Here is a 71,845-nt window from a genome sequence, read left to right as displayed (position 1 = left end):
TGTGACCGAAGTTGGCCGGTCATGGACTGAACCAATTGAAATACCTCCAGAAGAACCACAAATGTAATAGTGAAACTAGTGAAAGGAAGACAATGTACATATCCACACAGAGAAAATTGTCTCACATATATGTATTATCCATACAGTATTAACCATTCAGTTTTTTGTTGATACATTGAAGGAATGATGATCCTTGACATATATGTATATATCCTTTCTTGACTAATCTAAATTTCATTTTTTTTTTATTTCGACTAATGTAAATTTCATACCTATCGATGGTTAAATATATATATATATTTTTATTGTGATTGTCAACACAATCCACACAGAGAAAATTGTATGCAAAAATTTCTCTGGTATGAACTACCAGAAATTCACAGAGAAATTTAACTTGTATCGTCCCAAGGGGATGCCTATATGATCATGTAATCTGTAATACTTTGTGTTGGTACAAAACAATCATCAAACTCAACAAAACACAAAGCGCACAGTAATTTTATCTGCCACTGGAAAATTTCACTGCATGAATTTCAAATTTCAAAACACAATGCCCAGATAGTTTTCTCTGATAGTGGAAAATTTTTCTGGATGAAATTGACGGATTCGAATGGTGACAGAAAATAGAATTTCTGAGTTATGAATTTCTCTAGGTTGAATGATTTGGAGAGGAGGAATTTCTCCGAGTTGGTGAGGAAAATTTCTCTGGCTTTGACAAAAAATTTTGAGTTGAAGTGAGTCCAGAGAAATTCTTCCCTGGTTCAGAGAAATTCTCAACTCAGAGAAATTTCAAAAGAGCTTAATTTTGTTTCTTGGTTGTACAATAATTTTTTGTATGCTCTGTCTGGTGTGCAGATTTCTTGAAATGACTGATATGAAGTTACCAGAAATTTACAGAGAAATTTAACTCATATCTCGCCAAAGAAGGTGCCTATATGATCATTCAATCTCTAATGCACTGTGTTAATACAAAACAATTATCAAATTCAAAAAACACAATCCACACAGTACTTTTCTCTGCCATTGTCAAATTTATATGGATGAATATGAAGCTTCAAAACACAATACACAGAATTTTCTCCACCATAGTCAAATTTCTCTGGATAAATTTGACAGGTATTGCAAACCCACTGCCTATAGTATATATCAACAAACACAATGCACACTTTAACTGATATTGAAAAATTTCTCTGGATAAATTTGATTGATATTATTATATACACTGTCTAAAAAATACGTTTCACAAAACAAAATACACAAAGTAATCATCAAATGTATTATTCAATCAATAAAATGTATAATTCTCAACTATTTAACACAGGTTCCTTGCATGTCCTCTTATTATGGTGACCAATACTCTCACAACGACTACACTTAATCACTCTTTTAAACTCTCCAATAGAAGCAATTCTGTTCTTCTTCGGCCTCCCAGCTGGTCTCTTGCTCAATGGAGGTAAAATCATAGCATCTTCAATGCTACACACAGGTTTTTCAACAATTGGAACTGGGCCAATCGAAAACGAGTATGCTTGATGATACATATCATCATGAAAAAATGGTTCAACAAATGAATTCAAATTCTTTCCACTCCTAAAAATTGCAGCAACAGCATGTTGACATGGATACCCATTTATTTCCCATTTTCGACATGAACAAGTTCTCAACCCAAGATCAACCATAACCGAAGGAAAACAATGCACTTCAAAGACATTGTCAGATGATAAACTCACATTCCATGTCCTTCCATCCAAAAAAGACTTCTCTAACACACTATCCATACGAGGACACATAATTTTATTCTATTTACTAGAGAGCAGCCTCCTATCAGACCTCATATTCATGATTTGCAACCGTATCATGTCCAACAAATTTGTTATTGGCAAGTGCCGAGCTTCTCGTATCCATGAATTGAATGACTCAGCAACATTTGAATACATCTCACCATAACGTTTCCCTGCAAAATATGCATCACTCCAATTTTCATATAGTAAACTTCTCAAGAAAACACTCACAATGTCTCCTCCCTCACTTTTTAATTCATTTAACTTGAAATGAAATGATGCCTTTGTTGGAGCATATGCACATTCTGAAAACTTGGACACAATCGTCTCCCTAACCAAATTTGTGTTTCCACATGACAACTTATCCCTCAAATTTCTCTTTAGATGTTCAAGACAAAATCCATGAAAGCAGTTAGGGAAAAACCTAACAATTCCCTCCACAATACCACAATGTCGATCTGATATGAAACTTATCACCCTTTCTGATCCCAATACTCCACATAAATGTTTAAGAAACCAACACCAATTGTCTTTATTCTCAGCATCAACAATAGCAAAAACTATAAGAAAAAAACCTACAAAACAAATAGGAACAAACATATTAGATATACACATGCAGAGAAAAATAGAACAATAAACAACCAGAGAAGTTTGACACTGCCAACATCCAGAGAAAATTCACTTAGTGCCCAACTCCAGAGAAAATTCACACATTGGCAACATCCAGAGAAAATTGACTTAGTGACCAACTACAGAGAAAATTTACACAATCATAATATCCAAAGAAAATTCACTTAGTGACCACCTACAAATACAATTCACACAATGACAACATCCAGAGAAAATTCACTTAGTGCCCAACTCCAGAGAAAATTCACACATTGGCAACATCCAGAGAAAATTGACTTAGTGACCAACTACAGAGAAAATTCACACAATCGTAATATCCAGAGAAAATTCACTTAGTGACCACCTACAGATACAATTCACACAATGACAATATCCATAGAAAATTCACACACTGACCAAAATCCAGTGAAAATTCTCACAGTGGCCACAACCATAGAAAATCTACACAGTGGCCAAAACCAAAGAAAATTCACATTCACTCAATTCCTACATGTATAGAAAATTCACATACTTAGATAAAATTAGATATATTTACAATTACTTTCATTCCCATCTTTCCCCGTTGCAGCAAGCATAACTCCTTTGTATCGTCCTTTTAAAAATGTTCCATCAAGAAAAAGCAATGACCGACAATATTTGAAACCAGCAATGCATGCATGAAAAGCCACAAACACTCTTTTAAAACGCTTGTTTTCTTCAAAATCTAACTCAAAACGATTATATGGATTGTTCTTCAATGCCTCATCAAAATACCACTGTAATTGATCAAATGGCAAACAAGAATCCCCATAAGTACTACATTTTGCTTTTTCAACACCCAACCAACCACAGTTATAACTGATTGAGACCCCATACTTGTCTTTCATTTCTTTGACAACATCCATTGGACGAATTAAAAGTTTTGCACTTACCTCTTCAAGTATCAGCCCAGAAACTAAGCTGGAAGTCATCCTAGCATGTTTACTCGTACGAACCGCCACACCACACGTATGTTCATTGTTCAAAGTCCTTATGTAGAAAAACCCGTTTGTTTTTTCAACTGAAGCATGTACACGCCACATACATCCCCTTGATTCCTTATATGCACATTCTGTCATAACCCTCAGCTTGTCATTTTTAACATACGTAAACTGAAAACCAACCTCAATAGCGTACTTGCATAAAAAAGTACGGAACTCAACCACACCACCCTCAAACTTTTGTCTAACACTCGTAATATTATTTCGCCAACCAGTTGACAATAACACCTTTTCTTAGTGAGAACAAAACTTAGAGAGTGAATTCCTTTTAATATCCACCAGCCTATCACACTCACCATCCATAACATCTACCCAATTAGACCCCACTTCATCCTCTTCATCAGAAGTACTACATCTAGTAACTGAAACATCAACTATATCAACACCGCGTGCACAAACAGCCCTTAACATATTCAGAAAATCAATATTATTTCGAACCATACAATTCGGATGGCCCACAATAGAATATGAAATACACATAATCTCAGGTTTCAAATTCTCTCATGTTTTACACAAAAATGCCAACCAATTTCTCAAAATTCAATTTGCATGAAACATTAATGACAATAGTATCATTCCCATATTTGCACAGCAACAACACTGCACTGTCCATTGAAACTAAAAGAAAAAACAAAAATAATAATTTGTTTAACATAAAAACACTTCACAAGAACAACATAAAAGTCCAGAAAAATTTCTAAAAATTATAATTTTCTCTGGACTTAAAATAAAAGTCCAAAGACATCTACAACTTATATTCACCTTCAATATAACAAAAAACAAAATCACAGAAACTTAATGAATCCAGAGAGAATCACAGAGAAATTCACTGCTAACTATTAAACACAATCATAGAAAAAAAATCACACAGAATATCTGTTATGAAATTATAGGCTTCTATGTGATTTTCACCTCACTACAAGCTAACAATTTTCTATGCGTCATTCTGCAATATTGCACTAATAGAAAAATCCAGAGAAATTTACAAACTTATATACACCTTCAAGATAACAAAAAGCACTGCATTGTCCATCTAAACTGAAAGAAAAAATACAAAAAATAACTTTTCCTTAGAGAAACAAAAACTTCTATTCATCTTCTACAAACATATAATTTTCTCTGAACTACAAACTCAAAGTGAGTAACAAACTTATAATTTTCTTTGAACTACAAATAAAAGTCCAGAGAAATTTATGAACTTACATTCACTTTCTCAGATTCTATCTGCATTAGAAACTTTTAATAATATGTCCATATACACTTATAATTTTCTCTGTGATTTTCGTTGGATTATAATAACAAACTTACAATTTTCTTTTGAACTATACTAACAAAAGTGCAGAAAATGAAATTTCTCTGGTTTGAAAAAATATAGAACAAAACTTATCATTGATCGGCATGTTAATAAAAAACAGAGCTCGAAAAATGAACTCTAAACATCAAAATCAACTACACTGTCAACACTCTTTGAAATTGATCAAAAAACAAAGAATGAAAAATTATTTCCAAAAATAAAAATCAACTCTATCAAGCTGGCCTCTCTCTAAACAAAAATTCAAAACAAAAATCAACATCCATGTGGAATCTAAATCAAAAACAAACCTGATTCAACTCCACTAAAAAACCTTCGCGATCAACACACTATCAACACTCTTTGAAATTGATAAAAAAAAAACAGAGAATCAAAAATTAATTCCAAAAATAAAAATCAACTCCATCAAGCTGGCCTCTCTCTAAACAAAAATTCAAAACAAAAATAAAAAATGCATGTGGAATCTCCATCGAAAACAAACCTGATTCAACTCCACTGAAAATCTACGCGATCAACACACTGTAACACCACTGAAATCTCCGACGAAATCTCCGTTGAAATCTACACGATCATAGCAATCTTTCTCGTCAACTCCACTGAAATCTCCAACGAAATCTCCACCGTGAAGTCAACAATATAATAGTCAAACAAATTTCTCATCAACTCTACTGCAATCTCCGACAAAATCTCCACTGCAAATTCGGTTTCCAAAATATCACCGTGAAGTCAACAATATAATATTCAAACAAATTTATGTTATAAAAGAAAGGGTAATTTAGGTACTTTACAACCTAAAATAAATCTGAGGGATCTTAGCCATCAAAACATATTATTTTGGACCTCTTCTCCTATCAAAAGTAAAAGAGGGACCTTAGGCCAATTTCCCCTAAAAAAATTGCTCAAAATATTAAAAAAAATTCAATAAAAACAAAAAAATATGAAAAATAAAAAAAATAATAATTTTTAAAAAATATTTTTAAAAAATAATAACCAAACATAGCGATAAGGATGCAAGTTACATCTCTATATTGCTCTATTGTGGCTAATTCCCCCTTTATGAATGTTCTGAGTGAGTGTGGATTGCACTGTCCTTAATTCTTGTTTGGCACGGCAAGCCTACTATCCAGAATTGCTCTGATTGACTTCTTCTTTTGTACCAGTGTGAAATAATTGGTCCATGTTGGGTCCTTTTCACAATTTATGGTGATTGGTTACTAGGTCATGGTATACACCAGCTTGGATATGCAACTCCATTAATTTAGAGGGTTCCATTGTCCTTACATCTTGAAATGACTGAGGGTGCTTGCTATAATTTATATGAATTGTTTATAATTTTTTTTATTGTTTTTATTGGATAAATTATATTAACACCCCCTAAGTTTTATATTTATTATAATTCTTTCCTCATCTTTTGAAAATTACATTAAAATTTCATTATAGATTGTCCCCTGAGGTTTAAAGTTTCATAACAGTTCCCCTCTCAGCATAATGATCATCATACATAAAATTAAATTAACAGGGGGGTCAGTGTAATTTTCCAAATGTGAAGAAGGGAACTGTAATAAATATAAATCTCAGAGGGTATCAATGTAATTTATCCTTTTTTATTTTTAGAGTTTTTGTGTACTGTATTCTAATCTAAATTATGCTTCAAAATATGCTTTTAATACAACCAGTTTTTACATTAAATCAAACTTTGTTAATGTAAAGTTGAAAACACACTGTGGGCAAACACTCCACAAAAGTTTGACTGAAAGCTAATTTTTAAGCATAATAGTGACACTTGTGTTGTTAAAACTTAAATAAAGAGGAATTTGAGGACTTGCAAGTTGATATTGTAAATTGTAGGTTGTAAGGTTTAATAGGATTTGGTCATAATAATACTAATACTCTGTGGTTTTGATTTGAGTAAATTTTCCTTGGAAAGTAGCTCCTTGTGAAATTTAGATGAACTTCTAGTTGTTGCCCTTTTCATCATATAGTATATTTCTTGTCTAGTAAATGGCAGTAATTAAAATTGAATATGCATTTCAAAAGTTTATGCTTTACAAAAAGGTGATGTTATTGATATGCAGGGATCATTCAAATTTTGTCAATTGTGTACAATTTTCTACAGATGGTAGCAAGTTCATTACGGTAAGCTCTGATAAGAAGGATATACTATATGATGCGAAAACTGGAGAGAAAATTGGAGAGCTGTCAGGTAGCATTTACGCTGTTAGCTGGAGCCCTGATGGTAAACAGGTAATCAGTGTTGTGTGGATTCTCTCTCGAGCTGCTTCTAGTTGATTTTCTGTTCAAAATTTGGTTATTAAATTTTCAGATTTGATTTTTTGGATTTTTTTTTTGAAACGTTCAAACATAGTGGACATTTATGTATTAAATAGGGGTCCAAATCATTTTTCTATTAAATAATTGTTTTTCCCAGAAATTTTGCTTCCCAAATTTTCCAAATTTTTAGCTTCCCAAATAATACTCAGTTGGGTTGAAGCACCATAGGAAATCACAGAAACACCAAAGAAGCCTAATTCCTATAGTCATAGATGACTGCAACACCATTTTTCCCGCAACTGCAACACCTTATATTTTGAGAAAAGTTTTGGCGACAAAATAATTGGTCGCCAAATTTTACACTTTTGCGACTAAAATCATTGGTTGGCAATTCCTTATCTTTTGGCGACTAAATTATTAGTTAGCTATTCTTCAACTTTTGGCGACGAAAATAGTTGGCTGCCGATTTTTTGCTTTTGGCGACAAACATATTTGGTCGGGAAAATATCACTTTTCGTGACCAAAGTGTTTTAGCGACTAAATGAATTAGTCACGGTAATGATATATTTAGCGACCAAAAATTTAGTTGGCAAATCTAACTTTTTCCTGACTAACAAAAGTTTTGGTCGCCAATTACTTTTGCCGACCCTCAATTGGTGACCAAAGTGGCAACCAAAAAAATTGGTTGCGAATGACTTTTGCCGACCAAATTTTTAGTTGGCAAAAGTGTAATTTCTTGAATATTAATATTGCCGACCAATCTTTTGGTCGTGGAATGTATTGCCCACCAAATTTTTTGGTCGCGGAATGTGACAATTAGCGACCAAATTAGTTGGTCATGGAAATGGGTGACAATTGCCGACCAAACTATTTGGTCGTTGAATGTGCGAATTGGCGACTAACATGTTTGGTCGGGAAAATATGACTTGCCGCAACTAAAGTGTTTTAACTACTAAATGGATTAGTCGCAGTAATTATATATTTAGCGACCAAAAATTTAGTCGGCAAACATAACTTTTTCGCGACTAAAAAATTTTTTAGTCGCTAATTACTTTCTGCGACCCTCAATTGGCGACTAAAGTGGCGATCAAAAAAATTAGTCGCGGATAACTTTTGCCGACTAAAAATGGACTTTTACCGACCAAATTTTTAGTCGGCAAAAGTGCGAATTCTTGTAGTGTTATCAGATGATGGACATCTCTAATATAATCGTGTGGTGGAGAGAAACTTCACACAAAGAAAACATGGGAGATTCAAATATAGAGAAACACAGTTACACTAGGTGGGATTTCTCATTTGTTTAGAAATGGAGTACTCAAACCAAAATAAACAAATATATTAGTGACACATTAAATAATATTTAAGTTTTGCTATCCGAATTGAGATACTATATATATATATAGCATTATTATTTTGATATGAAATCCATTGGATCTGTCTAATTCATGTATGTGATGTGAGAGACGAAATTGCACTAAATTGGTTTGAGATAAACAATTCTTCTTTAGGTGATATAGAATTTGACTATGATAAATAATGTCAGGTGCAAGGAGAGAAAGTTTAAGGCTGAAAACGAAAAATATAGTGAAACTTAAGGAGAGCAAAATATAATTTATTCAAAATTAGATAATAAGAATAATGAAATATTATGTCACTCGCAGAACATTTTTTGTATAAAATTGAATGAAAGTTAACTATTGAATTGAATTGGAAAAAACAAAACCAAAAAAAAAAAATTAAGAGGGTAAAGTATAATTTGCCCACACAAAAATTGAGCAATGACATTAAAATAATAATAATAATAATAATAATAATAATAAATTAATTACACTTTTTACTCATGTCATTTGACTCTAATTTTATTTCAGTTCTTATAGTTTTAATTTGAACATTTTGTTTACACACTTTAAGTTTAGTTTCAATTTAGTCACTCCATTTAAATTGGATATTAAAATTAGGGCAAATTACAAACGCCCCCTTCGAGCTTTGGTGAAAATACAGATTTTCTCCTGAGATTTGAGAAATTACATTCCGCCCCCTGAGGTTTATATTTTCATAACAAATTGCCCCCTGAGGTTTTTATTTTCATACAGATTCCCCCCTAATTTTCCCTAATTTGTTATGAAAATTTGACCCTCAGGGAACAATTTGTAATTTCTCAAATCTCAGGAGGGAATCTGTGTTTTTACCAAATCTCGAGGGGATGTTTGTAATTTGCCCTTAAAATCAATAATTTTGAGACACTTGTCAATTTTTTAAAATGTATACATAGACAAAATTAACAAAAATTTAGATGAAATGACCAAATTAAAACTATACTTAAAAGTGTTAGGACCAAATTGTTCAAATTGAAAATTTATTGACTATATTGAAATTTGAACTAAAACATAGGAATGAAAAGTGTAATTAACTATTTAAAATATGTGCGATTATATATAGTCCCAACCTGAGGTTTGGCCAAACACCTTGGGAGTCCAACGCGTCCTTGCGCAGTTCAAGAGGATACCTGAGATGGAGCAAAGCAAGAAGATGGTGAACCAAGAAAGTTTCATTAGGCAAAGGATATTGAAAGCAAACGAACATCTCAAGAAAAAACACAAGGACAACCAGGAGAAGGAGATGACAGAAGTCATGTACCAATGTTTGACTAGGAAAGGGCTTCAGAACTTGGTGATAGCGGACTAGAAAGAAGGTAAAGTTTGCATTCATCACTAATGATTCAGCGAGAAAAGCAACATACAAGAAAAGGAAGAAGGGTCTGATGAAGAAGGCTAGTCATGGCTAAAGCTAAGACCAAAGTGGCAAACAATTGGAACAATATGGTAGTTTGCAAAACAAATCTTGTGTGGTTTCTCTTAGTCCAAATGACCAATGGTATATATACACTTAATGGAGATGCGAAAATTAATATGGCAAGATTTTCGGTTTTTGTGTCCACTCCAAAATTAATACTGCAGGATTTTCAATATCGGGATTTTTTTTTAAGGTCCCTAATAATAACAATTTAGAGGATAGAGGACACACAAAAAGATAGTGATGCCTCACGTCCCTGAAACAACTTGGCGCGCGTTTTTAATTATTTTGTGGACCAAAATACCCTCGCCAAAATCAACACAGAACCAAACTCATTCCGACGTCTCAGTTACATTCCAAACATCCAGCATCTTCACGAACAGGAGAACAGCAGAATTAGGGTTTCAACATCATCTGCACCATCGACATTACAGCTTCGTTATCTTCTCCAAAAATCATTCCCATTCCTTCCTCACAAATTTCTCTGACCTAGGTTAAAGCTTCGTTTTCACTGCTCATCATCATCTCAGTCCATCTTCGTCACGTCGCATCTTCATCGCGGGCCATATCAGCTCATCATTCAAGTTTCATCCTAACTCTGGTCAGTTTTTCTACAATACAACTAGATTTTCTCTGGAAACACAGTTAATAGCATTTTATAATAACCTTTCATAAATTAGGGTTTCAATTTCGTAATAAAAAGCTACCTGAATTTGAAAAAATTTATTCCTGTGTATTTTGAACTTATTCTTCAACATGTTTGTGTGATTTTATCTATAAATTTCTCTGGCATTTGAATTTCTCTGATTTTTTATTAATGTAATTTTCTTCTTTCAATTTTGCTCTGGCATGTTTATTTTCACAACAATTTTTTGTGTTTTTATCTTATTCTTGAACATGTTTCTGTAATTCTGTCTATAAATTTTCCTGCTCCGTAAATTTCTCTGTAATATGTATTTTTAATTGCAATGTCTATCTTAATCTAGAATGTCTATTGCTTTCTTGTCTCTGTCTTAAGTTTCTCTGGTATTTATAATTTTCTCTGACCACATCACATCACTTTCCTCCCTTGTGTCTTTGTCATTTTAAATTTTCTCTGGAATTTTAATATTGTGGACTGGAATGAATGTTTCTTCTTGGAATTTTCTCTGCCATATGTACTTTGAGAAAAAGTTATTTCTCTGAATTTTGATCTTATTCTTGAATATGTTTCTGTCATTTTGTCTCTGAATTTCTCTGCTTTGTAAATTTCTCTGGAATATGTATCATTCTCTGCAATGTCAATTACACTCTTGCCTCTGTCTTAAGTTTCTCTGGTATTTATAATTTTCTCTGACCACATCACATCACTTTCCTCCCTTGTGTCTTTGTCATTTTAAATTTTCTCTGGAATTTTAATATTGTGAACTGGAATGAATGTTTCTTCTTGGAATTTTCTCTGCCATATGTACTTTGAGAAAAAGTTATTTCTCTGAATTTTGATCTTATTCTTGAATATGTTTCTGTCATTTTGTCTCTGAATTTCTCTGCTTTGTAAATTTCTCTGGAATATGTATCCTTCTCTGCAATGTCAATTACACTCTTGCCCCTGTCTAAGTTTCTCTGGTATTTATAATTTTCTCTGACCACATCGCACCACTTTCCTCCATTGAGTGTCTCTATCATGGTTAATTTTCTCTGCTTGTGTATGTAAATTTTTCTTGCATTTTAATATTATGAATTGAAATTTTCTCTGGAATGGAAATTTCCTCAAGAATGTGTAATTTTCTCCAGAATGTGCATTTTTCTCTGGTATGTTTATTTTGTTCAATTCTTGATTTCAATATGGTGTACTTCTCAGTGCCATGTTTACATTACTTTGTTTATTTTATCTTTGCTAATTGTGGAATGCAAATTTTCTTTCACTTGCCATGTTTACTTTTTTCTATCATTCATTTTCTCTGGTATGTTTACTTCTATCTGTAATTTAAACAATTATTGAAAATTTCTCTCCCATGTTTATGATGCTGTGTTGATTTTCTCTGACATGTCAAATTTTCTGTAATTTTCCCTTATCTGTAATTTTCTCTAGCATCTCCAATTTTCTCCCTTATCTGTAATTTTCTCTGACATTTCCATTTTTCTCTGGGATTTAATGTTGACATCTCTATGCTTTAATCATTGTCTAGAAATGGCAAAACGTAAAGGCAGCGAAACACCGGAAACACCAAGCAAAAAACAGAAACTGTCTCAGTCTTCTTATGGACTAGGATCAAAAACCAGCAGCAAAACACTAGAAACACCAAGGAAGCAAGAACAACTCTCTCAGTCCTCTTATCATCTAAGATCAAAAACCAGCACTAAAACACCACAAACTCCTTCCCAAAACACACAAGTCCAAGCTGATGAAGCAACTAGCATCCAGATGAGTACCCCAACTTCAAAAGACTCAAGCTCAAGGGGGAAAAAACCTGTTAAACTCCACAGAAAGAGAGCTCACTACAGCATTCAATTCCGATCCAACCTCTCATCTGTCGTCTCCTTCTTTCAAACACTTAAATTCAGTTCAAAACATCTTCTAGAGCTTCAAAAGACCCCATTCTGGTATTTGATCCAAGCTCTAACCACTGGAAGGATGGATCCAAAGAAATCTAGGAAATCCGATGATGATGTAGTTGCCATAATCCAATGTTACAATGAAAAAACAAAAGCATTCACAGTTGGGAAGAAGAACCTGACCTTTACAACAAATGGCATGACCTTGATTTTTGGTTTGGAAGGAGGTAAAGGAGCCATGTCATTAAGATACTCTAAAAAGCCAAAATCTGCATTCCTTAGGAGAAGATTCCAAAAGGACACAAGGCTCACTGGTCCTGTTCTTAAAAATGCCTTGGTCAAAGCAATGAAAGGCAAGCAACCAACTGACTTCAAAGATGTAGCAATCATTGTTACATTGTACTTGTGTCTCACCCTATTTTTTGCAACAAGTGGGAATTCAATAGGTTGGGTTTTTATAAAGTATGTGGAACCTCTTGAATAAATGAAACAGTATGATTGGCCGGAAGCAATCACATCAACATTGATTGATTCTATCATGGCATTGCACAGAACTCCAGAAAAAGTTACGGGGTGTGTCATTGCATTGCTGGTAAGTATAATATCCATTCAAATTTGCAGTTATCATACTTACAAATTTGTGCGTTTACAAAATTTTATTTACTTTCATTTTCATCACAGTATTGGCTATGTGAACATGCAACTATCATTGACTCAGAAGACAGTAACACAACAGACTTCCCAAGATGTGCCAAGTGGAACCTTCAAACCTTAACGAAACAGCTGCAGAAGACACCAGTCCACTCTCTTGCACCTCGACAGGTTAGATTCCTATTGCTACCGAAATCTCAGTGAAATTTCAAAATTTCTCTGACCACTGCTTTGTTTCCCTCCTTGTGCATTGATTGATTAAGATTAATTTTCTTTGAAATATCAATTTCTGTTTTCTTCTTTGTTAACCACTGGTCTATTTCTGCCATTGTAATCAATTTTCTCTGCCATCCAAATTTCTCTAACCACAATTGTAACACATTAACTTATATGCCCTGATTCATTTTCTCTAATATCTGAATTATGTTCTTTGTTACATAATTTTCTCTGGCCCATCAAATTTTATCTCCTTGTGTGTAATTTTCTCTGCCCATAACTTGTGTGCCTTGCATCTTTGATAAACACTGTTTATTTCTACCCTTCTAATGAATTTTCACTGGAATTCAAATTTCTCTGACACAAATATAGTAAAACATTAACTTATAAACACTGTTTATTTCACTGTTTCATAATTTTCTCTGCCCCATAAAATTAACTCCATGTCTCTAATTTTCTTTGGCCCAATACAATTTTCTCTGAAGTTTGTTTCCAATTAGTATCATTTAGATGAATTTTATTTTCCTTATTTGAATTTTTTCTCTCAGTGAATTTTGTAACATTTCTCTAATAAAAGAGTCTCCTGTTACAGATTGATAACAAGCAGCTAGTCAAAAACCCATCTGAGGAGTTCTGTCTTGGCAAAAAGACGAAGAAAGAATTAAAAAAGGCAATTGTCATATTCAAGGAGACATTACAAGATCCATCTGAAGATGGAGGGAATGAACAAAAAGAAGGCAACAACGAAGAATACGAAGCCAGCAATGGACAAGAACATCAAGCAAGCAGCACAGAAGAAGAAACCACCAAAGAAAGTGAAGAAATAGAACCAGAAGACAAAGAACAAAATGAACAGAAAGAAGAAGACAGTGAACAAGAAGATGAAGATGAAGATGAACAAGAAGAAGAGAACAAGGATGAAAGTGATGAAGAAGAAAATAATGAGCAGATGGACCAACAACATGATGGCATTTGTGGCTCAACAATGCATCAGCCTGAAGAATTTGAGGAATCAAAGGATGCCCAAATTGCTGATCTACGTCAAAGACTGAAGGCACTGTCTCAATCTAAAAAAGAAGAAGACAGAAATTGGATGGAATTACTTGCTGAAAAGGATATTTCAATAAGAATCCTGACATCACATAACTCAGAACTTCAAGAAAAAGAAAGCACAATCCGAATGAAACTAAGGATGTTGGAGGTTGAAAAAGCAGACGATGCAAAAACAATTCAACAGTTGAGGTGTTCAAATTCGGAGCTTGAAACTGAAAATGCCAAATTGCATGAACAAGTTCAAGAACTATCTGTCCAACTAGCAACACAACCATACCGAACACCAACACAACTTCAACCACAAGGTCAGTGAAAATCTTGAGCCACAAAAAGTTATGTCCTTGTGCCATCATAACTCAGAGAAATTTCTATTTATTATAATTTTCTCTGTCATTGGTAATTTTCTCTGGAAGTTATATCTCTCTCAACACATTAGTTATATTTCTACTGCTCATTTCATTTCTCTGTATATTTTCTTATTCCATTTTTGGGGCTTGTTTGATTTTCACTGTGTATAGTTGAAATGCAACTGGAACAACAACCAACAACCCAACAAGAGCAAATCCCACACAAACAACAACCGAAACAAAAGAAGAAACTCTATGGTAACTGCAAAATATTGAATTAAACAAATTTACATATTGAAATATCATCTGTTGCTTCAGAGAAATTTCACTTTTCCTAATAATTTCACTGCCTACAGTAAAAAAAAGATCCAACCTCAATGATAAAAAATTTAAAGGCAAAAGAAAGGAAGGAAAAGCAGCATGATCCAGAATTCCAATATCCGAAAGTTGCGAAAGTGACTAGAGTTTCAAAACAAGCTGCAAAACAAGTTGAGCAAAGCACGAAGGACAAAGAAGTGCTTGATGCTGATGCATACGCCTTGCCTCAACCTATAAACATCACAAAATCTTGGGTCTTTCCACAAACTCTTCCCATTTCAAGATTGATAAAAGATCATATAAAAGACATCTTGCAGCACATATCAAATGTGTCTGGGCTTGAGTAAGTACAACAAACAAAATAGAACATAACAAACAACAAATTACAAACTTATGTTGCATTAACAACAATTCAATCCCTTCTTTGTCATCTTGTAGAGCTTTAATTTGGACAAGTGAGTTGAATCTCATTACCTTTGAAGACATTGGAAACCTAATAAAGCAAAAAGAAATTGCCAACAATGTAAGTCTTTCCCTTTCATCAACATTTCTCTGCAATGTTCCATCAGCCTTTATAAAACAATATTACAATTATAAATCATATTTTTCAGGTCATTGATGGCTATGGAGAGATCCTTTTGGCTGACCAAATCAGAGAGAAACAACAACCAACCTCATTTTTTTTCACATCCATGTGCTTAGTATGTTACTACTATTTTATTTGATTTTCTCTGGAATTTATTTTCTACTTTCTCTTCTTAATATACTTCTTGAAGTCAGTTGTGTCACTAACAAAACCATTTTTTGATTTTCTCTGAGCACAGAATTTCATCAACATGACAGAAAATCAAAGTTTTCGAGTGTCCTTATTTGACAAGCATATTGAAACAGCATGGAGGAACTATAAGTTCCTCCATTTCCCAATAAATACTGGAGGTAATGAGAAGTCCACAAATGGAAATCACTGGACCTTGCTTGTCCTGGACAAACAAGACAATTTATGGAGGTTCTACAACTCACTGAGGCCAAGGAGGGATGATGCAGAAGACAAATATGTCAAAGATGAAAAACAATTGGTAACGAGTGCAAATTTCTCTGATCCATCATCATCTTTATGTGATGATAATTTTCATAGAATCCCATTGACTTGTCCGTAAATTTCTCTGTTATATAAAAATTATTTTTTTGCAGCAAGATTACGTGGAGAATTTTTTGAAAGCTTGTCTTGAAAGAGACGCTCAATCACAACCCTCTTTCAAATTAATTAACTCACAAAACACAAGTTATGACTTTGAGTATGTCAACAATGCTCCACAACAAGAAAGCGATTCGTAAGTTTCATACATCTATAAATAAGATAATTTCAGTTGCATGTTTCTTAAAACTAACCATACCTATAATTTGTATGCAGTCTGGATTGTGGTCTCTTTGTCTGCTATATAATGAAACAATATAGCAAGCATGAACCTATCAAATCCAAATTGTCCACACAAGAGATAAGGTTGATGAGGGCAGAACTCATAGAGAGATTTGTGACCTGTAACGCCCTCAAAATAACAACATTAAACCCATCAGATAAGACATGCATTTACATATAAACTAACCACATTCCTTTATTCCTTAGAGTTCCATTACATAAGTATTACATGTTAACATCATAACAAAATGCCCTACGGGCTTACAGTTTTCCAAGTAAACACTTGGTTACAACAAAGAGTACTAACTCAAACACATTAAGCCCTAGGCTTGAAGTTACATGTAATACATCAAAAGTTAAGCGACAAAAGTATGTCCGCCACTAGCCTCCCAGCTATGTCCTTGGAGGTGGCATGCTTCCTGCACCTGAAAATGATATTCCCATATAGGGTGAGCCGCAGCCTAGTAGAAATACACTAAACCAACCATGGACAATGACTAAAATATTAGCAATTGATAGATGGTCAACACTGATACATTCACATAAATCACATATTTATGTCTTACAACTTATGAGTCTAAGTTACCTTTCATTTTCCCTTTTTCAACAGATAAGCATGCTAGCTCTATCATCATTTCCACAGATATGTATAAAAACTATATCTCACATTCAGATAAGCATAAAAGCTACATCCACATTCTCAACAGATATGTATAACAACAATATCCCACATTCACAGATAAGCATATAAGCTGTATCCACACTTCACAAAGATAAGCATATAAGCTCTATCTTCACTTCTTTAGACAAGCATATGAGCTGTATATACGGAGTTCATCCCCTATCTCCTCCCAATACCTATCCGGTTTAGAGGTACATCCCCTATCTTCCCCTAAACCGCGGAGTACATCCCCTATCTCCTCCTCTACACATAACGTATATAAACACATTGGTTCTATATACAATCACCCAATACATACAATTAATGTATTCTATCAATCGTCAAGTCCCATGACACATTTCATTGATTAGTTTCAGTTTACCTAATCATCATGCATTGTCTACAACAATCACGACTATCCTCCACCGATAGCCCAAAGCAGTTATTTCTAAACAGAAAATAAATGCACAATGGATATTCAATCAACATTTCATTTCTTCATTCTTCTCAATTAATTATCCCAATTAATCAATCAATGTAATTAGGCTATTTTCCATAATTACCATTTCAACCCTTAGGTCCCATTTTCATCAATGATTCAACAATCATTCCATTTTTCTATGCCAAACATGCATCTAGGTCTATTATGAATAAAACCCCAACTTTTGTAAAATTACACAAAAGCCCCAAACTTTCACAAAATTACCAAACCAAGCCCAACATCTCGAAATACCAAAATTTAAAGACAAAACCCATGGAGAGGAGTAGGATATCCCTACCTCGAAGTTTAAGCCCAAAAGGAGATGAAGACTCCAAGATCAACTTGCTCCAAATCCAAACTTTTTCAGATTAAATCGAAGCTCTCAACACCCTCTATCTTTTTAACAAAGGCCCTAGGCTAGATTCACACCCTAGGGAGATCAAATCTTAGAGAGAGTGTAAGTGTAGGGAGAGAGAGGCTCGGATTAAGGGTTTTGGATAAAAAAGAAAGTGAAAAAGTGATGTTTTAGACGCTGCTGTCCGCTGATATAAAACACGCTCGCTCGAGCGAAGGCTTGGTCGCTCGAGCGACCAGACACAGAAAACTCTCGCTCGAGCCAAGAAGTTCTCGATCGAGCGAAGAAAAATCCAAACCGCTCGAGCGAAGGAAGCTCGCTCGAGCCAAGAAAGACAGCTCTCAGGTCCAGAACCAGGTGCAACCGCTCGCTCGAGCGAGCCACTCTGGCTCGACCCACCAAACAAACTCAACTCTCGCTCGAGCGACAACTCCTCACTCGAGCGAAGGACCAAAAATCTGGGCAGCAACACTAGGCTCCCAAACACAACCAACCTATAACAAACCTGCCCAACACATCCCATAACTCAATATACAAAGTACAAAGGATGCAAACACGATAATGAACAATAACCAACATCCACGGACACATGTCCGGATCACTGTACAACAAGGGTAAACCCGGGATCGCTATATGACCGAAGTTGGCCGGTCATGGACTGAACCAATTGAAATACCCCCAGAAGAACCACAAATGTAATAGTGAAACTAGTGAAAGGAAGACAATGTACATATCCACACAGAGAAAATTGTCTCACATATATGTATATATCCTTTCTTGTTGATACATTGAAGGAATGATGATCCTTGACGTATATGTATATATCCTTTCTTGACTAATCTAAATTTCATTTTTTTTTTATTTCGACTAATGTAAATTTCAACAATTGTCTGCCAGAGAAAATTGTCTGCCAGAGAAAATTGTCTGCAGAAATTTCTCTGGTATAAACTACCAGAAATTCACAGAGAAATTTAACTTGTATCGTCCCAAGGGGATGCCTATATGATCATGTAATCTGTAAAACTTTGTGTTGGTACAAAACAATCATCAAACTCAACAAAACACAAAGCACACAGTAATTTTATCTGCCACTGAAAAATTTCGTTGCATGAATTTCAAATTTCAGAACACAATGCCCGTATAGTTTTCTCTGATGGTGAAAAATTTCTCTGGATGAAAATTTCTCTGGCTTTGACACAAATTTCTGAGTTCAAGTGAGTCCAGAGAAATTCTTCCCTGGTCCAGAGAAATTCTCAACTCAGAGAAATTCTCAACTCAGAGAAATTCCAAAAGAGCTTGATTTTGTTTCTTGGTTGTAGAATAATTTTTTGAATGCTCTGTCTGCTGTGCACATTTCTTGAAATGACTGATATGAAGCTACCAGAAATTTACAGATAAATTTAATTCATATCTCACCAAAGAAGGTGCCTATATGATCATTCAATCTCTAATGCACTGTGTTAGTACAAAACAATTATCAAATTGAAAAAACACAATCCACACAGTACTTTAGTCTGCCATTGTCAAATTTATGTGGATGAATATGAAGCTTCAAAACACAACACACAGAATTTTCTCTGCCATAGGAAAATTTCTCTGGATGAATTTGACAGGTACTACAAACCCACTGCCTATATTATATATCAACAAACACACTTTAACTGATATTGAAAAATTTCTCTGGATGAATTTGATTGATATTATTATATACACTGTCTAAAAAATAAATTTCACAAAACAAAATACACAAAGTAATCATCAAATGTATTATTCCATCAATAAAATGTATAATCCTCAACTATTTAACAAAGGTTCTTTGCATGTCCTCTTATTATGGTGACCAATACTCTCACAACGACTACACTTAATCACCCTTTTAAACTCTCCAATAGAAGCAATTCTGTTCTTCTTCGGCCTCCCAGCAGGTCTCTTGCTCAATGGAGGTAAAATCATAGCATCTTCAATGCTACACACAGGTTTTTCAACAGTTGGAACTGGGCCAATCGAAAAGGAGTATGCTTGACGATACATATCAGCATGAAAAAATGGTTCAACAAATGAATTCAAATTCTTTCCACTCCTAAAAATTGCAGCAACAGCATGTTGACATGGATACCCATTTATTTCCCATTTTCGACATGAACAAGTTCTCAACCCAAGATCAACCATAACCGAAGGAAAACAATGCACTTCAAAGACATTATCAGATGATAAACTCACATTCCATGTCCTCCCGTCCAAAAAAGACTTCTCCAACACACTATCCATACGAGGACACAAAATTTTATTCCATTTACTAGAGAGCAGCCTCCTATCAGACCTCATATTCATGATTTGCAACCGTATCATGTCCACCAAATTTGTTATTGGCAAGTGCCGAGCTTCTCGTATCCATGAATTGAATGACTTAGCAACATTTGAATACATCTCACCATAACGTTTCCCTGCAAAATATGCATCACTCCAATTTTCATATGGTAAACTTCTCAAGAAAACACTCACAATGTCTCCTCCCTCACTTTTTAACTCATTTAACTTGAAATGAAATGATGCCTTTGTTGGAGCATATGCACATTCTGAAAACTTGGACACAATCGTCTCCCTAACCAAATTTGTGTTTCCACATGACAACTTATCCCTCAAATTTCTCTTTAGATATTCCAGACAAAATCCATGAAAGTAGTTAGGGAAAAACCTAGCAATTCCCTCCACAATTCCACAATGTCGATCTGATATGAAACTTATCACCCTTTCTGATCCTAATACTCCATATAAATGTTCAAGAAACCAACACCAATTGTCTTTATTCTCAGCATCAACAACAGCAAAAGCTACAGGAAAAAAACCTACAAAACAAATAGGAACAAGCATATTAGGTACACACATGCAGAGAAAAATAGAACAATAAACAACCAGAGAAGTTTGACACTGCCAACATCTAGAGAAAATTCACACATTGGCAACATCCAGAGAAAATTGAATAAGTGACCAGCTACAGAGAAAATTCACACAATCATAATATACAGAGAAAATTCACTTAGTGACCACCTACAAAACAACAGAGAAAAATAGAACAATAAAACAACCAGAGAAGTTTGACACTGCCAACATCCAGAGAAAATTCACACATTGGCAACATCCAGAGAAAATTGACTTAGTGACCAGCTACAGAGAAAATTCACACAATCATAATATACAGAGAAAATTCACTTAGTGACCACCTACAGATACAATTCACACAATGACAACATCCAGAGAAAATTCATACACTGACAAAAATCCATTGAAAATTCTCACAGTGGCCACAACAATAGAAAATCCACACAGTGGCCAAAACCAGAGAAAATTCACATTCACTCAATTCCTACATGTATAGAAAATTCACATACTTAGATAAAAATAGATATATTTACAATTACCTTCATTCCCATCTTTCCCCGTTGCAGCAAGCATAACTCCTTTGTATCGTCCTTTCAAAAATGTTCCATCAAGAAAAAGCAATGACCGACAATATTTGAAACCAGCAATGCATGCATGAAAAGCCACAAACACTCTTTTGAAACGCTTGTTATCTTCAAAATCTAACTCAAAACGACTCCCTGGATTGTTCTTCAATGCCTCATCAAAATACCACCGTAATTGATCAAATGACAAACAAGAATCCCCATATGTACTACATTTTGCTTTTTCAACACTCAACCAACCACAGTTATAACTAATTGAGACCCCATACTTGTCTTTCATTTCTTTCACAACATCCACTGGACGAGTTAAAGGTTTTGCACTTACCTCTTCAAGTATCAGCCCAGAAACCAAGCTGGAAGTCATCCTCGAATGTTTACTCGTACGAACCGCCACACCACACGTATGTTCATTGTTCAAAGTCCTTATGTAGAAGAACCCATTTGTTTTTTCAACAGAAGCATGTACACGCCACATACATCCCCTTGATTCCTTATATGCACATTCTGCCGTAACCCTCAGCTTGTCATTTTTAACATACGTAAACTGAAAACCAACCTCAATAGCATACTTGCATAAAAAAGTACGGAACTCAACCACACCACCCTCAAACTTTTGTCCAACACTCGTAATATTATTCCGCCAACTAGCCGACAATAACACCTTTTCTTGGTGAGAACAAAACTTAGAGAGTGAATTCCTTTCAACATCCACCAGCCTATCACACTCACCATCCACAACATCTACCCAATTAGACCCCACTTCATCCTCTTCATCAGAAGTACTACATCTACTAACTGAAACATCAACTATATCAACACCGCGTGCACAAACAACCCTCAACATATTCAGAAAATCAATATTATTTTGAACCATACAATTCGGATGGCCCAAAATAGAATATGAAATACACATAGTCTCAGGTTTCAAATTCTCCCATGTTTTACACAAAATGCCAACCAATTCCTCAAAATTCAATTCGCATGAAACATTAATGACAATAGTATCATTCCCATATTTGCACAGCAACAACACTGCACTGTCCATTGAAACTGAAACAAAAAACAACAAAAAAAATCACAGAAACACTTCACAATAACAACATAAATGTCCAGAGAAATTTCTAAAAATTATAATTTTCTCTGAACTTAAAATAAAACTCCAAAGACATCTACAAACTGATATTCACCTTCAAGATGATAAAAAACAAAATCACAGAAACTTAATGAATCACAGAGAAATTTACTGCTAACAATTAAACACAATTATAGAAAAAAAAATCACATAGAATACAAGTCCAGAGAAATACTTTTCTCTGAACTACAAACTGAAAGTGAGTAACAAACTTACAATTTTCTCTGAACTACAAATACAAGTATAGAGAAATTTATGAACTTACATTCACTTTCTCATATTCTATCTCATTACAAACTTCTAATAATATGTCCATATGCACTTATAATTTCCTCTGGACTACACAAACAATAGTGCAGAAAATGAAATTTCTCTGGTTTGAAAAAACATAGAACACAACTATAATTCATCAGCATGTTGATAAAAAACAGAGCACCAAAAATGAACTCTAAGCATCAAAATCACCTACACTGTCAACACTATCTGAAATTGATCAAAAAAACAAAGAATGAAAAATTAATTCCAAAAATAAAAATCAACTCTATCAAGCTGGCCTCTCTCTAAACAAAAATCAAAATACATTTGGAATCTAAATCGAAAACAAACCTAATTCAACTCAACTCAAAAACCTACGCGATCAACACACTGTCAACACTCTTTCAAATTGATTAAAAAACAAATAATAAAAAATTAATTCCAAAAATAAAAATCAACTCTATCAAGCTGGCCTCTCTCTACACAAAAATTCAAAACAAATATCAAAATGCATGTGCTATCTCCATCGAAAACAAACCTGATTCAACTCCACTGAAAATCTACGCGATCAATACACTATCACACCACTGAAATCTCCGACGAAATCTCCAACAAAATCTACACGATCGTAGCAATCTTTCTCGTCAACTCCACTGAAATCTCCGACGAAATCTCCACCATAAAATCTCCACTGAAATCTCCGACGAAAACTCCGACAAAATCTCCCCTTCAAATTCGGTTTCCAAAATGTATCAGTTAAGTCAACCATATAATATTCAAACAAATTTATGTTATAAAAGAAGGGTAATTTAGGTACTTTATAACCTAAAATAAATTTGAGGGACCTTAGCCATCAAAACATATTATAAAGGACCTCTCCTCATATCAAAAGTAGAGGAGGGACCTTAGGCCAATTTTCCCTTTCAATTTTTGTGGCCTTTTTGGTTATCATAATCTTAATGCCAAAGGGAGCACTATAATTTTTATTTTCATTGCAAATTTTTATTTTGTAACGGTCCTGTAAGAAGTTATGACCAATCATAATATTAATGCCAATAGGAGCACTATAAATTTTTATTTTCATTGCAAATTTTTATTTTGTAACCATCCATTAATGTTTTGATTATAGCATGTAGGCCTCTGTGGCACCTAATAATTATTTACAGTAAAGTAATAGTAGTAATAGAATCAGCTTGCTTTATCATGCGAGGATTATAAAAAGAGGAATTACAAATACCTTTTTTGAGATTTATTTAAAATATTAAAAAATTATAAATATTTTTTTGTTAAAATTTTTATTTAATAGAATTAATTAAAAAAATAAAATTTATAATTGCTCTCATATATAATAATAAAATTATTTAAATTATTAATTGAAATATATTTCTAATATTATTAAAAATTATTAATTGATTTTATGATTTATTAATAAAATAGACGATTTATTATAAAATTAAAAATCTCAAGAATAAAATGTAATTTTTAAAATTACAAGGGCAATTCGTATTTTAATTAAATCTTAAAAAATGTATTTATAATTTATCCTAAAAAAAATTACTGATTGACCAGAGTATCAGATGTCATATCTAATCAATCATAAATTATCTTATATTCTTAATTATTTAATATAAAATTATAAATTTTATTACTTTTACTAATCATCACACAAATGAGACATCAAATAACTCAGCCCCGGATCATCAAATAACTTCTTGCGACTATAATATTAAGGAAAATGTTTGAGAGCTTTAAATTGTGAGCTCTAAAATGTTTGTAACAGTCCCAAACATGTAGGCCTTGGTGGCACCTAATAATTATTACCAGTAAAGTAATAGTAGTTATAGAATCAGCTTGCTTTATCATGCGAGGATTATAAAAAGAGGAATTACAAATATCTTTTTTGAGATTTATTTAAAATATTAAAAAATTATAAATATTTTTTTGTTAAAATTTTTATTTAATAGAATTAATTAGAAAAATAAAATTTATAATTGCCCTCATATATAATAATAAAATTATTTAAATTATTAATTGAAATATATTTCTAACATTATTAAAAATTATTAATTGATTTGATGATTTATTAATAAAATAGGCGATTTATTATAAAATTAAAAATCTCAAAAATAAAATGTAATTTTTAAAATTACAAGGGCGATTCGTATTTTAATTAAATCTCAGAAAATATATTTATAATTTATCCTAAAAAAAATTACTGATTGCCCAGAGTATCAGATGTCATATCTAATCAATCATAAATTATTCTTATATTCTTAATTATTTAATATAAAATTATAAATTTTATTACTTTTACTAATCATCACACAAATGAGACATCACATAACTCAGCCCCGGATCATCAAATAACTTCTTGCAACTACAATATTAAGGAAAATGTTTGAGAGCTTTAAATTGTGAGCTCTGATACCATGATAGGTGCTCACTAAAGGTTGAGGCTAGCACGTCTGTCAACGACTTACAGGTATAAACGGTCTTCACGCAATCTCTGCAACACGACCTAACCTAACGCGACTTGGGTGACGTCCCACTAACCCTAACGATTTAATTAACCTTACAAAGGCACAAACCCAGGAATAATCATTCACATAATACATGTATAAAGAAAACAAATTACAACATATATGATCCCATAAATTTACTATTGAGGAGGTGGAGGCCTACTGGCCGCCACGCCACAATCTGTTCGTTAATCAGAACCTGAAGATCGGCTATACGCCTATCACACTCTGATATACGATCAGATATATACTGTTGTGTATATCTATTTACTGGTGTATTAAGATAATAATTTTTCTGATTTTGCCAAAATTCTAATAAAGCAACATACTGTTCTAGAGCATTAACAGAAGGCATGTATACTTACAACCATAGGAGTGCACACGAAACTTCAAACTTTTATTGAGGAAGTACAACTATTTTACAAGAGGGGGTTGGAGAGATATTATAATGAGGAAGAGAAGAGAGAATAATGAAAAATTCAACCTGCTTCAACAAGGGTGAAGCCTTCCCTTTTATAATACAAAAACGGATAAAGTAAAGGACAAGTGTTACATTTCTAATGGACCGACGGATTACACCTTATCCTTATCTTCAAACTTTTTCGGGTGTGGAGACAGCATCTCTTCTTTTCTAATAGTGGATATCTGCTTTAACTAAAGTTGCGGATAGTGAGCATCTTCTTTTCCAAAGTTGCTTGTCCTGTTGTACCGACACTCAGTCGTGTCCCTTTCCTTTACCGCTTTTGTCCTTGGATATCTTTTCTACTATGACAGCTGTCAAGGAATCCCAAAAATCTGCAAGATTGGGCTCCTCATCTTCTGGCAGTTGTGATTCTCCAGCTAACACATGTTCGGCTGGATCAGAGTCTGGTTCGGATGAAGGCTGACTGGTACCTGACCTTATTGAAGCGTCATCATCTGCAGGAACAGTTTGGAGAAATTGTTCTTTCAGAAAGTCCATTCTTTTGATAATTAATTCATTATCAGAAAGATGTGGGTACTGTTGTTTCAATTCCTTCTGAATTTGAATGAACGGATTATTGGATAATGCTGGTGGTGTTGGAAGAGCTGGCTGCTTAACTGAATCCCAACAGGCTTGAGTGTGCTGTTGTATTTTCTGGACTGTCTTGGTTACAATAGGATTCATTCCCTTATCCCACCATTTAACAAAGAAAATTCTTTTTAAACGAGGGACTTTGTTCTGGTAATCACATGCAAAATCCCATTTCCAAATCCATGGGATACTGAAACGGATAGTAAAATGGACAAGGGATTTACTGATAGAAAGATCACGGTTTTTGTTTAGATAGGCATAAGCCCGGGAATAGGCTACATGTCATTCATTGTAAGCAGTTCGGATTGGTTCTGGTAAAATGTCAAGGGAAAGCCCAAACTTATCCCACCAAACGAGGAACCAGTTAGGGACATCGTTTTTGAGAAGATCAGGGCTGACACGGATAAACCAAGAGTGATTCTTGATCGGATTCTGGAAATAAAAGACCTGGGTAAAAGCATCGACATAATCCCAGTAACTGTATTTGGTCTGTTTATTGCGGAAATCAATATCACGAGTAGTATGCGGATGAATGCCCCAAGTAGAAATAGGCATGATAGAACGGATGACAATTTTGCTGAAAGAAATAGGACTGGTGGATTTATTCATGTCATGGAGTTTATGAGAAAACTCGCAAGCTCCGGTTTCGGTTAATATCTGGTCATAGATACATCGATACTGGTCAAAGTGGGGAGGTGACTGTTGAGTGGTGAGATAACGACATTTGATCTCCCACGGATCAGTCATCCATTGTTCATCAGCGGTTTCAATCCAGAGGACAGGTTCCTCAGTGATACTGTTAGGGGTATACGGATCTTCAGTCTTAAGGAGGATATCCTTAGCTGAGGGATTACTGGTCTGTCCTCACGGTGGCCTCTGCTGGTCATTCCTCTTCAGGAGTAGATTTCTGCAAATATTCACGGGTTAAAAAGTCAGGCAAAGAATTATTTTCTTCTTTAATATGTTCAATATCAAAATCAAAATTAGATAAATATCTGTTTAGAGGCAAGATTTTTAACATCCTTTTTAAATACCTGTTTTGCAGCAGAGCAATCTACTCTGATGAGAAAATGTTGGTTTAATAAGTCATCCTGGAATTTATCAACACATTTTACAATGGCTAAACATTCCTGTTTTATGGTAGGATAATTTAAAGCGGCTTTATTCCAATGACCAGAATGAAATCGTAATAATTCTTCTTTCTGAGTCTTGGGATTAAGTTGCTTTAATATTCCACCAAAGCCTTCATTAGAAGCATCAGTTTCAACTATCCTTTTCCATTCAGGATTAGGTAACTGTAAACAAGGTATCTGTTGGACTTTAGTTTTAATTAGGCGAACGGCTTGGGTGTGTTCTGGTCCCCACGGTGGAGGATTTTTCCTTAGCCTGGTATACAAGATACTAGCATCTGTGGATAACTGATAATAATAGTCTCGGATATAATTAAGACTTCCTAGAAATCTTTGTAATTGAGTTTTATCTTTTATTTCATCAGGAAATTTGGAAGCAAACTCAATGTTACGGTTGATTGGAATAATACTTCCATTAGAGATATTATGTCCTAGATATCTAACTGTTGTTTGGAATAATTGCATTTTGGGTGCAGATATGACTAAACCAGTACGGATAATAACATGCTTAAATATGTGCAGATGTTTAATATGCTGTTCAATTGATGAAGAAAATATTAAAACATCATCAATATAAGATAAGGTAAATTCTGTATACGGATTAAATATATCATTCATGATATGTTGAAATTCGAATGGCGCATTTTTTAGTCCAAAAGGCATGACGTTCCATTCATAGTGCCCAAAGGGTACTGTAAAAGCTGTTTTGTAGTGATCCTGTTCAGCAATCTGGATTTGCCAATATCCTGATTTTAAATCAAATTTTGAAAATATGATTGCATCCTGTAAACGATCTAAATGATCCTTCTTGTTTGGAATGGGATACCTGATCCATTTTAATTTATCATTTAACGGCTTATAATTAATAACAAGGCGAGGAACTCCACGCTCAATTTCGGCATTTTTGTTTACATAAAAAGCGGTACAACTCCATGGAGATTGACTTGGTCGGATAAGTCCTTTTTCTAGGAGGCTTTGGATTTCGGCTTTACATAATTCCATATATTCCTTTTTCATTTGGCTAGGGCGAGCTCTGGTTGGAATATATTTTTCATCAAAATCGGGTTCATATGGTAAAGTTACTGTATGTTTTTTGCGATCCCAAAAAGCATTGGGAACATTACCACAAACTTCTGTTTGAAATTCCTTTTCTATTATTTTAATTTTCTGTTGTAAAGAAGGTTGTTGTAGTCTTTGTTCTGTTGTTAAAAATTGAATTCCTTGTTGTAATAAATTTATTTGATTTTGTTTAACGGAAACTAAATCTCTGATTTGATCTAATTCTTTTGTATACGGTTGGGTAATAAATTCAAAAATAACAGTTTTTCCTTGCAATTGGGAATAAATTCCTGTTTGATCAATTTTCTGGATAGGCATAAGAACACATAGGAAAGGGGTGCCTATGATGATATTTGTAGCAAGATTTCGGACTAAAACAAATGATGTTGGAAGACACAAATCTTGGTTACAAATATATGCTTCTGGAATTTTATACCTGATCTGGAGAGAGTTTCCACTAGCACTGATTAGACTCTGGGTAGTCTTTTCAAAATACCTGGTTGGAACTATTCCTTCTTGGATACAGTTCATATCGGCTCCACTATCTACCAAAGCGATAGCGTCTTTGATTATAAAATCGGGTTTTATCATAAAAAAGATTTTAATATACCATTTCTGGAAAGTGACTTGATTAACAAGTAACAAATATGGAGTAGAAGAGGATTCAGATTCATTCTTTGTTTCAAGTTTTTGTTCAGTTTCTTTTTTTCTATCGGTTTGTTTAGGTAACTGCGTATGAAGATATTTTATGTCTTTAATAGCAGTTTCACTAGCTGTTTGCAAATGTTTAACTTCTGTTTTTAGAACATTTATTTCCATTTTTAAATCCTGGAGTGTTGTCGGTTGTTCTAGAATGGGTTTTGTTTGGATTCTGTTAATTACATTTTGTAGATTATAAGAATAATCAGGTATAGGAGGAGTTTCCTGTACTGTTTGTTGGTGTTCATAACACATTTTTAAATATTTTATCTTAATTTCCGGATCTTGGATCTGTTCTTCTACAGCAAGCATGTCCTTTTGAGTATCTGTTAAAACATTTATACTACTGGGTTCACCTAAATGTAAACCATTCATTTTAACAATGGATTTCCAATAATTAATTTCTGATATTTGTTCCTGATTAGTATTACAAGGGCAAGATTCTTCTGGTTCTTCTTCACTGGTTGAAGTGGAATATAACTGATTAATTTCATCTTCTGAGGGTGATTCGGTATTGGAAGCTTTTAACTTAAAGTTAGTAACCTCTAATGGCGGTTTAATGGATACTGGATGAAGAGTAGAAGATCCTGTTACTGGTAGAGCTAAGCTTCTATCTTTGAAGGTGAAAATAGCTTCTTCAATTCTGGTTAATTGTTTACTCATAGTTTGACAGATTAGATTTGTATAATTATGCTGTTTGACAGTTAAACCTAAGTCAACTAATTTGATATAGTCGGTTTTGGAAAATTTTCCTGATTGAGCATCTATATGTGCTGTGGCTAATAACGGTTGTCTTGTTGTTTCTCCATTGGGAGCTAATTCTAAGGCCTGTGGTGGTAGATGGATAGCATTGATAGCCTGTCCTTCGGTTGTGGTCCAAGTCTTATACTGGTCTTCAATAGCATTTAGCTGAGGTTGATTAACTGTTTGATACCATTCGACAAAAGGTATTAACTTCTGATGTAGCTCAAGGTGGTGGTAAAATTGAGTTTTATATTCTTCTAACTGGTCAGGGGTATGATTCTCAAAATATTAAAAAATTATAAATATTTTTTTGTTAAAATTTTTATTTAATAGAATTAATTAGAAAAATAAAATTTATAATTGCCCACATATATAATAATAAAATTATTTAAATTATTAATTGAAATATATTTCTAACATTATTAAAAATTATTAATTGATTTGATGATTTATTAATAAAATAGGCGATTTATTATAAAATTAAAAATCTCAAGAATAAAATGTAATTTTTAAAATTACAAGGGCGATTCGTATTTTAATTAAATCTCAGAAAATATATTTATAATTTATCCTAAAAAAAATTACTGATTGCCCAGAGTATCAGATGTCATATCTAATCAATCATAAATTATTCTTATATTCTTAATTATTTAATATAAAATTATAAATTTTATTACTTTTGCTAATCATCACACAAATGAGACATCACATAACTCAGCCCCGGATCATCAAATAACTTCTTGCAACTACAATATTAAGGAAAATGTTTGAGAGTTTTAAATTGTGAGCTCTAAAATGTTTGAGAGCTTTAAATTGTGAGCTCTAAAATGTTTGTAACAGTCCCAAACATGTAGGCCTTGGTGGCACCTAATAATTATTACCAGTAAAGTAATAGTAGTTATAGAATCAGCTTGCTTTATCATGCGAGGATTATAAAAAGAGAAATTACAAATATCTTTTTTGAGATTTATTTAAAATATTAAAAAATTATAAATATTTTTTTGTTAAAATTTTTATTTAATAGAATTAATTAAAAAAAATAAAATTTATAATTGCTCTCATATACAATAATAAAATTATTTAAATTATTAATTAAAATATATTTCTAATATTATTAAAAATTATTAATTGATTTGATGATTTATTAATAAAATAGACGATTTATTATAAAATTAAAAATCTCAAGAATAAAATGTAATTTTTAAAATTACAAGGGCGATTCATATTTTAATTAAATCTCAAAAAATGTATTTATAATTTATCCTAAAAAAAATTACTGATTGACCAGAGTATCAGATGTCATATCTAATCAATCATAAATTATTCTTATATTCTTAATTATTTAATATAAAATTATAAATTTTATTACTTTTACTAATCATCACACAAATGAGACATCAAATAACTCAGCCCCGGATCATCAAATAACTTCTTGCAACTATAATATTAAGGAAAATGTTTGAGAGCTTTAAATTGTGAGCTCTAAAATGTTTGTAACAGTCCCAAACATGTAGGCCTTGGTGGCACCTAATAATTATTACCAGTAAAGTAATAGTAGTTATAGAATCAGCTTGCTTTATCATGCGAGGATTATAAAAAGAGAAATTACAAATATCTTTTTTGAGATTTATTTAAAATATTAAAAAATTATAAATATTTTTTTATTAAAATTTTTATTTAATAGAATTAGTTAGAAAAATAAAATTTATAATTGATCTCATATATAATAATAAAATTATTTAAATTATTAATTGAAATATATTTCTAACATTATTAAAAATTATTAATTGATTTGATGATTTATTAATAAAATAGGCGATTTATTATAAAATTGAAAATCTCAAGAATAAAATGTAATTTTTAAAATTACACGGGCGATTCATATTTTAATTAAATCTCAAAAAATATATTTATAATTTATCCTAAAAAAAATTATTGATTGGCCAGAGTATCAGATGTCATATCTAATCAATCATAAATTATTCTTATATTCTTAATTATTTAATATAAAATTATAAATTTTATTACTTTTACTAATCATCACACAAATGAGACATCACATAACTCAGCCCCGGATCATCAAATAACTTCTTGCGATTATAATATTAAGAAAAATGTTTGGGAGCTCTAAACTGTGAGCTCTAAAGGAGCTCTAGAGAGTGGGTCTTATTTATTGGTGTAATGTTTTGGCCTTAAATTTTTTTTTTCTTTTTTTTTTTTTTGAATTTTTACCTTATTAGTGATCAATTAGTGCTTTCCAAATTAGTTGGATGAATCATTGTAATATTAAAGTATTGAAGCACTTCCCCCCGAAGTCTGCAACTTTCCCGCTCCAATGGCCCCACCCCTTCACTGGAGAAGTTATTTACTGATCTGAGGGCACGGACATGTAGCATCCAAGAGGTGTTATGATTAATGAAAAAAGTGAAACTCACGATGTGTACTAAGTGGGTGGTTGAGAAGTGGTTATTTTACAGACTTTTTAGTTTTTTTTGACTATTTTAATAGGTTATTTTAGTTTTTGTGTTTGAGAACATAAGATGAATTTTTATTTGAATTGGTGTATTGAAAAATGTGTTGAAATGATATTTGAAGTTAAAATGACAAATTTGTCCATAACCTCATATTTTCCAAAATTAATTTAAAGGGGTAAAATTGTAATTTACCTACCTACCAGCCTATACATATATATATATATATATATATATAACACTATGCTACCTCTCACTGGCACAAACCCAGGAATAACATAACAAATAGTTTCATTTTATTTAGAATTAATTATATCATATATAGTCCATGAATTAAGATTCTGGAGGAGGAAGAGGCCGATTGGCCCTTGCTAAAAAGCAAATTTGTTCGTTAATTAAAGTCTGGACTTGTTGAATTTTATTATTACACTCTTCTAATTGTCCTTTGGCCCAATTATCATTAGGACTAATAGCAATATAATATTCAATATTACGTTTTCAATTTTCCCAGATATTCAAAATATCATTATATATAACAAGTTGATATATGGACATTCGTGAAAGATAAGAAATAAGAAAAGAAATACTTACAACCAAAACGGCAAACTTTATTATAATACTTCAAACTTTTACAAAAGGAAACAACCTGAAACTGAAAGAGGGAGAGAGAGAGAATATCAAACTTAGAAAATAAAATTTCGTGGTGCCTTCCACAAACCAGAGGCTACCAATTTATACTACAAAAGAAAATGATAATGAAGACAGGTGGCGTGTGCTGGATGGTTGTGCAGTCGAGCATCCTTATCTTCTTATCTTTAATTGTCGGCAAAGGGGGACAGCTGGAAAGGCAGCAGATAATGGGAATCTGCTTTTTCAAAAGTTGGTGCGTTTGTAATCATCGAAAGTTGTTTGGCCTGTTGTGGAGCTGGAAAGTTGATGGCAGACAAAAGCTGGCTTAAATCATGTTGCTTTGTTTTTACCTTTACTTTTGTCGTGAAGTAATTTGTCGGCAATCATTTCTGTAACCGAATCCTAAATATCTCCATAATTGGGTTCGTTCGGGTCTTCATCCGGATCCTGGGATTCGTCCGCAAGAACTGTAAAAGTATTATCTTCTTCATATGGATCTACTGTAGTTCTGTCGTCTTCGCTCTGGGTACTGGATGTGGATTTCATACTGGAGTCTTTGCTAGCAATGGATTGAATAAATTGTTGTTTCATATAATCCATGCTTTTGATGACAAGCTCTGTCTCAGATAAATCTGGAAATTTTTCCCTGAGCTCTTGCTGGATTTGGACAAAAGGATTGACTGGAGGAGCTGGGATGGACTTAGGAGAAGCGTCCCAACAAGCTTGTGTATGTTCCTTAATTTTCTGTAGTAATTCTTGCTTAGGTTTAGGATCATCCATTTTTATCCACCATTTATACAGGAAAACACGTTTTAATCTGGGAACCTTATTCTGGAAGTCGCATCTGAAATCCCATTTCCATATCCACGGGATGCTAAAACGAATAGTAAAATGAATAAGACAATTGGACATGGAAATTTCTTTATTTACGGGAAGTTGGCTGAAAGCTACTTGCCATTCATTGAATGCAAGTTGAATATGTTCTGGAAAGGCGTCAAGTTGAATACCAAATTTATCCCACCAAATGAGAAACCAGTTTGGAAGATCATTTTTAAGAACATCGGGAAGAACACGAAAGAACCAAGAATGATTGCGTGGGGGATTCATATAATAGAATGCTTGAGAAAAAGCATCAATATAATCCCAATAGCTATATCTGGATTCCTTGGAACGGATGTCAAGAGTTCTGGTAACATGGGGATGCATGCCCCAAGCCAGGATAGGCACAATATTCTGGATAGTAGCCTTACTGTAATTAATAGGACTAACAGTCCTATTAGGATCGGCTAAATGATGCTGGAATTGTACCGAAGCAAGTTTTAGAAGAATTTGCTCGTACACATATCCGTATTGATCAAAACGCGGGGGTGCGTTTTGAGTGGCGAGATAACGGCGTTTTATCTCCCATGGGTCAACCATCCATTGAACATCGGAAGAATCAATATAGAGGACAATTTCCTCTCTGATGGTATTCTGGAGATAAGCAGTTTCTGGAGTAAGAAGGACATCTTTAGCAGACTTGCTAGAAGATTCCCCTGAATTACTGGAATGGCCAAATAATGGCGGAAATTCTGTATGATAGGGGTTAGAACCCCGTCCACGGCCCCGTCGGGCGGAGCCTCGACTTCTACCCTGCATGTGATTGCTGCAAATATTCACGAGTTAGAAAATCTGGAAGGGAATTAGTTTCTCCTTTGATATAGTCAATGTCAAAATCAAAGACGGAAAGAGTAGCTTGCCAAGTAGCAAAAATTTGTCTTTGAGCCAAATTGGCAACATCTTTTTTAAATATTTGTTTGGCAGCAGAACAATCAACTCGAATTAAAAAATGTTGATTTAATAAATCATCCTGGAATTTTAGAACACATTTAATGATGGCTAAACACTCCTTTTTAATGGTCGGATATCGTTTAGCAGCATCATGCCAAATACCTGAATGAAAACGTAAAAGTTCTTCTTTATTAGTATTTGGATTGAATTATTTTAATATGCCACCAAATCCTAAATCTGAGGCATCAGTTTCAACGATCTTTTTCCATTCGGGATGAGGTAAGCATAAACAAGGTAGAGTTTGGACTCTAGCTTTGATTTTCTTAACAGCAGCAGTATGTTCTGGACCCCAAACAGGAGGGTTTTTTCTAAGACGGCTGTATAGAAGGGCTGCATCAGTAGCAAGATTAGGATAGTAGTCATGAATATAATTTAAACTACCTAAAAATCTCTGTAATTGTGTTTTATCTTTTATTTCATCTGGGAACTTGGAAGCAAATTCCATACTGCGATTAATAGGAATAATTGTTCCATTATGAATATTATGTCCTAAAAATCTAACAGTTGTCTGGAAAAGTTGCATTTTAGGGGCAGAAACAACAAGACCATTTCTGGAAATAACATGCTTAAAAATATTAAGATGTTTCACATGTTGATCAATAAAGGATGAAAAAATTAGAACATCATCTATATAACATATGGCAAATTCTGTATAAGGATTAAAAATATCATTCATAATATGCTGGAATTCTGATGGTGCATTCTTTAATCCAAATGGCATTACATTCCATTCAAAATGCCCAAAGGGTACTGTAAAAGCAGTTTTATAACGATCATTTTCTACAATTTGAACCTGTCAATATCCTGATTTCATATCAAATTTAGAAAATATCATAGCATCCTGTAATCTATCTAACAAATCCTTTTTATTTGGTACTGGATATCTAATCCACTGTAAGGCTTCATTCAAAGGTTTGTAATTAATTACTAACCTAGGAACACCACGTTCAATTTCTGCATTTTTATTTACATAGAAAGCAGTACAACTCCAAGGAGATCTACTGGGTCTAATCAATTTTTTCTGGAGAAGAGTATTAATTTCATTTTTACAAAGTTCCATATACTCTTTTTTCATTTGACTGGGACGAGCCTTTGTAGGAATTTTCTTTTCATTAAAAGTAGGCTCATAAGGCAACGAAACCATGTGTTTCTTGCGATCCCAAAAAGCATTAGGAACATCACTGCAAATTTCGTCCTGAAATTCTTTTTCAAGTAATTTAATTTTTTGCTGAAAAGATGATTGCTGTAATCTTTGTTCTGTAGTTAAAAAGCTAACTTCCTTTTGGAGAAAATTTATCTGGTTTTGCTTTGAAGAAACTAAATCAGTAATTTGATCTAATTCTTTTGTACAAGGAGAAGTGATAAATTCAAAAACAATGTTTTGATTATCAAGAGTTGTATGAATTCTTATTGTATCAATTTTAGTAATAGGCATTAAAAGGGTCAGGAATGGAGTACCAAGAATTATGTTTTGCGCCATATTTTTAATTAAAACAAAAGAGGTTTTTAAACATAATCCTTGATTGCAAATTAAGACTTTTGGAAGTTTGTAATCAATATATAAATTGTTACCACTGGCACTGGTAAGTGACTGGCTTGTTTTCTGGAAATATTTGGTAGGTACCAAGCCTTCTTGTATGCAATTCATATCTGCACCACTATCAACCAAAGCAATTGCATCTCTAATAATATAATATGGCTGAATCATAAATGTGATGCGGATATACCATTTCTGAAATGTTATTCTATTTAATAATATTAAATAATCTGGATCTGTTTCAGACATGTCCGGTTTATTGCTTTTTTCATTCTGTAATTGGTTATTAATTTTCTTAATTTGTGAATTAATAACAAGATTAGAATTCTGTAAATGTTTAATTTCTACTTTTAAAGCATTAATTTCCATTTTTAGTTCTTGAACTGTAATGGGTTTTTCTGAACTAGATGTCATTGTCTGGCTACGGTTAAAAACTTCTTTCATGCTATAATGTTTAGGGGGAAGTACCTCTTCCTTCTTCTAATTATAGCACATTTCAAGAAATTTTAATTTAGTGGCTGGATCTTTGATTCCATCAGCAATTTCTAAAAGATTTTGCTGAGAATCAGTGAGGACATTAATACTGGGACCAATATTAAGTCCATTCATTTCGACTATAGACTTCCAATAATTAATTTCATCGGAAACTTGGTTGACTGAAGTTTTACATGGGCAAAGTTCATTTTCTGGATTATCATCAGTTTCTGGATCTGAACTATCTGAATAAATTGCTGCTAACTCGTTATCAGAAGGTCCTGATGATGAGCTGGAATCAGAGATTAACTGTAATATTTTTTGCTGTAAATCTTCATCTAATGCTAATTCATTAAGCTTAGATTGAATTTTAACTCTGCATTTATTAGCATAGTGTCCTATTTGTCCACATTTGTAGCATTTTATACTGGATTTATTTTTCTGAAAAGACTTTCCTTTAGATTTGGATTTATACCCAGGTTTCGAAGTCTGGGGTTGTGTCTGGACCTTAGATTTGGAATATTTCCTATGTTTTTTTATAGGATTTTGAATAATTTTTGTGTTTTCTTTGCTTATGGGGATACTGGACTGGAGGATCATAGGCAAATTGTTCACAAAACTCACCTAACTCTTTTCTTCCTGTAATATGCTGTTGTTTAAGTTGTTGCTGGAGTTTAAGGTCGTTACAAAGTGCAAGACCTTCGGAAGTGACGAAACTAATAAGTTGGCCGTAAGTATACTGGTAGTAAGGTATGTCTATCGAGCAATGGACATCTCGTAATTTCTTACGGACTCGCTCAGCAAAGAGTGTCGGAAGTCCATCTATGAACTTAGCTTTCCAGTGGTCAGAACTACCATCACCACGTTGCATGACTTTCATCACGAAGACATCTTTATACCATCTAAAATGGGATAAAGAAGGACATCGTAATTTCATCAGTAGTTCCCTATTACGGTCTGATATTCCTGTAGCATGGCCAATAAAATGGGTTATTATAGTGTTGATTAGTGTGTAGACAGTATCTTCTTCTTTAATTTGTGCAGCAGCTTCACCACTAGCACCAACAGCTTCTGTATCAATAACAGGATGGGTGGAGGAAAAGATTTCGGTACACTGATGAGAGGTAAGTATGTTATCCCACCATCCTTTCAGAACACCGGTAAAACCACTAACAATATAGCGGGCAACTTGATGATCAGAATTATTATTTTGTTTGCAAATAGTGGCAAACATGAGCATCTGATGGAGAAGTTCATAAATCTCGTATTCAGAAAGACCATTGATATTCCATTCATAAATGGTATTACTATGGTAAGAGTGTTGGATCTGGAAAAAATCTTCTTCATAGAGAAGATCCATAGGACTAGGTCGAGGATAATAATGTCGATGAGGAGCAGATAAAGATAGATGTGGGGTACTTTGTCCATAAGTGACCCGGTTAACCGAGGAAGGCTGCTCCGTGGGTTGGAAGTTTTGCTGGATCTCAAGAATTACTTGAGGAGACAGGGTATCAAAAGAGTCTGAAGTAGGAGGATCGCTGGAAAGTACATTGACCTGAGATGTAGTTGTCGGTGGTGGTTCACTGTTATCGGCTGTGGTGGAAAGTACATTGTCTCGATGTATATGACTATATAAGAATAATTAATGATGAATAAAACAAACTATTCAAAATGTTAAACATGGCTCTTATAGATGTTGAATAATTTTTCCTAACAACATTGAATATAAAAACTTTTCCTTCACTTGTTGTACAAGTTTCACTTCACTTGTTGAATAATTCTTGAGATCCAGCAAAACTTCCAACCCACGGAGCAGCCTTCCTTGGTTAACCGGGTCACTTATGGACAAAGTACCCCACGTCTATCTTTATCTGCTCCTCACCGGCATTATTATCCTCGACCTAGTCCTATGGATCTTCTCTATGAAGAAGATTTTTTCCAGACCCAACACTCTTACCATAGTAATACCATTTATGAATGGAATATCAATGGTCTTTCTGAATACGAGATTTATGAACTTCTCCATCAGATGCTCATGTTTGCCACTATTTGCAAACAAAATAATAATTCTGATCATCAAGTTGCCCGCTATATTATTAGTGGTTTTACCGGTGTTCTGAAAGGATGGTGGGATAACATACTTACCTCTCATCAGTGTACCGAAATCCTTTCCTCCACCCATCCTGTTATTGATACAGAAGTTGTTGGTGCTAGTGGTGAAGCTGCTGCACAAATTGAAGAAGAAGATGCTATCTACACACTAATCAACACTATAATAACCCATTTTATTGGCCATGCTACAGGAATATCAGACCGTAATAGGGAACTACTGATGAAATTACGATGTCCTTCTTTATCCCATTTTAGATGGTATAAAGATGTCTTCCTGATGAAAGTCATGCAACGTGGTGATGGTAGTTCTGACCACTAGAAAGCTAAGTTCATAGATGGACTTCCGACACTCTTTGCTGAGCGAGTCCGTAAGAAATTATGAGATGTCCATCGCTCGATAGACATACCTTACTACCAGTATACTTACGGCCAACTTATTAGTTTCGTCACTTCCGAAGGTCTTGCACTTTGTAAAGACCTTAAACTCCAGCAACAACTTAAACAACAGCATATTACAGGAAGAAAAGAGTTAGGTGAGTTTTGTGAACAATTTGCCTATGATGCTCCAGTCCAGTATCCCCATAACCAAAGAAAACACAAAAATTATTCAAAATCCTATAAAAAACATAGGAAATATTCCAAATCTAAGGTCCAGACACAACTCCAGACTTCAAAACCTAGGTATAAATCCAAATCTAAAGGAAAGTCTTTTCAGAAAAATAAATCCAGTATAAAATGCTACAAATGTGGACAAATAGGACACTATGCTAATAAATGCAGAGTTAAAATTCAATCTAAGCTTAATGAATTAGCATTAGATGAAGACTTACAGCAAAAAATATTACAGTTAATCTCTGATTCTAGCTCATCACCAGGACCTTCTGATAATGAGCTAGCAGCAATTTATTCAGATAGTTCAGATCCAGAAACTGATGATAATCCAGAAAATGAACTTTGCCCATGTAAAACTTCAGTCAACCAAGTTTCCGATGAAATTAATTATTGGAAGTCTATAGTCGAAATGAATGGACTTAATATTGGTCCCAGTATTAATGTCCTCACTGATTCTTAGCAAAATCTTTTAGAAATTGCTGATGGAATCAAAGATCCAGCCACTAAATTAAAATTTCTTGAAATGTGCTATAATCAGAAGAAGGAAGAGGTACTTCCCCCTAAACATTATAGCATGAAAGAAGTTTTTAACCGTAGCTAGACAATGACATCTAGTTCAGAAAAACCCATTACAGTTCAAGAACTAAAAATGGAAATTAATGCTTTAAAAGTAGAAATTAAACATTTACAGAATTCTAATCTTGTTATTAATTCACAAATTAAGAAAATTAATAACCAATTACAGAATGAAAAAAGCAATAAACCGGACATGTCTGAAACAGATCCAGATTATTTAATATTATTAAATAGAATAACATTTCAGAAATGGTATATCTGCATCACATTTATGATTCAGCCAGATTATATTATTAGAGATGCAATTGCTTTGGTTGATAGTGGTGCAGATATGAATTGCATACAAGAAGGCTTGGTACCTACCAAATATTTCCAGAAAACAAGCCAGTCACTTACCAGTGCCAGTGGTAACAGTTTATATATTGATTACAAACTTCCAGAAGTCTTAATTTGCAATCAAGGATTATGTTTAAAAACCTCTTTTGTTTTAATTAAAAATATGGCGCAAAACATAATTCTTGGTACTCCATTCCTGAACCTTTTAATGCCTATTACTAAAATTGATACAATAAGAATTCATACAACTCTTGATAATCAAAACATTGTTTTTGAATTTATCACTTCTCCTTGTACAAAAGAATTAGATCAAATTACTGATTTAGTTTCTTCAAAACAAAACCAGATAAATTTTCTCCAAAAGGAAGTTAGCTTTTTAACTACAGAACAAAGATTATAGCAATCATCTTTTCAGCAAAAAATTAAATTACTTGAAAAAGAATTTCAGGACGAAATTTGCAGTGATGTTCCTAATGCTTTTTGGGATCGCAAGAAACACATGGTTTCGTTGCCTTATGAACCTACTTTTAATGAAAAGAAAATTCCTACAAAGGCTCGTCCCAGTCAAATGAAAAAAGAGTATATGGAACTTTGTAAAAATGAAATTAATACTCTTCTCCAGAAAAAATTGATTAGACCCAGTAGATCTCCTTGGAGTTGTACTGCTTTCTATGTAAATAAAAATGCAGAAATTGAACGTGGTGTTCCTAGGTTAGTAATTAATTACAAACCTTTGAATGAAGCCTTACAGTGGATTAGATATCCAGTACCAAATAAAAAGGATTTGTTAGATAGATTACAGGATGCTGTGATATTTTCTAAATTTGATATGAAGTCAGGATATTGGCAGGTTCAAATTGTAGAAAATGATCGCTATAAAACTGCTTTTACAGTACCCTTTGGGCATTTTGAATGGAATGTAATGCCATTTGGATTAAAGAATGCACCATCAGAATTCCAGCATATTATGAATGATATTTTTAATCCTTATACAGAATTTGCCATATGTTATATAGATGATGTTCTAATTTTTTCATCCTCTATTGATCAACATATGAAACATCTTAATATTTTTAAGCATGTTATTTCCAGAAATGGTCTTGTTGTTTCTGCCCCTAAAATGCAACTTTTCCAGACAACTGTTAGATTTTTAGGACATAATATTCATAATGGAACAGTTATTCCTATTAATCGCAGTATGGAATTTGCTTCCAAGTTCCCAGATGCAATAAAAGATAAAACACAATTACAGAGATTTTTAGGTAGTTTAAATTATATTCATGACTACTATCCTAATCTTGCTACTGATGCAGCCATTCTATACAGCCGTCTTAGAAAAAACCCTCCTGTTTGGGGTCCAGAACATACTGCTGCTGTTAAGAAAATCAAAGCTAGAGTCCAAACTCTACCTTGTTTATGCTTACCTCATCCCGAATGAAAAAAGATCGTTGAAACTGATGCCTCAGATTTAGGATTCGGTGGCATATTAAAACAATTCAATCCAAATACAAATAAAGAAGAACTTTTACGTTTTCATTCAGGTATTTGGCATGATGCTTCTAAACGATATCCGACCATTAAAAAGGAGTGTTTAGCCATCATTAAATGTGTTTTAAAATTCTAGGATGATTTATTAAATCAATATTTTTTAATTCGAGTTGATTGTTCTGCTGCCAAACAAATATTTAAAAAAGATGTTGCCAATTTAGCTCAAAGACAAATTTTTGCTACTTGGCAAGCTACTCTTTCCGTCTTTGATTTTGATATTGACTATATCAAAGGAGAAACTAATTCCCTTCCAGATTTTCTAACTCGTGAATATTTGCAGCAATCACATGCAGGGTAAAAGTCGAGGCTCCGCCCGACGGGGCCGTGGACGGGGTTCTAACCCCTATCATACAGAATTTCCGCCATTATTTGGCCATTCCAGTAATCCAGGGGAATCTTCTAGCAAGTCTGCTAAAGATGTCCTTCTTACTCTAGAAACTGCTTATCTCCAGAATACCATCAGAGAGGAAACTGTCCTCTATATTGATTCTTCCGATGTTCAGTGGATAGTTGACCCATGGGAGATAAAACACCGTTATCTCGCCACTCAAAACGCACCCCCGCGTTTTGATCAATACAGATATGTGTACGAGCAAATTCTTACAGAACTTGCTTCGGTACAATTCCAGCACCATTTAGCCGATCCTAATAGGACTGCTAGTCCTATTAATTACAGTAAGGCTACTATCCAGAATATTGTGCCTATCCAGGCTTGGGGCATGCATCCCCATGTTACCAGAACTCTTGACATCTGTTCCAAGGAATCCAGATATAGCTATTGGGATTATATTGATGCTTTTTCTCAAGCATTCTATTATATGAATCCCCCATGCAGTCATTCTTGGTTCTTTCGTGTTCTTCCCGATGTTCTAAAAAATGATCTCCCAAATTGGTTTCTCATTTGGTGGGATCAATTTGGTATTCAGCTTGACGCCTTTCCAGAACATATTCGACTTGCATTCAATGAATGGCAAGTAGCTTTCAGCCAACTTCCAGTAAATAAAGAAATTTCCATGTCCAAATGTCTTATTCATTTTGCTATTCGTTTTAGCATCCCGTGGATATGGAAATGGGATTTCAGATGCGACTTCGAGAATAAGGTTCCCAGATTAAAACGTGTTTTCCTGTATAAATGGTGGATAAAAATGGATGATCCTAAACCTAAGCAGGAATTACTACAGAAAATTAAGGAACATACACAAGCTTGCTGGGACGCTTCTCCTAAGTCCATCCCAGCTCCTCCAGTCAATCCTTTTGTCCAAATCCAGCAAGAGCTCAGGGAAAAATTTTCAGATTTATCTGAGACAGAGCTTGTCATCAAAAGCATGGATTGTATGAAACAACAATTTATTCAATCCATTGCTAGCAAAGACTCCAGTATGAAATCCACATCCAGTACCCAGAGCGAAGACGACAGAACTACAGTAGATCCATATGAAGAAGATAATACTTTTACAGTTCTTGCGGGCGAATCCCAGGATCCGGATGAAGATCCGAACGAACCCAATTATGGAGATATTTGGGATTCGGTTACAGAAATGATTGCTGACAAATTACTTCACGACAAAAGTAAAGGTAAAAACAAAGCAACATGATTTAAGCCAGCTTTTGTCTGCCATCAACTTTCCAGCTCCACAACAGGCCAAACAACTTTCGATGATTACAGACGCACCAACTTTTGAAAAAGCAGATTCCCATTATCTGCTGCCTTTCCAGCTGTCCCCCCTTTGCCGACAATTAAAGATAAGAAGATAAGGATGCTCGACTACACAACCATCCAGCACACGCCACCTGTCTTCGTTATCATTTTCTTTTGTAGTATAAATTGGTAGCCTCTGGTCTGTGGAAGGCACCACGAAATTTTATTTTCTAAGTTTGATATTCTCTCTCTCTCCCTCTTTCAGTTTCAGGTTGTTTCCTTTTGTAAAAGTTTGAAGTATTATAATAAAGTTTGTCGTTTTGGTTGTAAGTATTTCTTTTCTTATTTCTTATCTTTCATGAATGTCCATATATCAACTTGTTATATATAATGATATTTTGAATATCTGGGAAAATCGAAAACGTAATATTGAATATTATATTGCTATTAGTCCTAATGATAATTGGGCCAAAGGACAATTAGAAGAGTGTAATAATAAAATTCAACAAGTCCAGACTTTAATTAACGAACAAATTTGCTTTTTAGCAAGGGCCAATCGGCCTCTTCCTCCTCCAGAATCTTAATTCATGGACTATATATGATATAATTAATTCTAAATAAAATGAAACTATTTGTTATGTTATTCCTGGGTTTGTGCCAGTGAGAGGTGGCATAGTGTGAGACTGAGTGGGACGTCACCCAAGTCGCGTAGCTCCAGTGTCCGTCAAGTGGTTAACGGTAAGGACCTTGTGGTAGCATAAGTCGTTGACAGACGTGCTCCGTCTACCCAAAGGCCATCTATAAGAGCCATGTTTAACATTTTGAATAGTTTGTTTTATTCATCATTAATTATTCATATATAGTCATATACATCGAAATGAGTACTGTTCCTACAGAGGAGAATACAGTAGCCCCTACAGTAGCTGAAACAGAAGCCTCTACTTCAGAAGCCAGAGAGCTCGTAGCATACCAGGAAGTTAAAGAAGCCCTTGATAAGTGGACAATCCTGAAGGTAGACCCAAAGGCCATCTATAAGATAGGCACTTTAAATTTTTTCAGTAAAAAGATAATTAAGACTTTTGAACATGCAGCTCCAGTAAATAATAATGATACACTAATGTATTTACTAAGTGTCCAGGATCTAATGCCCTTTTTTAAAGATTATAAATATATTCATATTGGACTTGTCCAGATTGCCTTAAAACCCTTGACACCTTTAGGTCAAAATACCAGTATGCAGTGTACTCTACGAGATGGAAGGTGTACCAATTGGCGAGCATCACTTATGGGTGCTATGGAAACCAGTTTAGCCCATGGTCCAGTATATTTTGATATATATCCCAATTTCAGTATTGCCCTTTCTGACCAAAACTTATCAAAAGTTTTAGAATTCAGAATCCTTACTCATGGTTATGAGTATCTTCCAGGATCTCCGCCTTTTTCTGTTATTTCCCGAATTTATTTAAAAGTGTTATCTACTTTGAATCCTTATGTAAGGAAGAAAAGTATTGATGGACAAACCATGTTAATTGATACTAACCTTTACAGTAGCCAAGTTGCAGTACCAAAGATAATTGAATGGGAAAAAATTTCTTTTCCAGAAAGATGGAAGATAACTATTGCTGTTCCAACTCGACCAATTGTTCGACACAATTTGGATGATATAATCCAGACCCATCAAGGTAATGTATACCTTCAATTCCAGAGACCTCCGATTCACTTATCCAGAAGTATGTCATCTGCTAGTTTTAGAACTGCCCCTTCCCATCAACCTTACAAAATTGATTATCCGGAATCTTCGAGACAATCTTATTCTGAACCTCCAGATGCCATATTTCATGGTCAACCCTCTAGATCTTACTCCCAACCTAATTCTGATGAACCTCAGGAATCCGATCAAGACCTCATAGTTCGAGGTGTCCAGTATTCCAATCAGCAAATACCTCATGGAGTTTATGATCCACCAATACCTCCAAATATATATCATACTCCAAAAGGATCCAGTAAAGGCCAGTATAGTCCTACAGCCAGTGATATGGATTTCAGACTTTAGATGGATTTTATGCCAGAGAGTGAAAACCGCAAGATTCTCAATCAGAATCTTTTACAGGATAAGTATACAGACTTCCGAAAATGTTATTTTGCTGTTCATTCTAAAGAACAAACACAGGAGTATAAAATTCAGTATTATTCTTACCTTGAGGAAATCCAAGTTTTATTTCCTTTTCCATTATGGTATGTACAGAATGTTTATCCTCCAAATTCTCAACTTAATGTTTTAGAAGGCATCCAGCAAAAATGGGTTACTACTGATGGACGAGAAATTGTTACTATCCATCCTCCTACCCAAACTTTAGAACTTCAACCTACAGGACCAAATACCAAACCTATGACAATAGCCGCCTATACAGATATGCCTCACAGGAGCCAATACAAAGATCCCGTCCATATTCAAGATATCATTCCTGTTTTTAAACAAAATAATTATACGAATCTTTTCTGTCAAACAGCAGGAAAGCAGCTTACATGCATTGAAGGAATGGTATCTCATGTTAAGAAAAGCTGCAACGTCGAACCTAAACCACCTGCTAACATTGAACCAGTCTTGATTAAACCAACTCCAGTCCTTCGTGATTTTAAATTTAAATATGAGTAACCGTTGAAGCCACGTCATTTTGCATCTCTTTGTTGATCCAGTGCTATGTAGATCCACAATAACCAATACTAACTGCCACGTGTGTGACTACGATTGAAGATTTGAATTGTCTTCCCGTATTGCCCTCACCCTGCCACGTGTCGAACTGTGATTAACTTATACAACATATGTAGCCAACATTACCCCCCGCACTAATATATCCAATACTTGGTGATATTAGTGGATTAAGGTATTTTACCCACGTCTTAAAACGTGCATGGGCTTTGCATTTTTCAGAAATGCAACCGTCATTGATCAATGAAACATTTGCATTAAATTCTCTTCTAATCCTTGAACATCCACACTCTCTCAGTATTCGAAAAGACTGATACTCTTTTATGGCCAAGCCAATCTTCTCTTACATTGATCAAGCATACGAAGAATTATTTGATGATGTTGTTCGTCCTCGAAAGAACCTTCATGCATTGATTAGCCACATTTATCCACCTCCATTTATACAAGGTATGGAAGCTTTTGCAAATCACCGACCTTCGAACCAAGAACCTACTGCTTATGATTCTTTGGAACACAAATTTGCAATCATGGATATTGGAAGCTATTCTTTTGCAACAAAGCCTTCCGCATAGGATGAAGGTACTGCTTCTTCTTCTTCTTCTACAACCTCTGGTTAGGGAACTTGGCCTACCCCTACTCAACCTCAGACGAGGGAACGCATTCATCACCGATTCCCAGAATTCGATGACCCTCTTGAAATCCCTCATTCCAAATGCAATTCCGTAGTATATCCATATGTTCCTATTGACAGTATACGCAATCTTGAGGACAATCTGCTTTTATCATGGTATACTTTTACCTTGCCATCTCGGATGGTTCGAAGTGTCCAACGTCCTGATGAAGCTTTAGGGATCAGTTCGATTGGCTAGAATGTGTGGCCAGACCTGAATTCCTAGATTCGATCAGGGAGCCTCCGACTGCTCCTCCTCTGCCTTCCAATCCAAATTGGATTAATGAATTGAGACTCACTCTCTCTGAGGACCAATACTTCACTCCCTACCTGTCACGACCCAAACCCGCCCCTAAAAGTTTGGTCCATGACCGGCCTGTACATAGGCCTCAAAACAAATTTCCAAAAATATTTATTCAAATACGAGGCCTTAGTGGAAGCAAATATCAATATAAGATAACATCCATTGAGCTTGTGCATACATGCTGGCTTAAATAGATTTAAGCATTTAAATACGCTTTTATATTTACATATACAATCACAGAATTATATAGATCTCGCACACACACTTATATAAGACTCCATAAGTTACATGATTCCCAGTAATCAAAATTAAGGCCTCAACACGAAGGTGTACCCCAGGCGGCTTGACAAAGAGGCGGACCTCGATACAATTCTAGTGTTGGTCCCCAAAGGCTCACCTACATGAAAATTTACATAAAAACGGAGTGAGCAAGGCTCAATGAATAATAGCAATGTAAGGAGGTTAATTAAACGAGCATAGTCTTAGAGAATATAAATATGCATCTCAAACCATACACAGATCTTAATCATATTCATATTTTAGAACAGCCTCAGGCCCACATATTATACAGAACGGCCTCAGGCCCACATATGATACAAAACGGCCTTAGGCCCAATATATGTACAAAACGGCCTCAGGCCCAACATATTATACAGAATGACCTCAGGCCCAACATATTGTACAGAACGGCCTCAGGCCCAACATATTATATAGAATAGCCTTAGGCCTACATATTATACAGAACGGCCTCAAGCCCAACATATTATACAGAACGACCTTAGGCCCAACATATTGTCCAGAACGACCTCAGGCCCAACATATTATACAGAACAGCCTTAGGTCCACATATTATACAGAACGGCCTCAAGCCCAACATATTATACAGAACGACCTTAGGCCCACATCTCGACAGCATTGGAGGGTAGGTAGAACATTGACATGTACACTACCTCCATTGGCCTCTGGCCATGAATCATAGTCGATTCAAATCATATTAGGGTCAGTGAGACATCGGCATGTCATCACCTCTTTCAGTCTTAGAGTTGTCCACACTCCGTGGCTTATAACTGAACGGCCTCGGGCCCATCACTAGCATAGCAGAACGACCTCCGGTCCTTAAGGATATCATTGCTCAATAACACACATAAGTTTTCCGGTTATTCACCATAAGGAAACATAGCTTACTTATGCATAACAGAACGCCATCGATAACTATTAGTAGTAAATGAAACAGAACATTACACTACTATTACTCACAGTGAGGGACTTCCGATAGCCATGGGACGATGTCCTCGTCTCAACCTACAACACAATGCACATAGCATAATATGAGAATAAAACCAATCTCTTTCTTATTCTTTAATCAATTAGCCATGGTGGTTCTAAATTCATTAGTCTACAGGTCATAATCCATGTCTCAGAAAATAGGAGAAATCGATAGAAAAATGGTTTAGACGAAGAAATGGTATAAAACCAATAGACAAAAAGTGAACAACCATCACTAAATTGGGCATATATATTTGTGTACTAATAATTTGGGAGTGATGCCACCACCATTGGAAACTAGACTTTTGAGCCTTGAATTTAGGCTTAAGAATCACCCAAAACGGAGTCTGAATGTAAAAGATATGCTTATTTAAAGTTGGTTGAACAGAGCTGTCCCCGCACGTGCGGGAAACAGGGCTGCATGTGCGGGAATTGGGCCGTACGTGCCAGACCACGTGCTTTTTTAGCAGAATCTGGAAATGGATTACCGCACTTGCGGGAAGACCCGCCGCACGTGCGGCTCTGGGTCAGTTTGCTGTCCGAAAATGTTGTTTGCTCTAATTCTTGCTCTTTCCATTTCTAAGCTTGGTTTCCAACTCAAATCACCCAAAAACATGTAAAATTACACCACAATATGATAAATTAACATCAATCAAATGTAATTTCATTTCAAACAAATCAATTTTTGCCTCAATGTTCATGATCAATGCTTTATCTTTCATAAGCTTCAAGGTTCTCAAAACACAACCCACAAATTTACTTGATTCTTACATGATCTTGTTCTTTGAACAATCTAAAGTTCATTTCATGGTATCCATAAGGTTGAGCTTCAATGATAAACAAAATTATAGAACTGAAATTCTAATTCCTCAAATTTAGCTCAAGCAAATACGTACATAAAACCCTAACCCAAATGGGTTCAAATCTTCCAATATCTTTATGATTTCACCAAATTGATGCTTTAAACATAAGGTTTCAAGATAGATTTTTATACCTAGTTCAATCTTTGTCCTTCTTCTTAGTTCTCTTCAATTTCCCCAAGCCTCCAGGGTTGATCTCCTTCTTCTCTCTTCAATCTCTTCAAGTTTATCCTCAAGCTTCCTATGGATGGTGAGCTCTCTCTCTCTCACATAGAGAAGCTTCCTTTCTTCTTTGGTCTCTTTTTCTCACGGTTCTCTCCCTCAGATATTTTGTTTTTGACACCAAAATGATGAGTCACTCCACTCATATGGCATATCTAAATATATATATATATATATATATATATACACAGACATAAGCTTATCACAATAGGGAGAACCAAACGCGCCCTTACAAATCGTACGAAATCAAATTTCAATTAAACTTTCCGGATGACTCTAAAAATTATGCTGATCATAAATATAACCCCTGTTCTAGTTTCTGAAGCCTCTAAGGCCCTCAATTTGCAGTACAAGGTTAACCACCCAAACATGCATTAACGAATTAGACGAATTAAATTTCCAATTAATTTTCCCAAGTTGCTCTAAAAATTCCCATTAACATATGCAAGTACTCAATTTTGATTTCTGAACCCATAAAGGTCGGTAATTTCAAATTTTAAAGTTGTAACTCAACAGATTATGTTTCAATTCAAAAGATATAATCACATTAAAGCACATTAACTCATAGGTAAATAAAGATAATTTCTTATACGCATTTTAGGGTCGTTACACTACCAGGCCCCAGTGCCTCCAACACCTTATCAGCAGTTTAGGACTCAGACCTTACTTGCTGCCTTCTCCCATTTATCTTTTGAAGTCCTTCGAGATGACATTTCCCACAAAAACTTTCTATGGGCTTGTGACATTATGTCTCGAAGTCATCTTCTCAATCCTGTGACTGAACTCATAATTGACCCAAAAGCAAAAAAAGACTCAAGGTAACTGATCATTCATAGTGCCCCTAGTTTTACTTATGTTTCCTTTTAGAAATCAATTTCGCAAAACTCGAGTTTTGATTCTTTTTTGCTCAATATAGAGATTCTACTGATGAGTTCAAGTATTGAAAATTGCATCATTTGTTAATTGAAGCTAGTTTCTTCTTACCCAACACAAGTATATGGTATGCACAATAATCGATGTAGCTCATGGATTGATGCGAAGCTGACGATGTGAATCAAGCAAGATGATTGGGTTGAGATGAATAAGATAGATATGGTTGAGACCGAACTTCATGATGAAGTCGCCTACGTATCCTAAGAATGGGAATCAGGTCAACGTAGTTCATGGCTGAGGTTCGCTCGGGTGTTAACACTTTCCTTTTGCGCTCTAACTTTTGCCAAAGTCGCCCCTTCGGGGTTTTCAACCTTGCAATCTCTATTTATTTGATTTCTTATTTTTTTCATACTTTAACTTTTGCCTAGGTAGCCCTTTCGGGTTTTCAGCATAGCGAGCCTCTCAAGGATAGCGTTACAACACTTGTGGTGAATTTGATCAATAGTCATCCTTGCCTTAACACTTGAGCTTGCTTCACCTTGATTTGAGCTTGGTTCTCCATTCCTTACGCATGTCTTCTTCCTTTCCTTTGCTCCATTTTTAGAGTAGATTCTTTTTGCACTGTGGTACCTTCTTACATTGGCTTCCCTGAATTCAGGCAGAAGTTTCATTCCTCACAGTTGATTGGATTTCATTCCAATGAATGCCCCTAGCTTAATGATTGGCTTCTTTTCCCTTTTTTTTTTCTTTTCTTTTTCTTTTTTTTTTCTTTTTCTTCTTTCTTTTCTTCCTTTCTTTCTCTTTGAAATAATGGAAACACCAAGGGAGAAATTCTATGATTTGTGAGGTCTGAAATCTGCCTTGTACTTGCAGGTTTGAAAGCCGCCTTGTGCTTGCCAAAATGATCGCCTAATGGCTAAGAGAATCCCCAGGACAATGTAAAATACCATGCACAATTCTGAACCTATCTTCGCAAGTTTTGCAAAATAAATAGCTTAAAATTTTTGAAATCGTGAATAACTTTGCACCGATAAGTCAGAATTCACTCAAACCATTCAGGGGATCCTTCTCAATACTCGAGCTTATTAACAGAATCTCATTCAAAAAACAAATTCAAAGTCTTTTTCTATTTGCAAAAGGTCACACATGCATCGTTATAGGCACAATAAAATGATCAAAAACTTGACTCCCACTTCCTTATAAAGATGAAGACCTGAGGGTACATGAGGGCGACTCAAAGGAAAAGACTCAATTGACGCAACAACGCAAGAAAAGACAAAGAAAATAAAACTCACAATATATATTTACAAGACAAAACGCAAAACAAAATAAGCATTTCTGAGACAAAAAGGGGTTTCCCTTCTCCAAGTCCATCTGTAGAATTTCAAAAACAACTTCAGGTAGCCCACGAGAAGGTCCACCAATGCAAATGCAATGCAAAGAAACATATAAGTGTAGATAAAATTTCACATCATGAATTTCAAGTCAAGTTCTCTATATTCCCCAGTAGAGTCGCCAGAAACTGTAGCTCGACTTTTCTGCGCCCCCTTTCGGAAGTTCTAAATATAAGCCCTACAGTATCGGACTCCCGCGGCTCTGAATCTAATCTCACAAGTGCAATGTGAAATTGATAAACACCAAAGAGTCAAAATCCGGCAAATCTTTTAGAAAATCAATTTTGAATCAAGTTGCCAAAAATGGACTACTTTACCATATACTGAGTCACCACCTAAATATTTTTGGAAAATTTAGGAAACCCATGACTCGTGCCAAAGGCCACATGTCCACCATCACCAAGATTATCTCGGCTTGGAAACTTAGGTACGAGAGGGGAAGGTCATGAATACATTTGAGCACCCCCGCTCGTCCAATCAAAGATCGGCCTCTACTAATCATGATATGATTTTTATCAACATTATATGCTCTCGTTCCGGTTATTAGGCTACATTACTTTGTGATGCGCACACACGAGTATAGACTAACTCGTAAGAATTTGAACACTTGAGTCATGTTTGTTTTGAAAATTGTTTCGAAATATGTACCACTTGAAAAAGTGATCGTATATGAGCATTACTCAAATTATTCCAATTCAAGCAATAAGCCTTCATCCACAAGCATACAAGCAGTTTATCAATTAAGCATTTAGCCTCATGGCAAGCATGCTGGTGTAGACCACCCGAAACTCCGCTCCACGCGTGAGGGCGCGAATCGTTGTTCTAGCTACTACAGTTCGGACTCATGTCACGGTTTTGAATCTAATCTCACAAAGTGAAATGTGAGACTGATAAATCACCAAAGAGTCCAAATCCGGCAAATTGTTTTGGAAAATCGATTTTAATCAAAAAGCGCCAAATATGGACTGCTTTGCCAGATTTCAGAGTTACCACCTAAATGTTTTGTTTTGGGAAATTTAGGAAACCCTGACTTATGCCTAAGGCCACATGTCCGTCATCACCAAAGTTGCCTCGGCTCGGGAACTTGGGTGCGAGAGGGGAAGGTCATGCAATGAGCACCCCCGCTCGCCCGATCAAAGGATCGGCCTCTACTAACATGATATGTTGTTTTTGAAAACACATGCGTTCTTATTCCGGTTTATTAGCTAACATTACTATTTGATGCGCACAACATACAATTATAGACTCAATCACGCGGATTGGAACAAAACAACTCATGTTTGTTTTTTTGAAAGTGGTTTGAAGGTGCTACTCGCAAGTAGGCTAAAACGCGGATTTGCCACCCTCAAGTGGGCTTAGAAAAACATGATTTTGCTACTTCAAGTGGGCTTAAAACTCGCATTTGATGAATTGTCCCAATTTAGGCAATCAAGCCTCCACCTACAAGCATTCAAGCAATTATAGCAGTTAAGCACATAGCCTCATGACAAGCTTGGTATCATGGCAGTCACTTATACACATGCAAGGATGCTAAAGCGTAAAAGCTTACCTAGTACTCCGAGCCAAAAAAGAAGCTAGTTAGCAATCAATGCATGATCCTAGCTATGTTATCAATGCCTAATGCAACACATCCAAAAATGCAACTTAAGATAGGCTCGGCTATTCTAAGATGTCATGTGAATGCAACTAGATAAAATGTATTCAAATTGGTATTGAAATACAATGCAGTTAGTATGATGCACCGAGCCCAGTGTATGCAAGACAAATGAATGGATGCAAACATGCGAAGCATAAGGATGCTAATTGAAAATGACCTTAAACTAACCATCGAAAGCAGTTAAGTAAAAGGGAGAAAGAAATGGGGGTTGGAAGACATGCATCACACACACGCACACTTATTACAACAGTTGTGCCCTCTCGACGGAGGGTCCGAATAAAAGCTACACTAAGATATGCTACTTAGTTACAAACCGAAACTAATTAACCAACAAGCTAATTAATTATTACAATCTAAATTAAAACAAATAGTTATGCTAAGCTAATTAGAATATTACAAAACAAATCAAATGACTAATTTACACGAACTAATCATAAGTAATGAAATGGCCTCACGAGCAAGGAAGTGATGCATGCTCGGTCGGCTTCGCTTGAAAATCCACTACTGTGCCTCATGTTGCCTCTGTTTGCACACTTCTGTACCTTTGAAAATTGTGCCAACTTCCAAGATGATTCTAATCCACCTTAGGACCATGTTGAGAGGTGGTCGACCAAGAGGAATGGCCATCGACCAAAGATAATGGTCATCAGCCAATTTTGATAGCCGATCGGCAGATTAGATGGTCGACCGGCCACTACTTCCTGCAATTTCCCCTTTTGCTGCAACAGAGAACTAATAGAGGCATCACAGTGTATTTGCAAGAAAATGTGTGTGCAACCACACTCCTTATCATGTCTAAAACTCAAAGGAGTGTAGTGCTCGGCTCTCGAGCCACCAATCACGCATCTCGATGTATGATGGCCAAAGAGACCAAGTTGCACAATCAATGTGAATGAATGCACAAATAACACTTAAGTGCCTTAACCTCTATCATGTATGATCAAGAAGGTCAGCGACCGAGAAATGAGGCACGTTTCGTCACTTCAAGTACGAAACGTCCCTCGTTTCTCGTGTTTGGATTAACACCCTAATCCAAACACAATGCAATGCCATATACATGCAACCAACATGCTATCTAACAAAATGCTAAACATCATGAACATGCAACAACATGCAAATAACAATATCATGCAACAACATGCAAACAACAATGCAACATGCAACATGCAAACAACATGAGCATGCAACAACATGCTAACAACATGCAAAAGTGACAACATGCAAACATAATACAATGCGACAACATGCAAACAATATAAGCATGGCAAGTGAAAGACAATACACAAGGACTAAGTAATGCAACACTTAATGGATTTAAACCACACATGGACATACGTAAGAGGGTCCCAAAACAGTGGCCAACACACCAAAACTTAGGCACAAAAGGGCCAAGAACACATGCTCATGTGATGGCTCATCAATTAGGCATAAGAGCACAACTCTCAAACATGATGAAGAAGTGACAAATGTGAGAGTGTAGCAATGAAGTAAACTCTGAAATTACATTCCAAGTGAGGTTAAATCATGCACATATGACAAATAAAGCATGCTAGTAGACTCAGAGCTTAAAGCTAGCAAAGGGACTTACACCATGGCCATATCAAGCAAGCCCCGAAGAGCTAAGGTGACTCAAAATAGTCCCAAGGCAGGCCAAAACAATGCTAGAAACATGCTTAAACATAGCCAACACATGCTAGAATTAGAGGCACAAAACATGACGCATACAAGGCCAATGAGGAGGATTACACTACACCTACCAAAACCAAGTATGAGATGACTTTACCAACAAAAATCAGAGTTATGGCATGTCAAAATAACACCAAAAAATGCACTGATATGGCAGCCCAAAAGCTTAGGCAAATCATGGTGAAAATGAGGCCAAAGCATGCAAACAACTCAAGTAAGCCATGCTAGAGACCATGAAACTCAAAGCTATTGAGCAAGAATGCACTACGGCTATACAAAGCATGGCATGCATGGCCAAAACAACATAAACAGAGCTTGAGCATGCTAAAACATGATTAAAATCTTGCTGGAGTGGAGCCAAAAACATGTTAGAATGATGGTCAAAAGCATGATGCATATTAGGCTAGTGAGAGGATTTGCACTACAAGTGCAAGAAGCATGTATGATGTGATCAAACCAAGCCAAAACAGTGTTATATCATTGCAAAACAAGGCCTAAGACATGCTGAAATGAAGCCACAAAGAGGTATAAACACATGTTAACTTGGTGAGCCATCAACACAAGCATACAAGAGAAGAGAATGGGGGACAACACCCTCCTATTTAAGACCTCAAAACCACATTTCTACCACTGAAATTCCTTTGGAATTCAGTGGTGAAGAGGCCAAATAAAGGTGATCTCGAAGGCCTAAAGAGATGGTTCAAAACAAAGCCAAACAAGGCTCTAGGGGGGGTAGATCACCCCCAACATCAAAGAGGTCTCAAACCAACATGTTAAGCACTTCAAAACAAGACTTTTTTCAGTTGAAAGCTAAGCTAAAAACAATATGCAAAAGGGGCCAAACACTTAAGCAAAACAACGCTAAAAAGGGATAACAACTCACCCTTGAAGAACCTCTTTAGAACAGCAACTTCAGAGGCAAAAACCAAGCTTAAACCACCCAAATGCAACCTCTAAGAACCTCAGCTCAGTAGTGAGGGTGCTTCACTGGGTGCTTTAGTGAAAAAGTGTGAAGAAAAGACACTTTTGAGCACAAACAGGTGCAAATATAGAGAGAGAGGAAGAAATATAGAGAGAGATAGATATGTATATCTCTAAACCAATTTTCAGAACCTCTGGAAAGGGAGAGGGGTCTCCCTTCTTATAGAAATCCAAGTCCTAAACTTGTTGGACAAGCTAAGGGCTTGGTTCAATCCCTCCATACACGTGTATGGAGGATGAAATCTGTGCTCACCAGCTGTCATAGCTGGCACAAAAATATCTGCAAAAACAAACAAAAAGGCTTCGGCCAAATGATATGGCCGATCGTCCAAAAATGGTGCCGACCGGCCACCACTTATGGCCGATGGAAAGAAGGAAAGGCCGATAAGCACAGGGCCTTGCCGATGGGTTGTAGGGCTGGCCAACAAGCCACCATCTTCCCTCAGAAACAAAACCACAAGTTCTTTGTCCACAACCAAGCACAAGACAAGCAAGTTGAGAGGTTCCAAGGCAAGGCGCGCAGCCGAGACCTTCAGGAACTCAAAACGAACACGAGCATGGATGATCATCGAGTGTTCAAACGATGACGTCCAAGTCTTGAGGACGGTCAAAAATGGGGCGTCTACAGCTGGACATGGCAAAAATGGCAATCACACTCATGCAAGTATGCTAAAGCACTAAAAACTCACCTAGTACTCCAAGCTAAGATAAAACAAAAGAGTTAGAAAAATATGCATGATACCTAAGTATACAAGATGGCTAATGCAACTAAAATAAGCTCAGCTACTTAACATGTTATTTACAAGAATTTCATAGTATGCGTTTAAACACGTATTCAACGAGGTAATAAATGACAACACAAGTTTGAATGATGAACCGAGCCTCGATATATGTAAGACAAATGAATGAATGCAAACATGCGATATACTAATTGAAATGTGATGCCCCTAATCTAACCATCAAAAGCAGATAAATAAAAAGGAAAAAGACGTGGTGGAAGACATACACATTATTACAACATTGATGCCCTCGCGCAGGAGAGTCCGAATGAATAAACGCTAAGCTACACTACATAACTAATTACTACAAACCGAATGAAATAAAGTAACTAACTATTCTAAGCTAATTAATTAATTATTACAACAAATTAATTAACTATTCTAGCTAATTACAAAAAAACAACTAATTAACTAATCTAGTTAGCTAATTAAACAATTACAACAACCAACTAACTAATTAATTACATACAAGAAATTAACTAATTACAACAATGAAATACTATGAAAAACTAGCTATTCCACCTCGGGAAATGAGGAATACACAAGGATGCAAGGTTTTCACCCGAGAACAGCCACTGTCTTTCTGCTGTATGCCTCTGTTCACAACACTTACACTGTTTTCCTTCTCCAGATCAACTCTGCTCTACTTCAGAAGCACACTGTTGAATTTTTCACTGGTGGCTGGCAGGCTAGAAGTGAGAGGTTGTCAGCTAACACTGAGGGGTTGCTGGCCATTAGAGGTAGCCTGCTGGCCAGTGCTAAGGGGTTGCCGGCCACTGAAACCAAGTACTTCCTTGATGCTGCAATAGAGGACAAACAAAGCAAGATTAAGGTATTCTCAAGGGTTGTCTGAACACTTTGCCTCTCCTTATCAGCAAACAGGTCAAAGGAGGGACAAAATTTAGTTCACAAACCATCAATCAAGCAATTTCATTGCATGATGGCTTATGGACCAAAGTGCAAGTTCAATAAATGTAACAACACAAGACTTCAAAAATAGCTCCCTATCATGAATGATCAACGGAAGTAGTTAACAATGAATCTTGAGTTGTTTTCATCACTAGTGAGTATGAAACAACTCAAGACTCAAGGGTTCAATTAACGTCTGATTGAACCCTACCAAATTGATTATCTTACACCATTTTAGTCCATTTAACTCCATTTTAATTACCAACCATCATTTAATTCATTAAGTCCAAGAATGAGTTAAAGTCCTCTAAGGGAGTGAAGTACCAAACCAAGAGTTAACTTAAGACATGAAAGAGATGTCATGTCGTTGATAATGAACCCCTAAAAGGGATTAAACCATTAAGCAAGACAACCTCAATCTCATGCTTAAAAGAGCAAGAGGTTTGAAACAACTCTCAAAGGAAAACAAAAGCCAAGAAATAGGGTAGATTGCAGAGATTTATAGTGCAGAAAATAAGTGAGAAAAGCACTAAAACATGCAATCAACTCAAACAAGTGGTGTCTAGAGACCTAAAACACCAAGCTTGTGAGGACAATTACACTAGAAGCATGCTATACAAAGCTCAAATGCAACTAACAACCAAAAATAGTACTAAAATAGTCTTAAAAAAAGTCTTAAAACATGCTGGAATTAAGACAAAAATATTTAGAATAATAAGCTAACACATAAAGCAAACTAGGCTAGCAAGCAAGACACAAGGTGGGGAGGCTAACCCCTCCAATTTTGAACTTCAAAACATGATTTTAGCCACTGAAATGACTCTGAGAAACAGTGTTTAAAAGCTCAAAAAAAAGATAATGCAAAGGTGGGAAACACAAGGGTAAAGGCCTTGAGAGCAAGATATAAAGAAAGGTGAACCACCCCTCAACCTTATTGTCCTTAAAACCACAAGTTTCTGCCCAAAAATACAAGTTTTATATAGCCCAAAAATCAGTAGAAAAGATGGAAAACAAGTGGTGCAAAGATGGTACAAAAGGAAGAGAAGGTATACCTCTTGAAGAGGAATGAACCCTTAAGTTACAAACCACCAATTTCACACTCTCAATTTCGTCAAGAGCTTAAATAACCTCAGCAAGAAGCTCTCTAGGTTTGGTTTAGAGTGTTTGGGCTAAGGCTATGCAAGTTGCAAAAGAGAGAGAGAATTGTAGAGAGAGGGAAATTGTAGAGAGAGAGAGAGAGAGAGAGAGAGAGAGAATTTTAACTCCCAAACTTTTCTAACCTTCAAAACAAGAAGAGCGGTCCTCTATATATAGAAAACAAGAGCCTTAGGTCGAAATATCTATATAGGGACAGGTAGAGCAATCTAGAAATAGCTGGCAACAATTGGCACGAAAATATTTGTTTTTTTTTTTTTGCACCACTATTGATGGCCGGCAAACCACATATGTAGCCAGCAGGCCACTAATTGTGGTCGGCCGTCCACTAGTTGTATCCGACACACCACTAGTGGCCGGCACATCACTAGGGAGGGCAAGGGGGTCAAACCACTCAAAAGACCAGAATTACCAATGGCCAGCAGGCTAGAAGTGGTGGCCTGCCGTCCACAAAAGGGGGCTTGCCGTCCACAAAAATATGCTCTCCAGGCCCAACTTCAAACAAACATATCTCCCTCATTCAGACTCAGTTTTAGGTCACACTTGAGTCTAAATTGAAGCCCCGAAAGTCAAATTTTCAATTGAGGTGGCCTCATATCTAAATTCGAAACGTGGAAAGAGATATACCTATTTTAGTGAAGGTTGCTCATTTCTCTCAACGGTTTCATGCCTAACTTCTTCCCCAATTAGTTTTATTCCCTCCACTCTTATTTTCTTCAACTCCAAACCTCTAAATAAGAAGTTTAAAAGATTTTTCAAAGAGTTCAGCTCCCTTCCATTTATTTCCACTTTGTCCTTACTTAGTTTACCAAAAAGCATAACTTTTTAAACGAAATGCGAGTCTCGGAACATCGTAGAAACATTTTTAAAATTATTTTGAAAGAGAGGGTTTTAAGGTCTAAAATAATTTTGGTCAAAAATAATTTTGGTCCAAATGGGGTGTAAGGTTGGGATTTAAAAATTCTTCTTATTGAAGAAATCAAACATTTGCATAGCACAACTTTCATCATCGTGTGTTCAATGAGTGGTGCCCAAGTCTTAAGGGTGGTCAAAAATGGGGTGTCTACAGAGTCCTAAGTAGGGGTGTGCATAATACCGCCGAAACCGCCAAAACCGCACCGAACCGCACCGTCAAGGCAAATTCGTTATTATTTGTCAATTGAACCGCCGGTTTTTGGTAAGAAAAATGGCAAATTCTAGTGACACTTTTATCAATCCGCCGGTTTCTATTTTTCTTCCAAACCGCACCGACCCGCGCCGCTATTAAATCATGTTTTATAGGATTCTAAAAATTCTTTTTTACTTAAGTTTGCTTGTTGTTCTATACCTTAGAATATAGTATTACATTACTGCTCGAGGGGAATTTTATGTATTGTATTTGATCATTGTAGCTTCCACAGATGCTTGTAATAAACTGATGGTATAGTCGTTGATATTATCATGTTGTTGCTACACTTGCTGCATCAGAAGAAAGCTTCACAAGATGCTTAACATTACGATATCTCTCGTCTTTTTTTTACTCTTTGATTTAAGTTTTGTAATTTGAATTATATTTTTTATAAACCGCCAATCCGCCCGAACTGCCAAGGCAAATCCGCCATTATTTGCCAACCGAACCGCCGGTTTTCGATAAGGAAAATGGCAAATTCTAGTGACACTTTTATCAATTCGCCACCCGCCATACGGTTTCTATTTTTCTCTCAAACCGCACCGACCCGCACCGCGCACATCCCTAGTCCTAAGCTTCGAAAGGAAACTTGTAATTCTGAAATAGTGGTGACACCAATTCGACGCCTGTGGCTCGTAAGGCCCTAACCCAATAAAGCTGTGGTTCTCGCATCGACAGACGTCTTCTGCCAATTTTTCCTTAGTCTTTTCAATGTCGATTTTTCGGCCATAAAAAAAGCCTTCTTCATAGGCCTGATTCCTTATAGCCTCTTTGGCAAACATGTTTGCCGTCCCTCTATCGGCCATAGCATGATCCAACAGGCGCTGGTTAACTCTGTCCGTGACAACTGGGTTTGCGGCACATGCCGACTGCGTCTCAGTCGCCTTCACCTTTTTTAGCTCATTCTCGGCTTTTTCTACACGGCGCTCCAAATCTCGAATGCGCCCTCCTTTTGCTCAAGCTCTCTTTTCGCCCCACGCAAGTGTATGTCAATTTCATACGCGCTGTAAAGTCCTTGGATCGACCCATGTATACATTCCCTAAAAATTTCGTAATCACCACACCCGACAAGAGACTGTTGCACCTCTGGCAGAAATACTTGCCGCGCAAATTACTCCGCCACATTGGGGTCACGGACTGTTGAGTCCGCTTTGGTCATTGGTTTGTTCCCAATAAAGACCGAAAAGCTCAACGGGTGCGATGGTCTTCTCGACTCACTTCGCGCAGTGGTATGACCAGCGGTTTGACCCTTTGAGCCCCCTCGTTGCTACACCGCATCCCGGGGGGACATCGCTACTTCATCTCTTCTGGGGGACCTACTCCGACATCTGGGCGACCAACGTCTCTCTCTCTCTCCTCTGCTGTCACGTTCCATGTTCTTTGAGCTTCGTCTCCAGCAGCGTGATGCATTTCAGCGTCCAGCTCCACCAAAGTTCTTCCTTCTCTTTTGCTATTGAAGAATAATCTCTGAGACATCTATGGCCCAACTCATGACCACCGTTGACACTCAAGTTTCTACTTGTCCTCAAATTATTAACTGTCATTTTCATCGTCTATGCCAGATCTATTCCACAATGCCTGGGACCTCTTAAATACTAGATACCTCGTTCATTAATTACGAATGCAACATTTCTGATGCGCCCCGCAGCTAACCTCGTGTCTATAGTAAGGTTTGAAACATGTCCAAATTGGCACAAGCCATATGTTTTATTCGGCTTTGGAACGACATGCCTAAATGGGGTAAGGGAAAATATACGATTCTACTCGACATCTGATGTTATAACCAAATTACAATACATTACCCCACTTGGCCAGACGAGTTTAGCATTGAGCCATATATTTATTCAGCAAATAATGTTACACGTTTCAAACCATATGTTTTATTCGGCTCTAGAACGACATCCAAATTGGCACAAGCCATATGTTTTATTCGGCTTTGGAACAACATGTCCAAATGGGGCAAGGGAAAATATACGATTCTACTCGGCATCTAATGATATAGCCGAATTACAATACATTACCCCAGTTGGCCAGACGAGTTTAGCATTGAGCCATATATTTTATTCAGCCGATTATGTTACACGTTGCAAGCCGTATGTTCTATTCGGCTCTAGAATGACTTATCCAACTAGGGCAAGGGCAAATGTATGATTGTACTCATTAGACGAGCTTAGCACTGAGCCGTATATTTAATTCGACAGATTATGTTATAGCCAAATGTTGTATGGGCTGGCCACTAATTTAATGCCAAATTGTGCTACATTGTCTTATATTGTCTTGCCATTAATTTAAATTATTTATCGCCGAATTACATTGCATTGTCCTACTTAGCTATGAATTAGCACATGCAGAAGAGAGACAAAAAGGCGATTTTCATTAATAAATTAAGTATAAACAATTGTCATGTTACACATGAAAACTACCTAATAAATGACTTCTAAACAAAATAAGCAAGAAAACCTACAAAAACTACATACAGAAAATACCAAACATAAAGCAAAATTACATTAACACTACTTATTCTTCAGGGTCAGACTCCAACAGCTCAACCTCTAGTTGCTCGTATGGAATTGGCTGCTCCAATGTCACATTTACGGCCGCCAGGGCTTTAAGTCAGCCGTGTTTGAAGCCCCGATTTTCAAACTTGGGTGCTTCCTCCACATACTTTTCCAAGGCCGCGTTCTCTCCAGCATTGAACACCTTGGAAATCTCAGAGTTGATGATTTCTTTCGCTTTCTTTGATTCTTCAAAATCGGTCTTTAGCTTCGCAATCACCTCCTTGGCCAACTCGAGCACATCGTCACTCGCATTTGCCCTCTCCTCAACAGCCATCCTGAGTAGATTGGAGCGTCTGGTCTTCTCTTCCTAAGTATTGGCCCTCGCTCGCTCGTTCTTCCTCTACTTTCCTCGCTTCAGATTCGGCTTTAAGAGACACCACCACCAATTCGGCCAACGCCTCTTCAGCCTTCCCCTTTTCAGTTTCAATCTCGACTTTAAGTAAGTCGATTTGCTCGATGGCGTCATAATGACGACGGCCGATTTCTTCCATTCTGCCTGCCGCCTGAAACAAAACATGGGTAAGTTAGTCTGCATAAAAAGAAACAAAATATTTTAAGTTTGTCAATTATGTACCAATATCGACGACTCAGCAGCTAGTGCTATCAAAACCATGTTCGATTCTACATGGAATGTAGCCTTGTCCATCGGCAAGGAAATCGACAAGGCCACGCTTAGGGCCACGGCGGGGTCCTTCACAGCCAACGTATCAGCAGAAATTCGCGCGTTCTTCATTCTAGGTTGGATAATAAACAGCGTCGCAAAGTCTTACGATTTTTCTATGCATGGCCGTTTATCGGTTAAGTCTTCAGAAGAGTCGGCCTCGATATCGACAGGGCGTTTTTCCGCCTTTTGTTCGGTAACTAGGTTGTCTGATTGTTCAATGACCGATTCGACAACAACAATTTGTTCCATTTCCTCAACAGGAGCAGGTGGAGAAGATTCAACCTTAATAGGAGCAGGTGGTGGAGGATCAAATTTGGCGGCTTTGGCCCTTTTTTAGGCTGCCATCTTCTCAGCATTTTTTCTTCTGGCCTTCTATGCGAGCAATTCCCCAGCCATGTTTTCAGAATCTGTGCTAGGAAGGTCTCCTAGGTCAGTGAAAATATCATCTTCTAACGATGTGTCAACTCGGCCTGAAGTGGATAAGAGGTTGAAGCCGACTTCCTCAAAAGCCAAATGAAGAGCCACGTTAACTTCCTCCCCTAAACGACCCTCAGAACCGTCCAAGTTGGATTGGTTTGGCTTTTTAGCGATCTGATCGCCGACTTCACCACCTGGCTCTGAAGCCGAACCTTCAAGACCAATGTCCCTAAGGCTCTTGAAGTTTGGGAAAATAAGTGTCATAAGCTACTGTTCGCCCCTTGGAATCGGGATGTGATCAGCAACCGAAAAAGTAGCGTACGTTGGTTCGTATCGTAATAGCACATGGGAGGCCCGCCCTTACTTTTGGAGGTTTGGACGGCCAAAGAATTGTTGCGCGGTTTTGACTTGCTCAAGCATAGCATTGTCGGCCGAAGTAAGTACTTTCTTCAAATCGTTACTTGCATAAATGAAACGATAAGTACATGGAATCTAAGCCGAATAAAAGTATAAGAAATGTGCAAAGAAATGGGACTGTACGGCCACCTGGTTCACCTTTTTGTCTAGGCATAGGATCTAGGCGATTTTCGCCCTCGCCAAATTCCCAGTTGCCTCGGACAATGACCATGACGTCATCAACACGCTTACTAGAGCTGGCAAGCATAGTCACCAAATGGTGATCAATGTCCTTGGCCCTGAGAAAGTAGCGTCCCTGCCAAATAGAAGATTTCGCCAAGGCATAACAATGCCGAATAACAGGGATTCCTAGATTAATCCTAACTCAGCGATTTAATTCTACTATTTCCATTATGATTCAGTAAAAGTTTATGTTCGGCTATGAAGGGAGTAGACCCCAATAGCGAAGAACGACCCTCAAAAACGGGTGAAAGGGGAAATGGACTCCACCCTCAGCGATTGACAAAAGAGGAAAGATGATCGTACTTGTATCAATCCTCTCCATGTCAACTACGTTGTCCGCCACAAGTGATAGATGGACGTCATCTAGAATCGAAAAATGACGTCAAAAGGCGAAAACACAGTCTATAGAAAAAAGAGCTTCAAATGTTTCGCCATTCGAATTGGAATAGAAAATATGCTAAACTAAAAATAAACAAGAAAATGGGAGCTGGAATGAGGAGGAAATGCAAAGAAGAAAAGGACTTACAGGTTAGAGAGAGAGAAGGACAGTGGGGAGCAGATGGAAATTCTGATGCTTCAATATTGGAAGGAGTGCGAGCGCCGTATTTTTGACTTCCCATACATAAAACCAAACATGCCGACTAATTGGAGTTAGTTGGATGTTCGGGGGGCAATTATCGAAGTCGAATAAAATTAATTAAGGAAGGCCAAGACATTTGATCGACATCAGGCCAAAGACAATTTGGCCCTAACCAGGGGCCTATGAAGCTGAATATATGAATTGGCCATGTAAGGAGCCGAGTAGGAACCAACACACAACTGGAAGGCCGAGTAAACAACCATGTGTGAGATTAAGAGTGGGCCCGACCCTTGGGCCCAGATGTAGTATAAAAAGAGGAACGTCAACCAAAAAGAGATATGTGAGAATAGAATAAATAACTTGACATAGAAGTAAACTTGAGAAAATACTAACTTGTCCGTCGGAGTGCTAATTTCGGCACCCCCGACCGGAGTGTTCATCCCTTTTTTAGGAAGCAATCAAAGGATCAAGGACGTTTGGCTGGATCCTGGAATATTTTCAAACCACTTCACCATAGTTAAATTAGTTAATCTATTCTTGTGGTATGTAATAGCTAGTTTAATTCGGCCATTTATTCGTACCCTCTTGTGCAAAAGCAAATATGTAATAATCGTGTATGTCTTCTAACCCCACTTCTTTCTCCCTTTTATTTACCTGCTTATAATGGTAGCATAGAACATCATATTTACTTAGTACTTCCATGTTTGCAGTTATACAACACATGTACATTTGGGTTCAGCTCATCGTACTAACCAATGCCAATGTTCTACTTCATTGTTCGAAAACATGATTTATCCCACGTCTTGAATTGGAACATATACCATGCTCATAAACGAGCCTATTAAAAATTCCATAAATGTGTGTGTTGCATTAGTATATCATAAATGTTTGTCCACCATAGTATTCCAAGGTGAACAAACATCCCCTGAAAATTCTCTGTTTGTACTCTATCTCTTTTCTGTTGTAGCAGGGTAGACCTTTCAAACAATGGCCAGCCGGCCATCACTCAGTCGGCCGACCATCTTCTCTTGGCTGGCTGACCACATATTTTTGACCAACAGTGTCCTTGTTTTGGTAGAACAGAGCAGAGGTTTGGGTCTAAAATAGACCTTTTCTTTTGACTGTAAAATAGAATGGTTCTAGCAGCAAAACAGAGACGTTCTCGGGCAAAAATTCAAATTCGTGCACAGGCATTTCTTTGTCTCTCATCCCTTTTAATAATATGTTGCAGTAATTAGTTCATAGCTTGTTCATACTAATTAGTTAAATTAGTTAATCTATTCCTTTGGTTTGTAATAGCTACTTTAATTCGGCCATTTATTCGGACCCAATTGTGTAAAGGCAAATATGTAATAATCGTGTATGTCTTCTAACCCCACTTCTTTCTCCCTTTGATTTACCTGGTTATAATGGTAGCATAGAGCATTATATTTACTTAGCACTCCCATCTTTGCATACACCCGTCTCATGTACATTTGGGTTCGGCTCATCAAACTAACAAATGTCAATGTTCAACTTCATTGTTTGAAAACTTGATTTATCCCATGTCTTGAATTGGATCATATACCATGCTCATAGTCGAGCTTATTAAAAATTCCATAAATGTGTGCGTTGCATTAGTATATCATAAATGTTTGCCCACCTTAGTACTCCAGGGAGGACAAGCATCCCTTGAAAATACTCTATTTGTACTCTTTCTCTTTTCTGTTGTAGTAGGGCAGACCTTCAAACAGTGGCTGGCCGACATCACTCCGTCGGCTGACTATCTGATCTTGGCTGGCCGACCACTTATTTAAGACCAGCAATGTCCTTGTTTTTGTAGAACAAAGCAGAGATTGGGGGCTAAAGCAGACCTTATTTTTACTGCAAAACAGAATGGATCCAGCAGCAAAACAGAGGCCTTTTCGGGTAAAAAATTGGATTCATGCACATACATTTCTTTGTCTCTCATCACTTTTAAGAATATCTTGTAATAATTTGTTCATAGCTTGTTTGTACTAATTAGTTAAATGAGTTAATCTATTCCTTTGGTTTGTATTAGCCAGTGTAATTCGGCCATTTATTTGGACCCTCTTGTGCAAGGGCAAATATATAATAATGGTGTATGTCTTCCGACCCCAATTATATATCCCTTTTATTTACCCGCTTATAATGGTAGCATAGGGGATCATATTTACTTAGCACTCCCATGTTTGCTTACACTTGTCTCATGTATATTTGGGTACGACTCATCATACTAACCAATGTCAATGTTCAAATTCATTGTTTGAAAACGTGATTTATCCCTTGTCTTGAATTGGATCATATACCATGGTCATTGCTGAGCCGATTAAAAATTCCATAAATGTGAGTGTTGCATTAGTATATCAAAAATGTTTGTCCAGTCTAGTACACCAGGGTGGACAAACATCTCTTGAAAATACTCTGTTTGTACTTTGTCTCTTTTCTATTGTAGTAGGGCAGACCCTTCAAACGGTGGCCGGCCAGCCATCACTCAGTCGGCCGACCATCTTCTCTTGGCCGCTGACCACTTATTTTAGACCAGTAGTGTCTTTATTTTGGTAGAAAAGAGCAGAAGTTGTGGGATAAAATAGACCTTTTCTTTTGAATGCAAAATAGAAATGGTTCTCGCAGCAAAACAGAGGCATTTTCGGGCAAAAATTTGGATTCATGCACATACAATTCTTTGTCTCTCATCCCATTTAATAATATGTTTTAATAGTTAGTTCATAGCTTGTTTATACTAACTAGTTAAATTAGTTAATCTATTCCATTGGTTTGTAATAGCTTGTTTAATTCGGCCATTTATTCAGACCCTCCCGTGCAAGGGAAAATATGTAATAATCGTGTATGTCTTCTAACCCCACTTCTTTCTCCCTTTTATTTACCCGCTTATAATGATAGCATAGAGCATCATATTTACTTAGTACTTCCATGTTGGCGTGCACTCATCTCATGTACATTTGGGTTCGGCTCATCATACTAACCAATGTCAATGTTCAACTTCATTATTTCAAAACGTGATTTATCCCACGTCTTGAAATGGATCATATACCAAGCTCATAGCCAAGCCTATTAAAAATTCCAAAAATGTGTGTGTTGCATTAGTATATCATAAATGCTTGTCCATCCTAGTATTCTAGGGTGGACAAACATCCCTTGAAAATACTCTGTTTGTACACTGTCTCTTTTTTCTTGTAGAGGGGCAGACCCTGCAAACTGTGGCCGGCCGGCCATCACTCTGTCGGCCAACAATCTTCTCTTGGACGGCCGACCACTTATTTAAGAACAGCAGCGTCCTTGTTTTGGCAGAACAGAGCAGAGGTTAGGGCTAAAACAGTCCTTTTCTTTTGACTGCATAACAGAATGGTTGAAGGAGCAAAAGGGAGGCGTTTTTGGGTGAAAATTCGGTTTCATGCACATGCATTTCTTTGTCTCTTATCCTTTTTAATAATATGTTGTAATAGTTAGTTCAAAGCTTGTTTGGACTAATTAGTTAAATTAGTTAATCTATTCCTTTGGTTTGTAATAGCTAGTTTAATTCGGCCATTTATTCGGACCCTATTGTGCAAGGGAAAATATGTAACAATCGTGTATATCTTCCAACTCACTTCTATCTCCCTTTTATTTACCCGCTTATAATGGTAGCATAGAGTTTATATTTTCTTAGCACTCCTATGTTTACATTCACTCGTCTCATGTACATTTGGGTTTAGCTCACCATACTAACAAATGTCAATGTTTAACTTCATTGTTTGAAAACGTGATTTATCCAATGTCTTGAATTGGATCATATACCATGCTCCTGGCCGAGCCTATTAAAAATTCCATAAATGTGTGTGTTGCATTAGTATATCATAAATGTTTGTCCACCCTAGTACTCCAAGGTGGACAAACATCTCCTAAAAATACTCTGTTTATACTCTGTCTCTTTTCTATTGCAGCAGTGCAGATCCTTCAAAAAGTGGTCGGCTGGTTATCACTCCGTCAGCCAACCATCTTTTCTTGGCCGGCCGACCACTTATTTCAACATTGTCTTTGTTTTGGTAGAACAGAGCAGAGGTTGGGGGGCTAAAACAGTCCTTTTCCTTTGACTACAAAACAGAATGGTTCCAGCAGAAAAACAGAGGGGTTTTCGGGGCGAAAATTCGAATTCATGCACATGTATTTTTTTGTCTCTCATCCCTTTTAAGAATATGTTGTAATATTTAGTTCATTGCTTGTTTTTACTAATTAGATAAATTAGTTAATCTATTCCATTGTGTTGTATTAGCTAGTGTAATTCGGCCATTTATTCAGACCCTCTTATGCAAGGGAAAATATATAATAATCGTGTATGTCTTCCGACCCAACTTCTTTCTCGCTTTTATTTACTTGCTTATAATGGTAACATAAAGCATTATATTTACTTAGCACTCCCATGTTTGCATACACTCATCTCATGTACATTTGGGTTCAGCTTATCGTATTAAGAAATGTCAATATTCAACTTTATTGTTTGATAACGTGATTTATCCCTTGTCTTGAATTGGATCATGTACCATGGTTGTATCCGACCCTATTAAAAATTCCATAAATGTGTGCGTTGCATTAGAATATCATAAATGTTTGTCCACCCTAGTACTCCAAGGTAGACAAACAACCCCTGAAAATACTCTGTTTGTCATCTGTCTCTTTTCTATTACAGCTAGGCAGAACCTTCAAACAATGGCCGGCCGGCCATCACTCAGTCGGCCAACCATCTTCTCTTGGTTGACCGACCACTTATTTAAGAGCAGCTGTGCCGTTGTTTTGGAAAAATAAAGCAGAGGTTGGGGGCTAAAACAGAAAGTTTCTTTTGACAGTAAAAGTGAATGGTACTAGCAGCAAAACAGAGGCGTTTTCGAGCAAAAATTCAGATTCATGCACATGTGTTTCTTTGTCTCTCATCCCTTTTAATAATATGTTGTAATAATTAGTTCAGAGCATGTTTGTACTAATTAGTTAAATTAGTTAATCTATTCCTTTGGTTTGTAACAGCTAGTTTAATTCGGCCATTTATTCAAACCCTCTTATGCAAGGGCAAATTTGTAATAATCGTGTATATCTTCGAACTCCACTTCTTTCTCTATTTTATTTACCCGTTTATAATGGTAGAATAGAGTATCACTCTTGCTTAGCACTCCTAAGTTTGCATACACTCATCTCATTTACATTTGGGTTCGGCTGATCATACTAACCAATGTCAGTGTTCAACTTCATTGTTTGAAAACATGATTTATCCCATGTCTTGAATTGGATCATATACCATGCTCATAGCCGAGCTTATTAAAAATTCCATAAATTTGTGCATTGCATTAGTATATCATAAATGTTTGTCCACCCTAGTTGTCCAGGGTGGACAAATATCTCCTGAAAATATTCTGTTTGTACTCTGTCTCTTGTCTGTTGCAGTAAGGCAGACCTTTCAAACTGTGGCTGGCCGGCCATCACCCAATCGGTCGAACATCTTCTCTTGGCTGGCCGACCAATTATTATAGACATGTTGTGTCCTTATTTTGGCAGAACAGAGCAGAGGTTGGTGGCTAAAACAGATCTTTTCTTTTGACTAGAAAATAGAATGGTTCCAGCAACAAAAGAGAGGCATTCTCTGCTAAAAATTTGGGTTCGTGCACATGCAGTTCATTGTCTCTCATCCCTTTTAATAATATGTTGTATAATTAGTTCATAGCTTGTTTGTACTAATTAGTTAAATTAGTTAATCTATTCCTTTGGTTCGCAATAGCTTGTTTAATTTGGCCATATATTCACACCCTCTTTTCTATGGCAGCAGGGAGACACTTTAACAGTGGCCAGTCGGCCGACCATCTTCTGTTGGACGGCCAACCACTTATTTTAGACAAGTAGTGTCCTTATTTTAGCAGAATAGAGCCGAGATTGGGGGCTAAAACAGACCTTTTCTTTTGACTACAAAACATAATGGTTCCAGCAGCGAAACAGAGGCATTTTCGGGTGAAAGTTCGAATTCACACACATGCATTTCTTTGCCTCTCATCCCTTTGAATAATATGTTGTGATAATTAGTTCAAAGCCTGTTTGTACTAATTAGTTAAATTAGTTAATCTATTCCTTTGGTTTGTAATAGCTAGTTTTATTTGGCCATTTATTCGGACCCTCTTGTACAAGGGAAAATATGTAATAATCGTGTATGTCTTCCAACCCCACTTCTTTCTCTCATTTATTTACCTGCTTGCAATGGTAGCATAGAGCATCATATTTACTTAGGACTCCCATGTTTGCATACACTCGTCTCATGTACATTTGGGTTCGGCTCATCAAGCTAACCAATGCCTATGTTCAACTTTATTGTTTGAAAATTCCATAAATGTGTGCGTTGCTTTAGTATATCATAAAATGTTTGTCCACCCTAGTACTCCAGGGTGGACAAACATTTCCTGAAAATACTCTGTTTGCACTCTGTCTCTTTTCTGTTGTAGCAGGGCAGACTATTCAAACATTGGCTAGCCGACCATCACTCAGTCGGCCGACCTTCTTCTCTTGGCCGGCCGGCCACTTAATTTAGATCAACAGTGTGCTTCTTTTGGCAGAACAGAGCAGAGGTTGGATATTAAAACATTTCTTTTCATTTTACTGCAGAACAGAATGGTACAAGCAGCAAAACATAGGTGTTTTCGGGCGAAAATTCGGATTCA

At 36.0% G+C, this 71,845-nt stretch overlaps 2 protein-coding genes across 2 annotated transcripts; one reads left to right on the top strand and one right to left on the bottom strand.

The window, feature by feature from the left end:
* The first annotated feature begins 12,630 nt into the window (after positions 1-12,630).
* Positions 12,631-15,890, top strand: LOC145804851 (uncharacterized). The gene is made up of 7 exons (XM_082900065.1): positions 12,631-12,933; positions 13,023-13,163; positions 13,801-14,566; positions 14,780-14,866; positions 14,965-15,449; positions 15,538-15,627; positions 15,751-15,890. The coding sequence occupies exons 1-5, from the start codon at positions 12,826-12,828 to the stop codon at positions 15,030-15,032; spliced, it is 1,170 nt and encodes a 389-aa protein (XP_082756191.1). The 5' UTR covers positions 12,631-12,825; the 3' UTR covers positions 15,033-15,449; positions 15,538-15,627; positions 15,751-15,890.
* A 3,734-nt stretch (positions 15,891-19,624) lies between these two features.
* Positions 19,625-23,574, bottom strand: LOC145804850 (uncharacterized). Its single transcript, XM_082900064.1, has 3 exons — positions 23,230-23,574; positions 21,260-22,354; positions 19,625-20,686 (listed from the first exon to the last, which is right to left on the bottom strand). Exons 2-3 carry the CDS (start codon positions 22,347-22,349, stop codon positions 19,635-19,637), a joined length of 2,142 nt encoding a protein of 713 aa, XP_082756190.1. The 5' UTR covers positions 22,350-22,354; positions 23,230-23,574; the 3' UTR covers positions 19,625-19,634.
* Positions 23,575-71,845: the final 48,271 nt, after the last annotated feature.

The sequence above is a fragment of the Camellia sinensis genome, chromosome 12 (genome assembly GCF_055761805.1).
Source record: "Camellia sinensis isolate YWXY chromosome 12, ASM5576180v1, whole genome shotgun sequence".
Taxonomy (NCBI): Eukaryota; Viridiplantae; Streptophyta; class Magnoliopsida; order Ericales; family Theaceae; genus Camellia; species Camellia sinensis.
Note: the sequence above shows the minus strand (reverse complement) of the source record. Positions and strands in the feature narration are given on the sequence as shown.

Bases quoted from the DNA above. Each gene is read 5' to 3' on its own strand.
- LOC145804850 (XM_082900064.1), bottom strand. From the start codon at position 22,349: ATGGACAGTGCAGTGTTGTTGCTGTGCAAATATGGGAATGATACTATT. The intron at 20,687-21,259 runs GTAATTGTAAAT...TTTGTTTTGTAG, and splicing joins GGGGAAAGATGGGAATGAAG to GTTTTTTTCCTGTAGCTTTT.
- LOC145804851 (XM_082900065.1), top strand. From the start codon at position 12,826: ATGAAACAGTATGATTGGCCGGAAGCAATCACATCAACATTGATTGAT. The intron at 12,934-13,022 runs GTAAGTATAATA...TTTTCATCACAG, and splicing joins GGTGTGTCATTGCATTGCTG to TATTGGCTATGTGAACATGC. The intron at 14,567-14,779 runs GTCAGTGAAAAT...CACTGTGTATAG, and splicing joins AACACAACTTCAACCACAAG to TTGAAATGCAACTGGAACAA.